This window comes from Anomaloglossus baeobatrachus, chromosome 4, assembly GCF_048569485.1.
Source record: "Anomaloglossus baeobatrachus isolate aAnoBae1 chromosome 4, aAnoBae1.hap1, whole genome shotgun sequence".
Classification (NCBI taxonomy): domain Eukaryota; kingdom Metazoa; phylum Chordata; class Amphibia; order Anura; family Aromobatidae; genus Anomaloglossus; species Anomaloglossus baeobatrachus.
In genome coordinates, this window is record NC_134356.1 from 652105482 (window position 1) to 652177570 (window position 72089).

The 72089-nt window shown below is 46.8% G+C and overlaps 9 non-coding genes across 9 annotated transcripts; 6 read left to right on the plus strand and 3 right to left on the minus strand.

Moving 5' to 3' along the window:
• The first annotated feature begins 2943 nt into the window (after positions 1-2943).
• TRNAE-CUC (transfer RNA glutamic acid (anticodon CUC)) lies at positions 2944-3015 on the plus strand. The gene has a single exon. It is a non-coding gene; the product is annotated as a tRNA-Glu (tRNA).
• A 5573-nt stretch (positions 3016-8588) lies between these two features.
• TRNAK-UUU (transfer RNA lysine (anticodon UUU)) lies at positions 8589-8661 on the minus strand. The gene has a single exon. It is a non-coding gene; the product is annotated as a tRNA-Lys (tRNA).
• A 579-nt stretch (positions 8662-9240) lies between these two features.
• TRNAK-CUU (transfer RNA lysine (anticodon CUU)) lies at positions 9241-9313 on the plus strand. Its single transcript has one exon. It is a non-coding gene; the product is annotated as a tRNA-Lys (tRNA).
• Positions 9314-15369: 6056 nt separating this feature from the next.
• On the plus strand, positions 15370-15442 carry TRNAK-CUU (transfer RNA lysine (anticodon CUU)). Its single transcript has one exon. It is a non-coding gene; the product is annotated as a tRNA-Lys (tRNA).
• A 14744-nt stretch (positions 15443-30186) lies between these two features.
• On the minus strand, positions 30187-30259 carry TRNAK-UUU (transfer RNA lysine (anticodon UUU)). The gene has a single exon. It is a non-coding gene; the product is annotated as a tRNA-Lys (tRNA).
• Positions 30260-30839: 580 nt separating this feature from the next.
• TRNAK-CUU (transfer RNA lysine (anticodon CUU)) lies at positions 30840-30912 on the plus strand. The gene has a single exon. It is a non-coding gene; the product is annotated as a tRNA-Lys (tRNA).
• Positions 30913-36845: 5933 nt separating this feature from the next.
• Positions 36846-36918, plus strand: TRNAK-CUU (transfer RNA lysine (anticodon CUU)). The gene has a single exon. It is a non-coding gene; the product is annotated as a tRNA-Lys (tRNA).
• Positions 36919-41199: 4281 nt separating this feature from the next.
• TRNAE-CUC (transfer RNA glutamic acid (anticodon CUC)) lies at positions 41200-41271 on the minus strand. Its single transcript has one exon. It is a non-coding gene; the product is annotated as a tRNA-Glu (tRNA).
• Positions 41272-44468: 3197 nt separating this feature from the next.
• TRNAK-CUU (transfer RNA lysine (anticodon CUU)) lies at positions 44469-44541 on the plus strand. The gene has a single exon. It is a non-coding gene; the product is annotated as a tRNA-Lys (tRNA).
• Positions 44542-72089: the final 27548 nt, after the last annotated feature.

Below are 72089 nucleotides of genomic sequence, written 5' to 3' on the forward strand. Positions count from 1 at the left end.
TTGTAAGCTCTCATGAGCAGGGTTGTGTTTTTTCTTTTTTTTTTTTTCCTGTAAATATTGTATTTCTATAACTGTTACTTGTTTGTATATGATCCTCCTGAATTGTAAAGCACTGCGGAATATGTTGGCGCTATAGAAATAAAGATTATTATTATTATAATAAGAGGAACCGCATGCAGCTTTTTTTGTTTAATTATTTACATAAATAATTTAAAAAAACAGAGTGTGGTCCCCCTCAATTTGGATACCCAACCATGATAAAGCTGACAGCTGTGGGCTGGTATTCTCAGGCTGGGGAGGCCCATGGTTATTAAAATGCAAAATATGGATGTACTTACACTGCCTCACACCCTCTTGCCGTGATCCTGTTTCTGTTATATCTAATGAAAGCTGTAAAAAGTTATCATAACACTTATCCGCCATACTTGTACAGTGTTTCCCCGAAAATAAGACACCTTCGTACTTTTTTTTGCCTCCAAAAATGTGCTAGGGCTTAATTTCAGGGAAAAAAATGGTTGGGGGTACGTTTACCATGCAAAAAAGTACAGATCCCCGTTTCCAGGAGAATCATATTTACTGGACCTCAGGCGTCTGCGTCGCTCCTAGGTCTTCCTGCGATCTTCGGTGGGCGCTCCCAGCAGGTGTTCTCCATGTGGTCCTCCTACTCTCCACTATAATGAACAAATACAAAATAAAAAGTTATAAAAGATAGAAAATAGAAAAAATATTAGAAAGAAAAAAGGAAAATACAATACATAATGACCATTGAAAAGTAACCAGGGAATATTGTTTATCAGCAAAATAATAATAATAATAACAATAATAATAATCTTTATTTCTATAGCGCCAACGTATTCTGCAGCGCTTTACAATTCAGGAGGCTCATATACAAACAAGTAACAGTTATAGAAATACAATATTTAGAGGGGAAAAAAAAGACAGCCCTGCTCGTGAGCGCTTACAATCTACAATGATATATGGGGGGGGGGCGGCAAGGTACAAGTGCTTATTTACAATGACAATCCAGCCATCTCACAGAAATGGGGGATAGATAATGGCTTCCAGGGCCAGTTGGCCAGAGCCTTGAGATGCATTCGGGTGCCATGGAGTTTGCAGTGGAGTTAGTTGTGAGAAGTTGTAGAGGGACTATGTGAATCGAATCTGATTAGGGAGTGTGATAGGCCGCCCTAAAAAGATGCGTCTTTAGGGTGCGTCAGAAGCTGAGTAAGTTGTGATTTGTCCTACCTTCTTGGGGTAGAGCGTTCCAGAGGGTTGGTGCAGCTCGGAAGAAGTCTTGGATCTGGGAGTGGGAGGTTTGAATTAGTGTGGATATTAGTCGATAGTCATTTGTAGAGCGTAGAGAACGGGTGGGGTGATAGATAGAGAGGAGAGTGGAGATGTAGGGGGGTGCCGCACTGTGGAGAGCTTTGTGGTGATAGACAGAGAGGAGGGAGAGATGTAGGGGGGTGCTGCACTGTGGAGAGCTTTGTGGTGATAGACAGAGAGGAGGGAGAGATGTAGGGGGGTGCCGCACTGTGGAGAGCTTTGTGGTGATAGACAGAGAGGAGGGAGAGATGTAGGGGGGTGCCGCACTGTGGAGAGCTTTGTGGTGATAGACAGAGAGGAGGGAGAGATGTAGGGGGGTGCCGCACTGTGGAGAGCTTTGTGGTGATAGACAGAGAGGAGGGAGAGATCTAGGGGGGTGTTGCACTGTGGAGAGCTTTGTGGTGATAGACAGAGAGGAGGGAGAGATGTAGGGGGGTGCCGCACTGTGGAGAGCTTTGTGGTGATAGACAGAGAGGAGGGAGAGATGTAGGGGGGTGCCGCACTGTGGAGAGCTTTGTGGTGATAGACAGAGAGGAGGGAGAGATGTAGGGGGTGCCGCACTGTGGAGAGCTTTGTGGTGATAGACAGAGAGGAGGGAGAGATGTAGGGGGGTGCCGCACTGTGGAGAGCTTTGTGGTGATAGACAGAGAGGAGGGAGAGATCTAGGGGGGTGTTGCACTGTGGAGAGCTTTGTGGTGATAGACAGAGAGGAGGGAGAGATGTAGGGGGGTGCCGCACTGTGGACAGCTTTGTGGTGATAGACAGAGAGGAGGGTGGAGATGTAGGGGGGTGCCGCACTGTGGAGAGCTTTGTGGTGATAGACAGAGAGGAGGGTGGAGATGTAGGGGGGTGCCGCACTGTGGAGAGCTTTGTGGGTGAGAACAAGCAGTTTGAATTGGATCCTGTGATATATGGGCAGCCAGTGCAAGGACTGGCACAGAGCAGAGGCATCCGAGTAGCGGTTAGCCAGATAGGTGACCCTGGCTGCTGCATTAAGGATGGACTGTAGAGGAGAGAGTCTAGTTAGGAGGAGACCAATTAATAGAGAGTTACAGTAGTCAAGGCGAGAGTGGCTCAGGGCCACGGTGAGGGTTTTTGTCATTTCCATTGTGAGAAAGGGGCGGATTCTAGAGATGTTCTTGAGGTGCAATGAGTGATTTTGAACAATTATGTGCACAAGAATGTCAAATAGCAAAACAAATACATAAGTCTGGGGTGGGGGGGGTCTCTCCTGACAAGGTGCAGTTTTTGTGCAGAAAAAACTGCAGTGTGCGCACATAGCCTTACACTGTAGAAGTGTTGATAGAGCATCAGACTTGCAATCTGACTTCCAGTCCCTATTTGTGCGTATGTCGACTTTATGAAAATGTTTGCATTGCTTACAAAGTAACAAAATTAACAACATTGATGCCTACGGCTCCATCCGTTATATTTAGACAAACCTTAGCAGATGTGTAGACCAGTCTACTGTCAGAAATATAGCTCCGCATGAGTTGCTCCGTGTGGATCCATGTCAGATCACATTGCACGTCTACAGCTGAAATACGTTATTTTAGCGACTTCAGTACACATGCAGCATATCACACACAAGCAAATATAAGAAACAGCTCTGCAGCTTCCCTGGTGGTCTAGTGGTTAGGATTCGGCGCTCTCACCGCCGCGGCCCGGGTTCAATTCCCGGTCAGGGAAGAAGATTTTTATTTTTCATTATTCTACAAAGTTTATATATGAATAATATATTAGTAATAGAGATAGGCGAATCCACAGATGTTTAAGTTCGACGGGTCCAGCCGGATTTAAAAAAAAAAAAATCCAGTTCGGGAACAGATTTCTACCTGAACATCTTCCTGTATGCCGAAACCCATAGTCTATGGGGACCCGAACATTGTGCTGTAAAATGGTGGTAGAAAGGGATGGGTGGGTTAGAGCAGGAGTGTTATACTTACTGAGTTTACAACATGGCTGCAACACTATTTCCAAGGCCGCTCATTGCCCTTATATATATTCACTGCTTCCCCCGCCCACTGTCATTTGATTGGTTGCAGTCAGACCGCGCCCCTACTCTGTGTGACAGAATCTGTGATTGGTTGGAATCATACATGCTGTCTGTGTCTCTACAGTGTTATCAAAAGAAATGAAAAAATTGGCGTAGGATCCCCCCAATATCATGATACTCAGCACAGACAAAGCATACACATCTTGGCTGTGAATCAGGATACGAGGGACCACATGTAGTTTTGTTTTATTACTGAAATAAATAATTTTTAAAAATATCATGTGATCCCCCCCAATTTCCGAACCATGATAAAGCAGACAGCTGGGGGCTGGTATGCTCAGGCTGGGGAGGCCCATGCTTAATAAAATACAAAATATGGATGCACTTACACTGCCCCACACCCTCTTGCCATGATCCCGTTTCTGTCATATCTAATGAAAGCTGAACAACATCCCCTGTAAAAATAAAAGTAAAATGATCATGATAGTATTATTTAATTTTACATTATTCATATAGAAAGTTTGTTGTGGATTAATACATATATAATACAGATTAATACAATATGTATAAAAACAGTAATTTCCCTGACCTGGAATCGAACCCGGGCCGCGGCGCCGAGAACGCCGAATCGCGCTGAAATTAATTAACTTTTTGATGATATTGTAATTTCTTACCATGCACTTGTATATGGAAAGATCATAGAGGTGCAAGGAGCTCAGGGTGGAGGAATGGTATTTTGCCAAGAGATTGACAAAAGTAACCACCCAATGTGGGGCTCGAACCCACGACCCTGAGATTAAGAGTCTCATGCGCTACCGACTGAGCTAGCCGGGCTGGTGACAGTTGTGTGATGTCCTTCTCCTGGTCTCCAGCTTTCATGTTTTGTGATGGGATTGTGAGTGCAAGAGTGGGCAAAATGCAGCTTAGTCATAATCTGATGACTTTTGCATATAATTGTGCACACTTCTTCCTACTGTTGAGTTATGGACTCCACAACAGAGGGATAATATGGACCAAGGTGGTGACTCGTAAGAAGAGGGAAAGCAGAGTTTGGTCGGCGTCCCATCACCATGTCCTCCTGCAATCACTTTTCATTCTCAGAAGATTCTTAATCACGTAACGTAAAAGTAAAGGAAGTTTATCCCCCCCCAAACTCAACTTACACCCCTTACATCCAAATATGGGAGACTTTTCCCCAATAAAAATCATATCTGTATTACCTTTATTTTACCTAAAAAACATCTTATTACATTGGTAAATGAGGATCCTCGGTGCACGTGACGCCAAGTGTCCTGTGTGATATACGGACAAGACAGGCGCTTCATAGGAAAATCCTACATTCTGATCAATGTAGCTTATCAGCCATATTGGAGGAACTGGCAATGATGTCACCGAATACCGCACATTCCATGAGCCCGGATAGCTCAGTCGGTAGAGCATCAGACTTTTAATCTGAGGGTCCCTGTTCGGGCGGTTGCATTTTTTACAATACTTTAAGTCGAAATTTGTTCCTTCATTGCTTCCTTATGGGATTGAGTTAGAAAACAATCACATTGATATTGTAAAGCAACTGTTTTTATAAGCTACGTTACATAGTATCACAGTGTCAGATCTTCAGTATTGTCCTGTCAAAAGATATAATAAAATATTTACAAAAATGTCATATACTGTGTGTGTGTATATATATATATATATATATATACATATATATATATATATATATATATATATATATATATATATATATATATATATATATATATATATATATATATATATGTATTTTTATATGACATTTGAGAGTGATGTATTAGATGCAGACTCCAATTCTTCACATGCCAGTCTTGATGAGTAAGATGCGCCTCTTTGGGAACTGGGTCATCCACCAGCTGCCGTAATAATAGTACCTCAGTAAGGAGCTGTGATAATTGACACCACCATGTAGAGAATAAATAATAATACATTTGTTGACCACGCCCGTTCCTGAATAAGCTCCACGTGTTTTTTTTTTCTTTATTTTTTTTTATTTTAAAAAAAAAAAAAAAAAGCTTGCTCAGTTGGTCAGGATTGGTGCAAATGGAAAATGGAAAACAGAAAAGTGTCTTCTCCAAAATGTTCCCACAAAGTCGCTAACCTACAACTGCCACAATATAGGCCGACCACTTAAAAACAACCGCATAATATTATCCCTCCTCCACCAAACTGTACAGAGGGCACAATGTAGTCAGGCGGGAAATGTTCTCCTTCACCAAACCCAGACTCCTCCATCAGACGCAGATACAGAACTGTGATCCGTTACTGCACAGAATTCATAGTGTTTGGGTGGCCCTTTACTTGACCTTCTAGTTTATGTGGGCCACGAAAGGGGTATCTTTATGTCGCAATGCATGTGAACAAAAAGGAGCTAAAATAGGAGGGAAATTACTTTGTACAGGCTTCAAAGTTTGAGATCTGCTTTTTTATGTGAAGGAATGGGGGCCCAATTAGGACTTCTGCTATGTGGCTCTATGAATTCTAAGCATACTCTGCATCAAACTCGCATGGTCAGTTGGCCAAGAGCCATTCATAGAAGAGTTACCATCCTGACCCTTAGAGGATCACACATTAAAGGGGTGGTTCACTACTCAGCATTAAATGGCCACAGCATTGTAAAACTCATAGGGAAGGCTTTTGTGAAATATCTTGTTCAGCCAATTCTGCCTCTCAGCAGTGCTATTGTGGTCCACTCATCCCCATCAAGTGACCCCGGGCTTCGTGACCTCTGAGATCCGGTGATGTCATGTCAACTTCCAGTTGACCCAACATCACCGAGATGGGCCCCAGTCACCCTGAGTGACTGGGCTGTGGGCAAAGTTTCACTGCTCATCATAGCCCAGCATGTCGCGCGTGCTCTCCTTCACTGCAGAGCACCACAAGCACAAGAAATGCTGGGCTGTGACGTGCGGTGAAACTCTGCCGACAGCCCAGTCACTCAGGGAGACTGGGGCCTGCCTTGGTGATGTTGGGTCAACTGAAAGTTGACGTGACATCACCGGATCTCAAAGGTCAAATGGTAAAATGTCCCCCATACTGGTATATGTCCCCAAACCTGGTAAAATATCCCCCGTCCTGGTATATGTCTGCATCCTTATAAATGCCCCCCATGCTGGTAAAATGTTCCCAATCCTGGAAAATGCCACCCATGTTGGTAAAATGTCCCCCATTCTGATATATGGTTGCATCCTGGTAAAATGTCCCCCATTCTGATATATGGTTGTGTCGCGGGCGGCGGGGCGCTGCGCTCGCTAACGCTCGGGTCCGGCGCTGCAGCTGCTGCTCGGTGGCTCGAGCGGTGGGCCGGATCCAGGGACTCGAGCGGCGCTCCTCGCCCGTGAGTGAAAAAGGGGGTGCTTTGTTGGGGATTTAGTCCGTGACGCCACCCACGGGTTGTGGTGAAGATGGGCATCACCGCTGCTGGTGACGGGGATCCCAGGAACGATGGTAGGGAGCAGCTGGGATGTTGTTTTCCCCCTCCGTGGGTAGGAGTTGGTGGTCCCGGGGCCCGTTGGTGTGACGGGGAGGCAGGGTCGGTGAGGTGCAAGGTTGCAGGGACAGCGCGGCGCGGTGCCGGATGGCACGGGTGTACTCACTCAGCAATGGATGCACAAAGTCTCCGGTAAACCAAACGCCTGGATAGACGGGTCCTGCAGCCGGCTGCAGTGTCTCTCCCTGGACAGGTGATGGTGGCTGTCTCTCCCTGCACCTTTGTGTACTGTGTTGACTCCAATGGCTTCCCAACGGTAGTCCGCTCCCCGGTGTGTAGATACCGGAGGAGCCCGTTTTGCCCGCAGGCGCTGGCCCTCGGATTTTTAGCCGGTGGCGGTGGCTGTATATCCTCACGGTGTGAGCGGTTGTCTTCAATTGGGACTTGGTTGTTAGGGAACCCCGGGGGTTCCTGTCACATTCGGATTTTACCATTGACGGCGGCTCCAAGCCTGGTCGGGGTCCGATGGCCCTGCCTGTGTGTGCTTAGCTTCACTCCGTTCCCTGGTCCGGTACCGCCCAGCCCCGGTCCTTATGGCTCTGCGGAGTTCCACCAACTCCTGCAGATGGCCACCACTGTCTGCCAACCTTGCTCTCAGTGCCTGGGCTCCAACCCAGACACTTGCAGTTTTGTGACCTCTCACTTTCACCTCCTGAACTGATCTGTCTGCTTTTCCCGCCTCCAGGCCTGTGAACTCCTCGGTGGGTGGGGCAAACCACCTGACTCCGCCCCACCTGGTGTGGACATCAGACCCTGGAGGGAGGCAACAAGGGTTTTGTGTCTGACTAATGTTACTGTCCGGGGGTGGAGGGTGTGTGTGTGTTTTGTCTGTGGCTACCTGGCTAGTCCAGGGCGCCACAGTTGCATACTGGTAAATGCCTCCCATGCTGGTAAAATGTCATCCATTCTGGTAAAATGTTCCCCCATCCTGGTAAAATGACCCCTATCCTCGTAAAATCTCCTCCTTCCTGGCAAAATGTCCCCCATTCTGGTGAAATGTTCCTCATCCTGATATATAACTGCATTCTGATAAATGTCCCCTAACCTGGTAAATGTCCCTTATCCTGGTAAATGTCCCCCATCCTGGTAAATGTCCCCCATCCTGGTAAATGTCCCCCATCCTGGCCGCATCCTGGTACATGAAAGCCCCCATCGCTGCACAGAACAAAAAAAACCATACTCACCTTCCTTCTCCCGCTCCACCGCTGCGCACTGCTTTCTGCTCAATCTGGGCCACGGCCTGATAATATGTGATGGTTGCTGGGCTTAAAACCCCTTAACGACTGCGGGCAGTAATATTACGTCCTAGCGGTCATAGTGTTACTGCCCGCGGTCTGCCGCTGGCAGCATGCAGCAATCGGGGCACATCTCAGCTGATTTTCACATTTGTAAAAAATAGAAAAAAAAACATGTGGCGTTTTTTCAGGAACGGGCGTGGTCAACAAATGTATTATTATTTATTCTACTGAATTCTTATTCTTGAGTCTGTATCTAATACACCACTCTCAAATGTCATATAAAAATACATATATATATATATATATATATACAGTACACATTTTTGTAAATATTTTATTATATCTTTTGATAGGACAATACTGAAGATCTGACACTGTGATACTATGTAACGTAGCTTATAAAAACAGTTGCTTTACAATATCAATGTGATTGTTTTCTAACTCAATCCCATAAGGAAGCAATAAAGGAACAAATTTCGACTTAAAGTATTGTAAAAAATGCAACCGCCCGAACAGGGACTTGAACCCTGGACCCTCAGATTAAAAGTCTGATGCTCTACCGACTGAGCTATCCGGGCTCATGGAAAGTGCGGTATTCGGTGACATCATTGCCAGTTCTATCAATATGGCCGATGAGCTACATTGATCAGAATATAGGATTTCCCGATGAAGCTCCTGTCTTGTCCGTATATCACACAGGACACTTGGCGTCACGTGCACCGAGGAGCCTCATTTACCAATGTAATAAGATGTTTTTTAGGTAAAATAAAGGTAATACAGATATGATTTTTATTGGGGAAAAGTCTCCCATATTTGGATGTAAGGGGTGTAAGTTGAGTTTTGGGGGGGATAAACTTCCTTTACTTTTACGTTACGTGAAAAAGATTCTCCTGAGAATGAAAAGTGATTGCAGGAGGACATGGTGATGGGACGCCGACCAAACTCTGCTCTGCCTTTTCTTACGAGTCACCACCTTGGTCCATATTATCCCTCTGTTGTGGAGTCCATAACTCAGTAGTAGGAAGAAGTGTGCACAATTATATGCAAAAGTCATCAGATCATGACTAAGCTGCATTTTGCCCACTCTTGCAATCACAATCCCATCACAAAACTTGAAAGCTGAAGACCAGGAGAAGGACATCCCACAACAGTCACCAGCCCGGCTAGCTCAGTCGGTAGAGCATGAGACTCTTAATCTCAGGGTCGTGGGTTCGAGCCCCACGTTGGGCGGTTTCTTTTGTCAATCTCTTGACAAAATAGCATTCCTCCACCCTGAGCTCCTTGCTCCCCTACGATCTTTCCATATACAAGTGCATTGTAAGAAATTAGAATATCATCAAAAAGTTAATTTATTTCACTAATTCAATACAAAAAGTAAAAGGCATATATTATATAGAGTCATTACACACAGAGGGATCTATTCCTATATATTATATAGAGTCATTACACACAGAGGAATCTATTCCTATATATTATATAGAGTCATTATGTAACGGGGGCAGGGGGCGCCTCAGGGGGTGTAGTCGGGTCCCCTCGCCTTGTGGGCCGCAGCTGGAACCCCGGCCCTGCCGTTACTTGCAAAACAGGTGTGTTGTTGGGGCAGACTGTGGATGCATGGGGCCCATTCATGACAGCGTTCTTTCTCAGCTCTCCAGCTCCTTTTTCACTTTCAGGAAAGAGACAATTGCAGGCAGCGGATAAACCAAACACCGATTTATTAAACAAAGCTTCCATCTTTTTGTTTGCAGCAGGTTTACTTTAGTACGTTACAAGTTACAGGTCCTTTTCTACAAAAACGGTTTCCTTTTTCTCTACGGGCACTTTCCTTTGCCTGCAGGGAACATACGTTAACCCCCTAGTAGCTGCGCTCTAACCCGGATTTACTGTAGGGCAGATCAGCACACACTACCGGCTCTGGATAAGTTCTCACCTCTCCACTTCTTTGTCAGGGCACTAACCTTCGCCTGCAGGGGCCACTTGTTATCCCCCTGATAGCTGCACTCCACTCTAGTACACACCACCGGCTCCGGACTAGTCCCAACTCTTCCACCGTTTCTCATGGGTTTCCTCTGCTTTCTAGCCAAGAGTACTCACTCAGGCTGACTGCCTCGTCTCACTCCCACACTCTGCCCCGTCACCTCAGACCGAGCTTGCTCGCCTCTCACATCTCACTGCACACTGGACTCTGCATTCAGAACCCTTCCTTCCCCACCTAGGCTGCCCTGCCCCTTCCTTCCCTGCCACTGTTACCAGGGGAACCACTGCTCTACACTGGCACCTAGTGGGGAAACAGTTTATGACAGGTAACATTTTACCATCAACATTTACAATTTGCCACCATACTACTGTGGCGTTTTCAGGGGGGAAAAACCGCTCCTTCACTACCAGGGGTCCGACTACCCCTTACAATTACACACAGAGGTATCTATTTCTATATATTATATACAGTCATTACACACAGAGGGATCTACTGTATTTCTATATATTATATAGAGTCATTACACACAGAGGGATCTATTTCTATATATTATATATAGTCATTACACACAGAGGGATCTATTTCTATATATTATATAGAGTCATTACACACGGAGGGATCTATTTCTATATATTATATAGTCATTACACACATAGGTATCTATTTCTATATATTATATAGAGTTATTACACACAGAGGATCTATTTCTATTATATACAGTCATTACACACAGAGGGATCTACTGTATTTCTATATATTATATAGAGTCATTACACACAGAGGGATCTATTCCTATATATTAAATAGAGTCATTACACACAGAGGGATCTATTTCTATATATTATATAGAGTCATTACACACAGAGGGATCTATTTCTATATATTATATAGAGTCATTACACACAGAGGGATCAATTTTATATATTATATAGAGTCATTACACACAGAGGGATCTATTTCTATATATTATATAGAGTTATTACACACAGAGGATCTATTTCTATTATATACAGTCATTACACACAGAGGGATCTACTGTATTTCTATATATTATATAGAGTCATTACACACAGAGGGATCTATTTCTATATATTATATAGAGTCATTACACACAGAGGGATCAATTTTATATATTATATAGAGTCATTACACACAGAGGGATCTATTTCTATATATTATATAGAGTTATTACACACAGAGGATCTATTTCTATTATATACAGTCATTACACACAGAGGGATCTACTGTATTTCTATATATTATATAGAGTCATTACACACAGAGGGATCTATTTCTATATATTATATAGAGTCATTACACACAGAGGGATCTATTTCTATATATAATATAGAGTCATTACACACAGAGGGATCTATTTCTATATATTATATAGAGTCATTACACACAGAGGGATCTATTTCTATATATTATATAGGTCATTACAGTAAAGTATTTAGCCCCTTGAATTTTTCAACCTTTTCCTAGATTTCAGGCTTCAAGCATAAAGATAAAATGGTAATATTATTGTGAAGAATCAACAACAAGTGGACACAATTGTGAAGTGGAAAGAAATGTATTGCTTATTTTAAAATTTTGTAAAAAATAAATAACTGAAAATTGAGTTGTGCAATATTATTCGGCCCCTGTAAGTTAATACTTTGTAGCGCCACCTTTTGCTGCGAATACAGCTGCAGTCGCTTGGGGTATGCCTCTATCAGTTTTGCACATCGAGAGACTGAAATTCTCGCCCATTCTTCCTTTGCAAACAGCTGGAGCTGAGTGAGGTTGGATGGAGGCGTTTGTGAACAGCAGTTTTCAGCTCTTTCCACAGATTCTCGATTGGGTTCAGGTCTGGACTGTGACTTGGCTATTCTAACACCTGAATACGTTTATTTGTAAACCATTCCATTGTAGATTTTGCTTTATGTTTGGGATCATTGTCTTGTTGGAAGACAAATCTCCGTCCCAGTCTCAGGTCTTTTGCAGACTCCAACAGGTTTTCTTCAAGAATGGTCCTGTATTTGTTTCCATCCATCTTCCCATCAATTTTAATCATCTTACCTGTCCCTGCTGAAGAAAAGCAGGTTCAAACCATGATGCTGCCACCACCATGTTTGATAGTGGGGATGGTGTGTTCAGGGTGATGAGCTGTGTTGCTTTTACGACAAACATATTGTACGGTACTATGCCCAAATAGTGTGATTTTGGTTTGATCTGACCAAAGCACCTTCTTCCACATGTTTGGTGTCTCCCAGGTGGCTTGTGGCAAACTTTAAATTACACATTTTATGGATATCTTTGAGAAATGGCTTTCTTCTTGCCACACTTCCATAAAGGCCAGATTTGTGCAGTGTACATCTGATTGTTGTCCTATGGACAGACTCTCCCATCTCAGCTGTAGATCTCTGCAGTTCATCCAGAGTGATCATGGGCCTCTTGGCTGCATCTCTGATCAGTCTTCTCCTTGTATAAGATGAAAGTTTGGGATGGACGGCCAGGTCTTGGTAGATTTGCAGTGGTATGAGACTCCTTCCATTTCAATATGATCGCTTGCACAGTGCTTCTTGAAATGTTTAAAGTTTTGGAAATCTTTCTGTAATCAAATCCGGCTTTAAATTTCTCCACAACAGTATCACGGACCTGCCTGTTGTGTTCTTTGGTCTTCATGATGCTCTCTGTGCTTTAAACAGAACACTGAGACTATCACAGAGCAGGTGCATTTATACGGAGACTTGATTACACACAGGGGATTATATTTATCATCATCAGTCATTTAGGACAACATTGGATCCTTAATGAACTTCTGAAGTGAGTTTGCAGAACTGAAAGTAAAGGGGATGAATAATATTGCACACCCCAATTTTCAGTTTTTATTTTTTTACAAAAGTTTAAAATAAGCAATAAACTTCATTCAACTTCACAATTGTGTCCCACTTGTTGTTGATTCTTCTTCTTGATGTCAAGAAAAGTGCCGCCCAAATACTATGAATTCTGTGCAGTGACGGATCACACTGCTCTATCTGCATCTGATGGAGGAGTCTGGGATTGGTGAAGGAGGACGTTACCCCCTGATGGCACTGTGCTCTCTGTACAGTTTGGTGGAGGAGGGATAATATTATGGGGGTGTTTTTAAGCGGTCGGCCTATACTGGGGCAGTTGTAGGTTAGCGACTTTGTGGGAAGATTTTGGAGAAGACACTTTTCTTTTCTCCATTTTTCCATTTGCACCAATCCTGACCAACAGAGTAAGCTTTTTTTAAAGAAAATGTAATAAAAAATGGGTGGAGTTTATTCAGGAGAGGGCGTGGTCAACAAATTTATTATAATTTATTCTACATGGTGGCGTAAATTATCACAGCCCCTGACTGATGTACAATTAATACGGCAGCTGGTGGAAGCCCCAGTTCCCAAACAGGCACATTGTACTCATCAAGAATGGCATGTGAAGAATTGTGGTCTGCATCTAAAGCATCACTCTCAAATGTCCTAAAAAAATACATATAAATGCATATATGCAGTATAGACCAAAAGTTTGGACACACCTTCTCATTCAAAGAGTTTTCTTTATTTTCAGGACTCTGAAAATTGTAGATTCACATTGAAGGCATCAACTATGAATTATCACATGTGAAATGAAATACTTAACAAAAAAGTATGAAACAACTGAAAATATGTCTTATATTCCAGGTTCTTCACAGTAGCCACCTTTTGCTTTCATTACTACTTTGCACACTCTTGGCATTCTCTTGATGAGCTTCAAGAGGTAGTCACCGCAAATGGTCTTCCAACAGCCTTGAAGGAGTTCCCAGAGATGCTTAGTACTTGTTGGCCCTTTTGCCTTCACTCTGCGGTCCAGTTCACCCCAAACCATCTCAATTGGGTTCAGGTCTGGTGACTGTGGAGGCCAGGTCATCTGGCGTACCACCCCATCACTCTCCTTCTTAGTCAAATAACCCATACACAGCCTGGAGGTGTGTTTGGGGTCATTGTCATGTTGATAATAACTGATGGTCCAACAAAACGCAAACCGGATGGAATAGCATGTCGCTGCAAGATGCTGTGGTAGCCATGCTGGTTCAGTATGCCTTGAATTTTGAATAAATCCCCAACAGTGTTACCAGCAAAGCACCCCCACACCATCACACCTCCTCCTCCATGCTTCACGGTGGGAACCAGGCATGTAGAGTCCATCCCTTCACCTTTTCTACAAAGACACGGTGGTTGGATCCAAAGATCTCAAATTTGGACTCATCAGACCAAAGCACAGATTTCCACTGGTCTAATGTCCACTCCTTGTGTTCTTTAGCCCAAACAAGTCTTTTCTGCTTGTTGCCTGTCTTTAGCAGTGGTTACCTAGCAGCTATTTTACCATGAAGGCCTGCTGCACAAAGTCTACTCTTAACAGTTGTTCTAGAGATAAGAAGGTGTGTCCAAACTTTTGGTCTGTACTGTATATACAGTATATATATATATATATATATATACATACATACAGTATATCACATTTTTGTAAATATTTTATATCTTTTGATAGGACAATACTGAAGATATGACATTTTGATATAATATAGCATAACTTGTAAAAAAAGTTGCTTGACAAGATCACTGTGCTTGCTTTATAACTCACTCTCATAAGGAAGCAATGAAGGAACAATTTCCGACATAAAATATGATGGTACTTTGCAAAAAAGCAAAAAAGTCTGATGCTCTACCGACTGAGCTATCCGGGCTCATGGAAAGTGCGGTATTCGGTGACATCATTGCCAGTTCCTCCAATATGGCCGATGAGCTACATTGATCAGAATATAGGATATTCCTATGAAGGTCCTGTCTTGTCCGTATATCACACAGGACACTTGGCGTCACGTGCACCGAGGAGCCTCGTTTACCAATGCAATAAAATGTTTTTTAGGTAAAATAAAGGTAATACAGATATGATTTTTATTGGGGCAAAGTCTCCCATATTTGGATGTAAGGGGTGTAAGTTGAGTTTTGGGGGGGATAAACTTCCTTTACTTTTACGTTACGTGATTAAGATTCTCCTGAGAATGAAAAGTGATTGCAGGAGGACATGGTGATGGGACGCCGACCAAACTCTTCTCTCCCTCTTCTTACGAGTCACCACCTTGGTCCATATTATCCCTCTGTTGTGGAGTCCATAACTCAGTAGTAGGAAGAAGTGTGCACAATTATATGCAAAAGTCATCAGATTATGACTAAACTGCATTTTTCCCACTCTTGCACTCACAATCCCATCACAAAACTTGAAAGCTGGAGACCAGGAGAAGGACATCCCACAACAGTCACCAGCCCGGCTAGCTCAGTCGGTAGAGCATGAGACTCTTAATCTCAGGGTCGTGGGTTCGAGCCCCACGTTGGGCGGTTACTTTTGTCAATCTCTTGAGAAAATACCATTCCTCCACCCTGAGCTCCTTGCACCTCTATGATCTTTCCATATACAAGTGCATTGTAAGAAATTACAATATCATCAAAAAGTTAATTTATTTCAGTAATTCACTATAAAAAGTGAAGGGCATATATTATATAGAGTCATTACACACAGAGGGATCTATTCCTATATATTATATAGAGTCATTACACACAGAGGGATCTATTCCTATATATTACATAGAGTCATTACACACAGAGGGATCTATTCCTATATATTATATAGAGTCATTACACACAGAGGGATCTATTTCTATATATTATATAGTCATTACAAACATAGGTATCTATTTCTATATATTATATAGAGTTATTACACACAGAGTATCTATTTCTATTATATACAGTCATTACACACAGAGGGATCTACTGTATTTCTATATATTATATAGAGTCATTACACACAGAGGGATCTATTCCTATATATTATATAGAGTCATTACACACAGAGGGATCTATATCTATATATTATATAGAGTCATTACACACAGAGGAATCTATTTCTATATATTATATAGAGTCATTACACACAGAGGGATCTATTTCTATATATTATATAGAGTCATTACACACAGAGGGATCTATTTCTATATATTATATAGGGTCATTACACACAGAGGGATCTATTTCTATATATTATATAGAGTCATTACACACAGAGGGATCTATTTCTATATATTATATACAGTCATTACACACAGAGGGATCTATTTCTATATATTATATAGAGTCATTACACACAGAAGGATCTATTTCCATATATTATATAAAGTCATTACACACAGAGGGATCTATTTCTATATATTATATAGAGTCATTATACACAGAGTGATCTATTTCTATATATTATATAGAGTCATTACACACAGAGGGATCTATTTCCATATATTATATAAAGTCATTACACACAGAGGGATCTATTTCTATATATTATATAGAGTCATTACACACAGAGGGATCTATTCCTATGTATTATATAGAGTAAATACACACAGAGGGATCTATTTCTATATATTATATAGAGTCATTACACACAGAGTGATGTATTTCCATATATTATATATAGTCATTACACACAGAGGGATCTATTTCTATATATTATATAGAGTCATTACACACAGAGGGATCTATTTCTATATATTATATAGAGTCATTACACACAGAGGGATCTATTTCCATATATTATATAAAGTCATTACACACAGAGGGATCTATTTCTATATATTATATACAGTCATTACACACAGAGGGATCTATTTCTATATATTATATAGAGTCATTACACACAGAGGGATCTATTTCCATATATTATATAAAGTCATTACACACAGAGGGATCTATTTCTATATATTATATAGAGTCATTACACACAGAGGGATCTATTTCTATATATTATATAGAGTCATTACACACAGAGGGATCTATTTCTATACATTATATAGAGTCATTACACACAGAGGGATCTATTTCTATACATTATATAGAGTCATTACACACAGAGGGATCTATTCCTATATATTATATAAAGTCATTACACACAGAGGGATCTATTTCTATACATTATATAGAGTCTTTACACACAGAGGTATCTATTTCTATACATTATCCCTCTAGAGGAGGGACCTATAGAAGTGTTACCTGTTTGAACACATAACAGCTGCAGTGCTTATGCTCCCTGTATCTCCCTTCATGTTTGCTGTTTTAAGGATTGTGAATAAAGAAGAAAAAGTTTTTTAAAGGAAGGTGATGTGCCACCTTTTATTCTTCCATTGAATATTGTGCTTTTTTGCTTGAAAGCAGAGCACCAAGTGTGTATGGAAAGTCCTCAGATACCACGCTGAGTCTTGCATGTGAGTAGTGATGAGCGAGTACTAAAAAGCTCGGGTGCTCGAAGCTCGGGCCGAGCCTCCCAAGATACTCGTGTACTCGGGCCGAGCAACGAGCCCAATGTTATCCTATGGGAGACCCGAGTATTTTTGTGAAATGACCCCCCGGCAGCATGGAGAAACCCTAAAAATGTCACAAAAGTCTCAGAAGAGTGCTCAAATGACATGGCAACAGCATGGGGAAGACCCCTTGAAGCATTTATCACTGAAAAGTCACAGCTGTGAACAATTTTGTCCGCGTTTTACGCCATTTTTACGGACTCACCAGAAAACCTTCCAAAATGACCCCAAAATGATTTTTCATGGCGGAAATGTTAAGGGCACATACCCAATAGTGAGATAGAGCTGGTGTATGTTACTTTTTGAGATTAATACATGAAAGATTTTACGTGAAAACATTGTGTGGCACTCCGATGTCCCTGAGAAGAGACGTACATGAAGGCCTCTTGAGTCTAATGTGCCCATTTTGAGGAAGTGAGTCTTTGTAGTATTTTCCTTTGCCAGGGCAGTCCAAAATTGTGAGGTTCACCAATGCCCCTGCATACAGACGTGCATGAGGGCCTCAAAACATTAAGTGTCCATTGTCAGGAAGTGGGTGTATTATAGTATAGCCCTTAGGCAGGGCAGCCAAAAATTGGGAGGCTCCACATTGTCCCTGGATAGAGACGTGCATGAGGGCCTGTAAACCTGAAGTGCCCATTGTAAGGAAGTGGGTCTATTGTAGTATAGCCCTTAGGCAGGGCAGCCTAAAATTGGGAGGCTCCACGTTGTCCCTGGATAGAGACGTGCATGATGGCCTGTAAACCTGAAGTGCCCATTGTAAGGAAGTGGGTGTATTATAGTATAGCCCTTAGGCAGGGCAGCCAAAAATTGGGAGGCTCCACGTTGTCCCTGGATAGAGACGTGCATGAGGGCCAGTAAACCTGAAGTGCCCATTGTAAGGAAGTGGGTCTATTGTAGTATAGCCCTTAGGCAGGGCAGCCTAAAATTGGGAGGCTCCACGTTGTCCCTGGATAGAGACGTGCATGATGGCCTGTAAACCTGAAGTGCCCATTGTAAGGAAGTGGGTGTATTATAGTATAGCCCTTAGGCAGGGCAGCCAAAAATTGGGAGGCTCCACGTTGTCCCTGGATAGAGACGTGCATGAGGGCCTGTAAACCTGAAGTGCCCATTGTAAGGAAGTGGGTGTATTATAGTATAGCCCTTAGGCAGGGCAGCCAAAAATTGGGAGGCTCCACGTTGTCCCTGGATAGAGACGTGCATGAGGGCCTGTAAACCTGAAGTGCCCATTGTAAGGAAGTGGGTGTATTATAGTATAGCCCTTAGGCAGGGCAGCCAAAAATTGGGAGGCTCCACGTTGTCCCTGGATAGAGACGTGCATGAGGGCCTGTAAACCTGAAGTGCCCATTGTAAGGAAGTGGGTGTATTATAGTATAGCCCTTAGGCAGGGCAGCCAAAAATTGGGAGGCTCCACATTGTCCCTGGATAGAGACGTGCATGATGGCCTGTAAACCTGAAGTGCCCATTGTAAGGAAGTGGGTCTATTGTAGTATAGCCCTTAGGCAGGGCAGCCAAAAATTGGGAGGCTCCACGTTGTCCCTGGATAGAGACGTGCATGAGGGCCTGTAAACCTGAAGTGCCCATTGTAAGGAAGTGGGTGTATTATAGTATAGCCCTTAGGCAGGGCAGCCAAAAATTGGGAGGCTCCACGTTGTCCCTGGATAGAGACGTGCATGAGGGCCTGTAAACCTGAAGTGCCCATTGTAAGGAAGTGGGTGTATTATAGTATAGCCCTTAGGCAGGGCAGCCAAAAATTGGGAGGTTCCACATTGTCCCTGGATAGAGACGTGCATGATGGCCTGTAAACCTGAAGTGCCCATTGTAAGGAAGTGGGTCTATTGTAGTATAGCCCTTAGGCAGGGCAGCCAAAAATTGGGAGGCTCCACGTTGTCCCTGGATAGAGACGTGCATGAGGGCCTGTAAACCTGAAGTGCCCATTGTAAGGAAGTGGGTGTATTATAGTATAGCCCTTAGGCAGGGCAGCCAAAAATTGGGAGGCTCCACATTGTCCCTGGATAGAGACGTGCATGATGGCCTGTAAACCTGAAGTGCCCATTGTAAGGAAGTGGGTCTATTGTAGTATAGCCCTTAGGCAGGGCAGCCAAAAATTGGGAGGCTCCACGTTGTCCCTGGATAGAGACGTGCATGAGGGCCTGTAAACCTGAAGTGCCCATTGTAAGGAAGTGGGTGTATTATAGTATAGCCCTTAGGCAGGGCAGCCAAAAATTGGGAGGCTCCACATTGTCCCTGGATAGAGACGTGCATGATGGCCTGTAAACCTGAAGTGCCCATTGTAAGGAAGTGGGTGTATTATAGTATAGCCCTTAGGCAGGGCAGCCAAAAATTGGGAGGCTCCACGTTGTCCCTGGATAGAGACGTGCATGAGGGCCTGTAAACCTGAAGTGCCCATTGTAAGGAAGTGGGTGTATTATAGTATAGCCCTTAGGCAGGGCAGCCAAAAATTGGGAGGCTCCACGTTGTCCCTGGATAGAGACCTGTTAGGTTCTTAGTGCCTCCGTGCTTGCATTAAAAAACCGCACGTGTGTGCCTGTTGGTGGCAGCTTTCCGCTGCATTTGTGTGAGTTTTGCAAAAACTTGGATATAACGCACAAGTCTAGTGAATACACATCAGCACAGCATTGCAAAATGCGCAAGGGCGTTGTCAACGAACAAGGAAGTGGACGTGATGGTGGTGCAGGCAGAGACCGAGGTTGTGTGCAAGCTCTAATTTCGCCACAACAAAGGGCAACATCTAGTCGCTCGCACGTCCTGTCCCAAATTCTTGGGGACCGCAGCAGTACACCGCTCTTGAACCAAGACCAGTGTCAACAGGTTGTTAGTTGGATAGCGGATAATGCTTCCAGTCAGATTGGCACCACCACAAACACTCTGTCTTCCACACGGTCAAGTGTCAGTAGCCGTGATACTGCACCGCACATTTCAGAACCTGATCCTCCTTCCTACCACCAGGCCGAGTACACGTCCACGGACATTACTTATCCCACACTTGGACACTCGGAAGAGCTGTTCGTTCACGTTTCCATTCACAAATTCTGGCCTCTCGCCAGCTCCTGTTGAAGTGGGCCATGACGAGATTGTATGTACAGATGCCCAAATATTTGAGCAGCCACGTTCTCACGAAGTTGGCAACGTGTCTCAACAAGGGGTGGACGATGATGAGACACAATTGTCAGGAAGTCAGGAGGAGGAGCAGGGTGCGGAAGAGGAAGACGACGTGGTGGATGATCCAGTAACTGACCCAACCTGGCAGGAGGATATGCAGAGCGAGGACAGCAGTGCACAGGGGGAGGGAGGCGTAGCATCACAACAGGCAGTAAGAAGCAGAGTGGTGGCCCCAGGCAGACGTCAGGCAACTGTTCCCCGGAACAACACGACACAAGGTGCCTGTACAAATGTTAGGTCTTCCCGAGTCTGGCTGTAATACTATTGTATGTATTGAGGATTTCGATTGCGTTAGGGCAATGACAACCAGAGACGAGTTCTTGGTGCAAGATGTTTATAATATGCAACCAGCAAATATGTACATAAACGGAACAAAAACACAGTAGAACATAAATACAGGAAATACCTTCCAGGGACGGAGCGAATGGGAATTCCCGTAACCGCGCACAGGACTCCCCCAGGGAGACCACCAAGAGCGAACCCCTATACAGGGACTGTCTGGCAATCACCCCAGAAGCCCTAAATGCGCAGCAGCCGGGACACAAAAGGGCAATAGGTAAGTCCAAAAATGTCCGTACGTGATGTGAGTCCAGAGTGGTATTAAACGGAAGGAACCGGGCAGAAGTGCCGACCAAAGACGGCAAACGGAGTCCGGGCACAGCTAGATGATACCAGATGAAGTCCAGAGTCGGTGTCGGTTGTTTTCCAAGAGGATCCGAATAACAATCAGGAACCAAAAGCAGCAGGGCAGGAGCACACAGGAAGCAGTATACTCAGGCACTGGACTAAGCTTTAGGGGCGGCTTTTAAACAGATGGACAGGAAGTAGGGCAACAGAACAGAAAACTCCATGTTAACAAAGGGCAAGCTCTTTCAAAAGAAAACTGGAAAACCCGGAACTCTGATACTGGCAGTTTTTTAAGTTGGCTCCAGATGATTCTAAAAAGGCCATTTGCAACACCTGCCATGCCAGCATCAGCAGGGGTACCAAAACTAGCAGCCTGACCACCACCAGCATGATCAGGCACATGTCAGCCAAGCACCCGACTTTGTGGGAAGTACAACAGAGTCGAGGAGCAGTGCTTGCTGATGTCACTGCTACGTCTTCGCTGGTTGTGCATGCGAGCCAATCCCCTGTCCATGCTGCCTGCGAACAAGCCTCCTCCACTCCTGCACCTGCAGTTGCCTACGCAGAAAGAACACCATCATCAAGCACGTCCTTGTCCCAGCGCAACGTTCAGTTATCCATTCAGCAAACCTTTGAACGCAGGCGCAAATACACTGCCAACACCCCACATGCCACAGTTCTAAATGCTAACATTTCGCGACTGCTTGCGCTGGAAATGTTGCCTTTTAGGCTGGTTGAGACAGAAGCATTCCGCGACCTGATGGTGGCAGCTGTCCCACGTTACTCGGTCCACAGCCGCCACTATTTCTCCCGGTGCGCCGTCCCCGCATTGCATAACCACGTGTCACAAAACATCACACGTGCCCTGAACAACGCTGTTTCAGCCAAAGTCCACCTAACCACAGACACGTGGACAAGTGCATGTGGGCAAGGCCGCTACATCCCGTTGACGTCACACTGGGTTAATATTGTGCAAGCTGGGACCCAGTCTGAGCGAGGGACGGAACACGTCCTTCACACACCAAGTTTTGCAGGCCCTACCTCAGTCAGGGTTCACACACACTCTACAGCTCCGGAATGTCATGCTCCTCAGCCTCCTCCTCCTCCTGCGCATCCTGATCCACTTTACCCTCCACACCAGTCCCAAGCTGGAAGTGTCGCGGGCGGAGGAGGGGACGGTGCGCTCTCCCACTGCTCGGGTCCGGCTGACGCTGCTCTACGGCTGCTGCTGCTCGTTGGCTCGAGCGATGGCCGGATCCCGGGGACTCGAGCGGCGCTACTCGCCCGTGAGTGAAAAGGGGTGGTTTGGGTTTTGGGGATATTGTCCGTGACGCCACCCACGGTTGTGGTGATTGTGTGGACACCACCGCTGCTCTGGACGGGGATCCCGGGAGCCTGTGACAGGGAGCAGCTTTGTTGTTATTTCTCCCCTCCGTGGGTAGGGGGGTTGGTTGTCCCGGGGCCTGGTGATGGGATAGACATGGATGACAGGCGGGTTGCGGGGCCTGATGAGGTGCAGGGTCGCAGGGGCAGCGCTGTGCCGCACGGCACGGAGGTACTCACTCAGCCCAATGATGATGACACAGTTCACGGTTAAACAAGTGGCTGGATGGACGGGTCACTCGGACGGCTGCGGTTGTTCCTCCCTGCAGGTTAGTGATGACTGTCTCTCCCTGCACCTAAGTTAAGTGTTGGTAGTGATGGTTTCCCAACGGTAACCCGCTCCCCGACCTGGATATGGGCCGGAGGAGCCCCTTTTGCCCACAGGCGCTGGCCCTGGGAGACGGTTGCCCTTGGCGGTGGCTGTGTCTCCCCTTCACGGTTGTACGGTTGCCTTCTATCTGGACTTGGCTGTTTGGAAACCCTGAGGTTCCCTTCACTAACGGATTTGGCAAATTCACGGCGACACCAAGCCTTGCCGGGATCCGAAAGTCCTCTGCCAATGGTGCTGGCTTCTCTTTGTATACCGGTCCGGTACGGCCGGGTCACCACCCGTCCACGGTCCTTACGGCAGACTCCAATCGGCCTCCACTGCAGACGGTCACCACATCCTGCCAACCTTGCTGTCCTGTCCGGGCCACACACCCGGACCAACTTCAGGCTCTTTGCTGTCACTTTTCTCCTCTCTACTACTTTCCTCCTTCCACTTCCTTAGCTTAACTCTCACTGCCTGTGTTTTCCCTCCTCCTCGGTGGGTGGAGACCAACCGCCTGGCTCCACACCCTGGTGTGGACAACAGCCCCTGGGGAAGGCAACAAGGATTTTGTGTTTTGACTATGATATGCCTGCAGGGAGTGTGGGGTGTTTAAGTGTTGTGCTCTGTGGCCCCTGGCTTGTCCAGGGCGACACAGAAGCACTGCAGCACTGCCTCGGCGAAGCGGCAACAGGCAGTGCTGAAGCTAATCTGCATAGGTGACAAACCCCACAATGCAGAAGAGGTGTGGACAGCTCTGAAACAGCAGGCAGATCACTGGCTCACAACTCTGAACCTAAAGCCAGGAAAGGTCGTGTGTGACAATGGCCGGAACCTGGTGGTGGCTTTGAGGCGAGGCCAGCTGACACATGTTCCATGCGTGGCCCATGTGCTCAACCTCGTGGTTCAGCGGTTTCTAAAGTCATACTCAGAGCTGTCTGATCTGCTGGTAAAAGTTCGCCGCCTGTCTGCACATTTTCGAAAGTCACCTACTGCTTCAGCCGGCCTTGCCGGCTTAAGACGCCGTTTGCATCTTCCGGCACACAGACTGGTGTGTGATGTCCCCACGCGTTGGAATTCAACTCTGCACAAGTTGGTCAGGATATGTGAGCAGAAGAGGGCAGTTGTTGAGTACCTGCATCACCTAAGCCGTCGGGAAATGGGTCAAACTCCACACATAACACCTGAGGAGTGGAGATGGATGTCCGACCTATGCACCATCCGCCAAAGCTTTGAGGACTCCACCAAGATGGTGAGCGGCGATGACGACATTATTAGCGTCACCATACCGCTTCTCTGCCTTCTAAAATGGTCTCTGCTCAAAAAACAACCATGATGCATTGCAGGCGGAGCGCGATGAGTTTGAGCAAGAAACAGTAGTGGGTGTGGGTGATGATAACACACAGCCCAGCCTCGTCTCATCACAACGTGCAGTGGAGGACTATGACGAGGATGAAGACATGGAGCAACTCTCTGGCCAAATTGAGGATATGACATGCAGTCATATCCTCGGTTCAGCGTGGCTGGCCAGAGGACAGGGTAGATGATGAGGAGGAGGAGGAGGAGGACAGCATGTTCAGTCATCGTGTTGGTCAGGATACTGAAGTGATGGCTGTTAAGAGTCTGGCACACATGGCTGACTTTATGGTAAGCTGCCTGTCTCGTGACCCTCGCGTTAAGAACATCTTGGCCGACAATCATTACTGGTTGGTAACACTGTTAGACCCACGCTACAAGGAGAACTTTTTGTCTCTTATTCCCGTGGAGGAGAGGTCAACCAAAATGCAGCAGTTCCGGAAGGCCATAGTCACGGAAGTAGGCAAAGCATTCCCCTCACAAAACGCTAGCGGCATAGGTCAGGAATCAGTGGACAACCGAGGCGTACAGCCGAGAGAGGCACAAGTCCAATCCGCCAGAGGTAGGGGAACAGTCTTTAAGATGTGGGACAGTTTTCTCAGCCCCTCACGTACCACAGCCCCTGAGGTGCGGGGTAGTGCCACAAGAAATCCTAAGTTTGCCCAGATGCTGAAGGAGTACCTTGCAGATCGAACAACTGTACTCCGACATTCCTCTGTGCCTTACAATTATTGGGTATCCAAGCTGGACACGTGACATGAATTGGCTCTCTACGCCTTGGAAGTCCTGGCCTGCCCTGCTGCTAGCGTTTTGTCAGAGCGTGTTTTTAGTGCCGCAGGTGGAATCATTACAGATAAACGCACCCGCCTGTCAACTGAAAATGCTGACAGGCTGACTCTGATCAAGATGAACAAGGGTTGGATTGTGCCAGACTTCACCACACCACCAGCAAATGAGAGCGGAATTTAAAGTTTGCCATGTACGTCCACTCACCCATGGGTACACACTTCTGGACTTTGGATAATCGCTGGACTGCTCCTCCTTCTCCTCAGGCGCCACCATGATGATGACCGTTACAAATTGCAATACTTAGGCCTTTGTTTCAGGTATACCCCCAGTGGTAAATTTTTTCGCCCATTCTTTGCAGAATGGACATTACAACGACAGGAGACCCGCTCCTTTGCAATGGGAACAATGTTTTGAGGCCCTCATGCACGTCTCTACCCAGGGACAACGTGGAGCCTCCCAATTTTTGGCTGCCCTGCCTAAGGGCTATACTACAATAGACCCACTTCCTTCCAATGGGCACTTCAGGTTTACAGGCCCTCATGCACGTCTCTACCCAGGGACAACGTGGAGCCTCCCAATTTTTGGCTGCCCTGCCTAAGGGCTATACTACAATAGACCCACTTCCTTCCAATGGGCACTTCAGGTTTACAGGCCCTCATGCACGTCTCTACCCAGGGACAACGTGGAGCCTCCCAATTTTTGGCTGCCCTGCCTAAGGGCTATACTACAATAGACCCACTTCCTTCCAATGGGCACTTCAGGTTTACAGGCCCTCATGCACGTCTCTACCCAGGGACAACGTGGAGCCTCCCAATTTTTGGCTGCCCTGCCTAAGGGCTATACTACAATAGACCCACTTCCTTACAATGGGCACTTCATGTTTACAGGCCCTCATGCACGTCTCTATCCAGGGACAATATGGAGCCTGACGCTGCCACCGACTGCCACACACATGCTGTTTTTAAATGCAACCACGGACGCAATAAGAACCTAACTGGTTTTTAGGAGCGACAATTACTGAGAAGTCTGACACTATCAGACACTGCTGACTGACGTGTATTATTATACACTAGACTTGTGCGTTATATAATAGTTTGTGCAAAACGCGCACCTGTCCCCTGCCACCGACTGCCACACACGTGCTGTTTTTAAATGCAAGCACGGACGCAATAAGAACCTAACTGGTTTTTAGGAGCGACAATTACTGAGAAGTCTGACACTATCAGACACTGCTGACTGACGTGTATTATACACTAGACTTGTGCGTTATATAATAGTTTGTGCAAAACGCGCACCTGTCCCCTGCCACCGACTGCCACACACGTGCTGTTTTTAAATGCAAGCACGGACGCAATAAGAACCTAACTGGTTTTTAGGAGCGACAATTACTGAGAAGTCTGACACTATCAGACACTGCTGACTGACGTGTATTATACACTAGACTTGTGCGTTATATAATAGTTTGTGCAAAACGCGCACCTGTACACTGCCACTGACTGCCACACACGTGCTGTTTTTAAATGCAAGCACGGACGCAATAAGAACCTAACTGGTTTTTAGGAGCGACAATTACTGAGAAGTCTGACACTATCTGGACTGTTTTAGACTGTGTACACCAGCCCCAGATATGATGAAGGCTGGTATACGGTCACCACTAGGAATGGCTATATACCCTGCCTGCCTGCCTGTATACTGCTACAATAGTCCGACTCCTGACAAGGACTCTTCTGGTCACTAGCCTGTATTCCTACCTGGCTATACCCTGCCTGTATATAGCAACAATAGTCCTGAGAAGGACTCTGCTACTGTACTCCGACCTGGCTATACCCTGCCTGCCTGTATACAACTAGAATAGTCCTGAGAAGGACTTTTGGTCACACTGTTTGCAGCCCTGCAACTGAAAAAGCTATAAAGGGCCGCAAAGCTTTCCCTGAATCAGCGACACTCTCCCTGCACTGACTGTCTGGATAGTTGTGAGCAGAGCACAGCGCGCCGGCCGATATAAAGGCTCGGTCACGCTGTGCAGGCCGGCCAATCACTGCAATTCCACAACTAACAGGGCTGTGGCATTGCAGTGGTCTGCCAGCCAATCCCTGCATGAGGGCTGGCTCTCAAAAGAGCACCAACATGCAGAAATGAAGACCACGAGTACAGCACGAGTATCGCGAGATTACTCGGTCCCCGCCGAGCAGCCCGAGTACAGCGATACTCGTGCGAGTACCGAGTAGTGACAAGCATGCTCGCTCATCACTACATGTGAGTAGTGCCGGTTTACCTTTTGTCTAAGTGCAGTTCTTTTTCTCCTTGGCCCAGGTAAGATGCTTCTGGTGTTGTCTATTGGTCATGAGTGGCCTGACACAAGGCATGCGACACTTGTAGCCCATGTCCTGGACACGTCTATGTGTGGTGCCTCTTGAAGCGCTGACTCCAGCAGCGTCCACTCCTTGTGAATCTCCACCAAATTTTTGAATGGCCTTTTCTTAACAACCCTATCAAGGCTGCGGTTATCCCGGTTGCTTGTACACTTTTTTCTACCTCACTTTTACCTTCCACTCAATTTTCCATTAATATGCTTGGATACAGCACTCTGTGAACAGCCAGCTTCTTTAGCAATGACCTTTTGTGGCTTACCCTCCTTGTGGAGTGTGTCAATGACTGCCTCCTGGACATCTGTCAAGTCAGCAATCTTACCCATGATTGCGTAGCCTACTGAACCAGACTAAGGGACCATTTTAAATGCTTAGGGAGCCTTTGCAGGTGTTTTGTTGTAATTATTCTAATTTTATATTCATCAAGATTAACAGAAATAAACACTTGAAATAGATCCTTCTTTGTGTAATTGCACTATATACCCAAAAATCTTATCAATTACGGTAATACCAGTAGACAGTGCTCTGAAAATTCAAAAATGTACAAAAAAAAATCCCATTAACTAATACCAATATTCAGTGCATAAAAATAGCAAAAACAGTCTAATATAAAGGGGATAAAAATATCTGCATGTACAGTGGCTTGCGAAAGTATTCGGCCCCCTTGAATTTTTCAAAGTTTTCCCACATTTCAGGCTTCAAACATAAAGATAAAAGTGTTAATGTTCTGGTGAAGAATCAGCTCTTTCCACAGATTCTCGATTGGGTTCAGATCTGGACTGTGACTTGGCCATTCTAACACCTGGATACGTTTATTTTTGAACCATTCCATTGTAGATTTTGCTTTATGTTTGAGATCATTGTCTTGTTGGAAGACAAATCTCCATCCCAGTCTCAGGTCTTTTGCAGACTCCAACAGGTTTTCTTCAAGAATGGTCCTGTATTTGGCTCCATCCATCTCCCTATCAATTTTAATCATCTTCCCTGTCCCTGCTGAAGAAAAGCAGGCCCAAACCATGATGCTGCCACCACCATGTTTGACAGTGGGGATGGTGTGTTCAGGGTGATGAGCTGTGTTGCTTTTATGCCAAACATATCGTTCGGCACTATGCCCAAATAGTGTAATTTTGGTTTCATCTGACCAGACCAACCTTCTTCCACATGTTTGGTGTTTCCCCGGTGCCTTGTGGCAAACATTAAATTACACTTTTTATGGATATCTTTGAGAACTGGCTTTCTCCTTGTCCCTCTTCCATAAAGGCCAGATTTGTGCAGTGTACGGATGATTGTTGCCCTATGGACAGACTCTCCCACCTCAGCTGTAGATCTCTGCAGTTCATCCAGAGTCATCATGGGCCTCTTGGCTGCATCTCTGATCAGTCTTCTCCTTGTTTGAGATGAAAGTTTGGATGGACGGCCGGGTCTTGGTAGATTTGCAGTGGTATGATACTCCTTCCATTTCAATATGATCGCTTGCACAGTGCTCCTTCTGATGTTTAAAGTTTTGGAAATATTTTTGCAACCAAATCCGGCTTTAAACGTCTCCACAACAGTATCACGGACCTGCCTGTTGTGTTCCTTGGTCTTCATGATGCTCTCTGCGCTTTAAACAGAACACTGAGACTATCACAGAGCAGGTGCATTTATACGGAGACTTGATTACACACAGGGGATTATATTTATCATCATCAGTCATTTAGGACAACATTGGATCATTCAGAGATCCTCAATGAACATCTGGAGTGAGTTTGCAGCACTGAAAGTAAAGGGGATGAATAATATTGCACACCCCAATTTTCAGTTTTTTATATTTTACAAAAGTCTAAAATAAGCAATAAACTTCATTCAACTTCACAATTGTGTCCCACTTGTTGTTGATTCTTCTTCTTGATGTCAAGAAAAGTGATGCCTAAATACTATGAATTCTGTGCAGTGACGGCTCACACTGCTCTATCTGCATCTGATGGAGGAGTCTGGGATTGGTGAAGGAAGAAGTTACCCCCTGATGGCACTATGCTCTCTGTACAGTTTGGTGGAGGAGGGATAATATTATGCGGTTGTTTTTAAGTGGTCGGCCTATATTGGGGCAGTTGTAGGTTAGCGACTTTGTGGGAACATTTTGGAGAAGACACTTTTCTGTTTTCCATTTTTCATTTGCACCAATCCTGACCAACTGAGCAAGCTTTTATTTTTTAAAAAAAAAACAAAACAAAAGAAACAAAAAGGGTGGTGTTTATTCAGGAGGGGGTGTGGTCAACACATATATCATAATTTATTCTACATGGTGGCGTAAATTATCACAGCCCCTGACTGATGTACAATTAATACTGCAGCTGGTGGATGCCCCAGTTCCCAAACAGGCACATTGTACTCATCAAGACTGGGGTGTGAAGAATTGTGGTCTGCATCTAAAGCATCACTCTCAAATGTCCTAAAAAAATACATATAAATGCATATATATATATATATATATATACTATGTATATATATATATATATATATATATACACTCAGTATATCACATTTTTGTAAATATTTTATATTTTTTGATAGGACAATACTGAAGATATCACATTTTGATATAATGTAACGTAGCTTGTAAAAAAAGTTGCTTGACAAGATCACTGTGCTTGCTTTATAACTCACTCCAATAAGGAAGCAATGAAGGAACAATTTTCGACATAAAATATGATGGTATTTTGCAAAAAAGTTTATCGCCCGAACAGGGACTTGAACCCTGGACCCTCAGATTAAAAGTCTGATGCTCTACCAACTGAGCTATCCGGGCTCATGGAATGAGCGGTATTCGGTGACATTATTGCCAGTTCCTCCAATATGGATGATAAGCTACATTGATCAGAATATAGGATTTTCCTATGACGCTCCTGTCTTGTCCGTATATCACACAGGACACTTGGCGTCACGTGCACAGAGGAGCCTCGTTTACCAATATAATAAAATGTTTTTTTAGGTAAAATAAAGGTAATACAGATATGATTTTTATTGGGGCAAAGTCTCCCATATTTGGATGTAAGGGGTGTAAGTTGAGTTTTGGGGGGGATAAACTTCCTTTACTTTTACGTTAAGTGATAAAGATTCTCCTGAGAATGAAAAGTGGTTGCAGGAGGACATGGTGATGGGACGCCGACCAAACTCTGCTCTGCCTTTTCTTACGAGTCACCACCTTGGTCCATATTATCCTTCTGTTGTGGAGTCCATAACTCAGTAGTAGGAAGAAGTGTGCACAATTATATGCAAAAGTCATCAGATTATGACTAAACTGCATTTTGCCCACTCTTGCACTCACAATCCCATCACAAAACATGAAAGCTGGAGACCAGGAGAAGGACATCCCACAACAGTCACCAGCCCGGCTAGCTCAGTCGGTAGAGCATGAGACTCTTAATCTCAGGGTCGTGGGTTCGAGCCCCACGTTGGGCGGTTTCTTTTGTCAATCTCTTGACAAAATACCATTCCTCCACCCTGAGCTCCTTGCACCCCTACGATCTTTCCATATACAAATGCATTGTAAGAACTTAGAATATCATCAAAAAGTTAATTTATTTCAGTAGTTCAATACAAAAAGTGAAGCGCATATATTATATAGAGTCATAACAAATCTGTAGTAGGGAAAGAAAAGGCGCAATAGGGTCTTACCTGATATTTGGGTTTGAAGGGTAGAGAGAATGGATGCACTCACCTGGTCAGGTTGTGCCAGTCACAACCCCTGTGCAGACGTATATGAGTGCTGGGATGGTTCAGCAGCGGCCCCGTCAAAGAAAATGGTTACTGTATACTGTCCGCCTTCTTCTTCAGGGAAAAATAAACATCTTCTTTTTCCCTGAAGAAGAAGGTGGACATGCCTTTGAAACGCGTTGGAATGGCTCAATAAAAGAACACCTTTTTAGTACTCCAGATTTGTGGTTTATAGCGCGGCATGAAACCCGTCTTCTATTTTCCGATTTTATACAATAGAGTCATAACACACAGAGGGATCTATTTCTATATATTATATACAGTCATTACACACAGAGGGTCTATTTCTATATATTATATAAAGTCATTACACACAGAGGGATCTATTTCTATATATTATATAAACTCATTACACATAGAGGGATCTATTTCTATATATTATATTGAGTCTTTACACACAAAAATTAAAACTCTGTCACATAGCACGCACACATAGTGATAAAGACAATAAGAGGTTCAGGAGGAAAAACAAAAGCAGGAAGGAAACTACAAAACAACAGGGGTAAACTCCACAACCACATCAAGCAATGAGAACAACTTTCACCAGTAAGTCTGGGACACCATACCTCTCAAACCAACATAGAATAAACTGTAGCTGGCATGGGTAGAAGGATTCCACCAGCATAAATAGGAGGAGAACAGATGTGATAGGTCTCCTCACAATATGTGATTAAAGGAGCAAGGAGACTAGCAGAGATTAACTCTTGCTAGCCTGCCTATGAATCAGCACACAGCCTGAGTCTGCCTGTGTTAATCCCAGACACTAGAGAAACCATCGGTAGAATGTCAGAAGCTGCAATCTGAACACAGCCTAATGCCGCCTTGACAGTCAGTGAAGTTTGTGCAAAACTTTGTGTGTCAATTCTGGTCCCTGATTTCAACAGTAGCTGTCCAAATTCACTAAGAGGCACATCTTAATCCAGCACACCTTTCAATGAAATGGCAGTATTGATGAAGTGGTGTGGGCATCTAATGCATCATACTGAAATGTCCTAAAAATACAAAATATGGATGCACTTATACTGCCCCACTGTCAGAAACCAAGCTGCGGCGTCTGCTCAGATGCCTCCTGGGATGATTTCCCCCTATGCTCGGCCTTGTTCGGTTCACTTCCTTGAGTCTCAGGTACTAACCCAAAGATCTAGGTGTTTTCAGCCTAAGTCCTGGTTTGTGCCTTCTGAGCATGCTCAGCCTGATAGTGTCAATTCTGAGACTAAGTCAGTGGTTCAGGTTTCTGAGCATGCTCAGGCACTTAGTGCATCAGGTGTCCAGATGATGTGGCACAATCCTATTGGCTATGGTGACATCACAGATGACGTGGCGCGATCCCATTGGCCTAGTGACATCACAGATGACATGGTGCAATCCCATTGGCCGTAATAACATCACAGATGATGTGGATGTGGAACGATCCCATTGGCCTCAGTGACGTCATCAGTGACATGTGGTCACATGGAAGACCACTCTTTGGTTATGGTTTGGGCGGGCCATAGGGATCTCCATCTTGTGGGCTGTCCTTAGGTTATATAAGCCTTGGGCACCCACATGGCTGTGCTCAGTCGTGTTCATATGTGGTGTAGTAAGTGTGACGCCCTGGGCAAGCCAGGGGTCACAGGTAATGACATCACCACACCCTACACCCCGGTTAGGTACATCAAAGCTAGACTAGTAATCCTTGTTGCCTTCCCCAGGGGCTGATGTCCACACCAGGGGGTGGAGCCACAAAGGAGTTCACAGTTATGGAGGCAGGAAAACACAGGCAGTTAGAGTTTGGAGGAGGAAGTGAGAGTTTGGAGTTTGAAGTAGAAGGAGGGAAAGTAGTGAAAGAGAAAAGTGACAGTTTGAAAGCCTGAAGTTGGTCCGGGTGTGTGCCCCGGACTGAGACAGCAAGGTTAGCAGACGGCGGTGACCGTCTGCAGTGGAGGCTGATCGGAGGTGCCGTGAGGACCGTGGACGGGTGGTGGCCCGGCGGTACCAGACCGGTACACAAGGAGAAGCCAGCACCGTTGGCAGGGGCCTTTCGGATCCCGGCAAGGCTAGGAGTCGCCGTGAATTTGCCAAATCCGTCAGTGAAGGGGACCTCCGGGTCTCCAAAGAACTAAGTCCCGATTGAAGGCAACAGTCCAACCGTATAAGAGAGACACCGCCACCGCCAAGGCACCAGTTTCTCAGGGCCAGCGCCTGCGGGCAAAGAGGGGCTCCTCTGGCCCATATCCAAGTCGGGGAGCGGGTAACCGGTGGGAACCCATCGCTACCAACATTACACAAGGTGCAGGGAAAGAGACAGTCACCGTTAACTACCGGGGAAAAGCAACAGCAGCCGTCCGTGGGAACCGTCCTTCCAGCCGAGTGTTTTACCGAGAACTGTGTCACCGTCTCAGGCTGAGTGAGTACCACCGTGCCGTATGGCACAGCGCTGCCCCCGCGACCCTGCACCTCACCAGGCCCCGCACCCGGCCTGCCATCCACCCCTACCCCATCACCGGGCCCCGGGACAACCAACCCCCTACCCATGGAGGGGAGAAATAACAATAAAGCTGCTCCCTGTCACCGCTCCCGGGATCCCCATACAGAGCAGCGGTGGTGTCCACACAATCACCACAACCGTGGGTGGCGTCACGGACAATAAATCCCCAAAACCAAACCCCCCTTTTCACTCACGGGCGAGGAGCGCCGCTTGAGTCTCCGGGATCCGGCCCATCGCTCGAGCCACCAAGCGGCAGCGGCCGCAGCAGCAGCGGCAGCCGGACCCGAGCAGAGAGAGAGCGCAGCGTCCCTTCCTCCGCCCGCGACACAAGCACTTTCCACGTTAGTACAGGGCCAGGTGTCGAAGTCCTCTGGGACTGATAAAGGGTTAGGAGGCAGGTGTAGGGCGAGGCATCGCGGTCACATCAGACCAGTTTAGGCGGAGCGTCTGGGCTATGCTAGTACTGGGTTCACTGGTGATTAGCCGGTAGAACGCCATAGTAATCCTTGATAGGAGCTATTGACCTCATTGACTGCTCTACACACCCTTTGAGTCTCCTCCATTGAGGGATACGGTTAGTCTCCACTAAATACACCCTATTTGTACTGTGTACGCCACATATATATATTTGCTTCTGTGAAGTAACAGAAGTGATAAGTCATAACCTGACGCTGTGAAATAACAGTGCTCGGTAGAGTTTATATTCGAGCATCCGTGCGATCTGTAACACGAGATTTCAGGCCTTGGCGCCCTGTGCAGTTTCAGAGTAGCCATTACTATACCCCATACCTCTCTGTGTTGTAATAGAGTTCATGGTCTTACCTTTCTTTTCCTCCCTGTGGGTTCTTTAACTCCGGGAACGTATTTATCCATCTATTAGTCCATCAGCTAGCCATACCGTAACACCCACACCCTCTTGCCGTGATCTTGTTTCTGTAGTCAGTCACAATATTTAATGAAAGCTGAACAATTATCAGTTGAAAATTAAAACTAAAATGATTACGATAGTCATAATAACATGAAATTATTTTTATATAAAATTTGTTGTAGATTTAATGAAACGAAGAAAAAAAAAAATACTTCCCTGACCAGGAATCGAACCCGGGCCGCGGCGGTGAGAGCGCCAAATCCTAACCACTAGACCACCAGGGAAGATGTTGGAGATATTTGAGCACTGCAGACACTGAGAGGAAGTGATTTACATCAACATCAAATACACAATACAGACAACAAAATACAATACAGACATCAAATACAAACCGCAAATACACAATACAGACAACAAAATACAGTACAGACATCAAATACACAATACAGACATCAAATAGACAATACAGACAACAAAGTACAATACAGACATCAAATACATAATACAGACAACACAATACACAATACAGATATCAAATATCCAATACAGACAACAAAATACAATACAAACATCAAATACACAATACAGACAACAAAATACAATACAGACAACAAAATACACAATACAGACAACAAAATACAATACAGACATCAAATACACAATACAAACATCAAATACACAATACAGACATCAAATACACAATACAGACATCAAATACACAATACAGACAAAATACAATACAAACATCAAATACACAATACAGACAACAAAATATAATACAGACATCAAATACACAATACAGACAACAAAATACAATACAGACATCAAACACAAACCGCAAATACATAATTCAGACACACAGTACAGAGGTCATATACACAATGCAGACATTAAACTCAATACATAGAAGTACAGAATTCACACAACAAATACAGTGAAACAATTTTGAACGCCATACAACGCCCGAATACGTATCCAAAAATCCCATCAATTAATACCAGTATACAGTCCTCAAAAAATACCAAAATGTACAAAATAAAAAAACATTAACTAATACCAATATACAGTGCATAAAAATAGCAAAAACAGTCTAATATAAAGGGGATAAAAAATATCTGCATGTATACACATAAATATAATCATTGTATAAAAAAAGGAGAACAAGAAGAACGAAAACCAAGGATATAGTGAAATATAAATTGATTTTTATTAAATATTTTAATAGCAAAAAGTAATTGGTACAAAAAAGATATAATAAATAAAAAATGAGAAATAAGAAGATCAGGCACAGAGACAATAGTGGCTATGGTTCATGATAACCTGCATTGGATGGACAGGAAAGCAAGAGTAGAGCCCCCCCCCCTCCCAGGCAGCGTGACCTCTAGAAAAAATGTGTAAACAACTATATGTGAATATATTTCAGAAGATAATATTAGATGTGAAGGTGTCCTCTTGTTATAAAGAGGGGGAATATATCTCTCCAATTATGGGTTGGTGTCCAAAAATTGGTGGAAAAATTGTCATAATTGTGATATCTCGAAAGCGGCTGTCTAAGTCAGCATATATAACTATAAAATGCATACAGTTGCACACTGAAAAAGCCAAAAATGTATAAGGGAAAATATGGCACTGCATTACTGCAAAAGGAAGATATTTAGTTTATGTATTGGCCAATGCATGTAAGCCCGGAAACCAACGGCAAGGTATATCTCTGTAATCCGGGAACCTCTTTTGCAGTAATGCAGTGCCATATTTTCCCTTGTACATTTTTGGCTTTTCAGTGTGCAGCTGTATGCATTTTATAGTTACTATGTTTTTTCAGTTAGCACCTGTTCACATTTGTTGGATGTGCGGGTCAGTTATTTAGATATTTCTAGCATATATAACTATGGCCCAACAAATATTATAAATGTTTAATTTTCAAAAGGTCAATATCTATGTGCAGTGGTTAGGAAGACTCTCAACATGCCTTATATATGGCTATGCACCATAATAACACACTGCCCCTGGAAAAAGCGCCTCTGCGAAACGATCGTTGGGGATCCTCCCTCCCATCCACTGTGACCACTCTTCACTATAGGTATAATCATTGTTTTACTATAAACAAGTCCTTTTATTGCTTATTGAAGAACATACCCACTCGGGGGTCACTACGTAGTGGTACCCCGGTGCTCATTCCATAGTATTATGGCCTACCTTCCATTATGTTTAATAAATATAATCATAAAGAAATGTTTCCTTTACCCGAACAAGCACTGGTATTTTATCTTCCACTGATAAGCAGCCCGGCTAGCTCAGTCGGTAGAGCATGAGACTCTTAATCTCAGGGTCGTGGGTTCGAGCCCCACGTTGGGCGGTTTCTTTTGTCAATCTCTTGACAAAATACCATTCCTCCACCCTGAGCTCCTTGCACCCCTACGATCTTTCCATATACAAATGCATTGTAAGAACTTAGAATATCATCAAAAAGTTAATTTATTTCAGTAGTTCAATACAAAAAGTGAAGCGCATATATTATATAGAGTCATAACAAATCTGTAGTAGGGAAAGAAAAGGCGCAATAGGGTCTTACCTGATATTTGGGTTTGAAGGGTAGAGAGAATGGATGCACTCACCTGGTCAGGTTGTGCCAGTCACAACCCCTGTGCAGACGTATATGAGTGCTGGGATGGTTCAGCAGCGGCCCCGTCAAAGAAAATGGTTACTGTATAAAATCAGAAAATAGAAGACAGGTTTCATGCCGCGCTATAAACCACAAAGCTTGAGTATTAAAAAGGTGTTCTTTTATTGAGCCATTCCAACGCGTTTCAAAGGCATGTCCGCCTTCTTCTTCAGGGAAAAAGAAACATCTTCTATTCTATATATTATATACAGTCATTACACACAGAGGGATCTATTTCTATATATTATATAGAGTCATTACACACAGAGGGATCTATTTCTAGATATTATATAGAGTCATTACACACAGAGGGATCTATTTCTATATATTATATAGAGTCATTACACACAGAGGGATCTATTTCTATATATTATATAGAGTCATTACACACAGAGAGATCTATTCCTATATATTATATAGAGTCATTATATAGAGTCATTACAATTTACAATTTATGCACTTAACTATTTGTTTGAACACTGCATTTTACATAGCACTCAGTCACTTTAGGTCATGATATATTATTATTAGCAAATAAAAGTTATATTTTAACGCTCATTGCTATATTCTAATAACTACGGAGTATGTTATAAGTTTGCAACTACTAGGCAAGGCTATATTTGCCTCAAGCTAGGGCATCCTAGTCTATCCCTAATTTCAGGGATACTCCTAATGGTGGGGATGCCTGAGTCTCCTTCCTGGCCCTTGTCCTGACTACTCCTGATCTGTTTACCCCTTTCCCCAGAGAGGGACAAGACAGGAGTGTGTGTAAATCCACAGATAAAGACAGACAAGGGAAAATTAAAACTCTGTCACATAGCACGCACACATAGTGATAAAGACAATAAGAGGTTCAGGAGGAAAAACAAAAGCCGGAAGGAAGCTACAAAACAACAGGAGTAAACTCCACAACCATATCAAGCAATGAGTACAACTTTCACCAGTAAGTCTGGGACACCATACCTCTCAAACCAACATAGCATAAACTATAGCTGGCATGGGTAGAAGGATTCCACCAGCATAAATAGGAGGAGAACAGATGTGATAGGTCTCCCCACAATATGTGATTAAAGGAGCAAGGAGACTAGCAGAGATTAACTCTTGCTAGCCTACCTATGAATCAGCACACAGCCTGAGTCTTGCTGTGTTAATCCCAGACACTAGAGAAACCATCGATAGAATGTCAGAAGCTGCAATCTGAACACAGCCTAATGCCGCCTTGACAGTCAGTGAAGTTTGTGCAAAACTTTGTGTGTCAATTCTGGTCCCTGATTTCAACAGCAGCTGTCCAAATTCACTAAGAGGCACATCTTACTCCAGCGCACCTTTCAATGAAATGGCAGTATTGATGAAGTGGTGTGGGCATCTAATGCATCATACTGAAATGTCCTAAAAATACAAAATATGGATGCACTTATACTGCCCCACTGTCAGAAACCAAGCTGCGGCGTCTTCTCAGATGCCTCCTGGGATGATTTCCCCCTATGCTCGGCCTCGTTCGGTTCGCTTCCTTGAGTCTCAGGTACTAACCCAAACATCTAGGTGTTTTCAGCCTAAGTCCTGGGTTGTGCCTTCTGAGCATGCTCAGCCTGATAGTCTCAATTCTGAGACTAAGTCAGTGGTTCAGGTTTCTGAGCATGCTCAGGCACTTAGTGCATCAGGTGTCCAGATGACGTGGCGCAATCCTATTGGCTATGGTGACATCACAGATGATGTGGCGCGATCCCATTGGCCTAGTGACATCACAGATGACGTGGAACGATCCCATTGGCCTCAGTGACGTCATCAGTGACGTGTGGTCACATGGAAGACCACTCTTTGGTTATGGTTTGGGCGGGCCATAAGGATCTCCAACTTGTGGGCTGTCCTTAGGTTATATAAGCCTTGGGCACCCACATGGCTGTGCTCAGTCGTGTTCATATGTGGTGTAGTAAGTGTGACGCCCTGGGCAAGCCAGGGGTCACAGGTAATGACATCACCACACCCTACACCCCGGTTAGGTACATCAAAGCTAGACCAGTAATCCTTGTTGCCTTCCCCAGGGGCTGATGTCCACACCAGGGGGTGGAGCCACAAAGGAGTTCACAGTTATGGAGGCAGGAAAACACAGGCAGTTAGAGTTTGGAGTTTGAAGTAGAAGGAGGGAAAGTAGTGAAAGAGAAAAGTGACAGTTTGAAAGCCTGAAGTTGGTCCGGGTGTGTGCCCCGGACTGAGACAGCAAGGTTAGCAGACGGCGGTGACCGTCTGCAGTGGAGGCTGATCGGAGGTGCCGTGAGGACCGTGGACGGGTGGTGGCCCGGCGGTACCAGACCGGTACACAAGGAAAAGCCAGCACCGTTGGCAGGGGCCTTTCGGATCCCGGCAAGGCTAGGAGTCGCCGTGAATTTGCCAAATCCGTCAGTGAAGGGGACCTCCGGGTCTCCAAAGAACTAAGTCCCGATTGAAGGCAACAGTCCAACCGTATAAGAGAGACACCGCCACCGCCAAGGCACCAGTTTCTCAGGGCCAGCGCCTGCGGGCAAAGAGGGGCTCCTCTGGCCCATATCCAAGTCGGGGAGCGGGTAACCGGTGGGAACCCATCGCTACCAACATTACACAAGGTGCAGGGAAAGAGACAGTCACCGTTAACTACCGGGGAAAAGCAACAGCAGCCGTCCGTGGGAACCGTCCTTCCAGCCGAGTGTTTTACCGAGAACTGTGTCACCGTCTCAGGCTGAGTGAGTACCACCGTGCCGTATGGCACAGCGCTGCCCCCGCGACCCTGCACCTCACCAGGCCCCGCACCCGGCCTGCCATCCACCCCTACCCCATCACCGGGCCCCGGGACAACCAACCCCCTACCCATGGAGGGGAGAAATAACAATAAAGCTGCTCCCTGTCACCGCTCCCGGGATCCCCATACAGAGCAGCGGTGGTGTCCACACAATCACCACAACCGTGGGTGGCGTCACGGACAATAAATCCCCAAAACCAAACCCCCCTTTTCACTCACGGGCGAGGAGCGCCGCTTGAGTCTCCGGGATCCGGCCCATCGTTCGAGCCACCAAGCGGCAGCGGCCGCAGCAGCAGCGGCAGCCGGACCCGAGCAGAGAGAGAGCGCAGCGTCCCTTCCTCCGCCCGCGACACAAGCACTTTCCACGTTAGTACAGGGCCAGGTGTCGAAGTCCTCTGGGACTGATAAAGGGTTAGGAGGCAGGTGTAGGGCGAGGCATCGCGGTCACATCAGACCAGTTTAGGCGGAGCGTCTGGGCTATGCTAGTACTGGGTTCACTGGTGATTAGCCGGTAGAACGCCATAGTAATCCTTGATAGGAGCTATTGACCTCATTGACTGCTCTACACACCCTTTGAGTCTCCTCCATTGAGGGATACGGTTAGTCTCCACTAAATACACCCTATTTGTACTGTGTACGCCACATATATATATTTGCTTCTGTGAAGTAACAGAAGTGATAAGTCATAACCTGACGCTGTGAAATAACAGTGCTCGGTAGAGTTTATATTCGAGCATCCGTGCGATCTGTAACACGAGATTTCAGGCCTTGGCGCCCTGTGCAGTAACAGAGTAGCCATTACTATACCCCATACCTCTCTGTGTTGTAATAGAGTTCATGGTCTTACCTTTCTTTTCCTCCCTGTGGGTTCTTTAACTCCGGGGACGCTGATATTTAGTACCATTTGCCAAGTTGCAGTTCAGGCACCTATCTACCAGCAGCAGCCATAACATCACTGCACGGTGGACCCTGACTTCTGATAGGCGTATTTCTCCACCTATTAGTCCATCAGCTACCCATACCGTAACACCCACACCCTCTTGCCGTGATCCTGTTTCTGTAGTTAGTCACAATATTTAATGAAAGCTGAACAATTATCAGTTGAAAAATAAAACTAAAATGATTACGATAGTCATAATAACATGAAATTATGCTTATATAAAGTTTGTTGTAGATTAATGAAACAAAGAAAAAAAAAATACTTCCCTGACCGGGAATCGAACCCGGGCCGCGGCGGTGAGAGCGCCGAATCCTAACCACTAGACCACCAGGGAAGATGTGGGAGCCATGTGAGCACTGCAGACTCTGAGAGTAAGTTATTTACATCAACATCAAATACACAATATAGACAACCAAATACAATATAGACATCAAATACAAACCGCAAATACACAATACAGACTACAAAATACAATATAGACAACCAAATACAATATAGACATCAAATACAAACCGCAAATACACAATACAGACTACAAAATACAATACAGACATCAAATACACAATACAGACAACAAAATACAATACAGACAACAAATATACAATACAAACAACAAAATACACAATACAGACAACAAAATACACAATACAGACAACAAAATACACAATACAGACAACAAATATACAATACAGACAACAAAATACACAATACAGACAACAAAATACACAATACAGACATCAAATACACAATACAGACTTCAAATAGACAATACAGACAACACAATACAGCACAAACATCAAATACACAATATAGACAACAAAATACACAATATAGACAACAAAATACAATACAGACATCAAATACACAATACAGACAGCAAAATACAATACAGACATCAAATACAATACAGACAACACAATACAATACAGACATCAAATACACAATACAGACATCAAATACACAATACAGACATCAAATACACAATACAGACAACAAAATACAATACAGACATCAAATACACAATACAGACATCAAATACACAATACAGACAGCAAAATACAGTACAGACATCAAATACACAATACAGACAACACAATACAATACAGACATCAAATACACAATACAGACAGCAAAATACAATACAGACATCAAATACACAATACAGACATCAAATAGACAATACAGACATAAAATACACAATACAGACATCAAATAGACAATAAAGACATCAAATAGACAATACAGACATCAAATACACAATACAGACAACACAATACAGTACAGACATCAAATACACAATACAGACAACAAAATACACAATACAGACATCAAATATACAATACAGACAACAAAATACAATAAAGACAACAAATATACAATACAGACATCAAATACACAATACAGACATCAAATAGACAATACAGACATCAAATACACAATACAGACAACACAATACAGTACAGACATCAAATACACAATACAGACAACAAAATACAATACAGACATACAACATACAATACAGACATCAAATACACAATACAGACATCAAATAGACAATACAGACATAAAATACACAATACAGACATCAAATAGACAATACAGACATCAAATGCACAATACAGACAACAAAATACAATACAGACATTAAATACACAATATAGACAATAAACTACAATACAGACAACAAATACACAATACAGACATCAAACACAAACCGCAAATACATAATTCAGACACACAGTACAGAGGTCATATACACAATGCAGACATTAAACACAATACAGAGAAGTACAGAATTCACACAACAAATACAGAGTAACACACCACTATAGGGTGCTAAAATAATTCCAATATACAGAGCCTAAAAAATGCCAAAATACAATGCTAAAATAATTAAAAATTAATGATAGCAATATACAGTGAAACAATTTTCAACACCATACAACGCCCGAATATGTATCCAAAAATCCCATCAATTAATACCAGTATACAGTCCTCTGAAAATACCAAAATGCACAAAATAAAAAAAATTAACTAATACCAATATACAGTGCATAAAAATAGAAGAAAAAACAAAAAGCCAGCACCAAATGTGCACTTCAGCACTAAACATTCCAAACTGTACTTATTATAAAAATTTTTGAGATTTTTGGCAAAAAATTGCAATTTCTTGAGCTGCCTCGCCACGTCACGGCAAATCTCATTAGAGGCAGTCCTACACTAAAATATTTTTATAAAATGTGCCATACGGCCTCACATATGAATAGTAGAACTGCTCTTAGCAGCACTCACCTGGTCTATTTCAATCCCGTACCCATGACTGAGTCATAAAAATAGCAAAAACAGTCTAATATAAAGGGGATAAAAAAATATCTGCATGTATACACATAAATATAATCATTGTATAAAAAAAGGAGAACAAGAAGAACGAAAACCAAGGATATAGTGAAATATAAATTGATTTTTATTAAATATTTTAATATGCAAAAAGTGATTGGTACAAAAAAGATATAATAAATAAAAAATGAGAAATAAGAAGATCAGGCACAGAGACAATAGTGGCTATGGTTCATGATAACCTGCATTGGATGGACAGGAAAGCAAGAGTAGAGCCCACCCCCCCCAGGTAGCGTGACCTCTAGAAAAAATGTGTAAACAACTATATGTGAATATATTTCAGAAGATAATATTAGATGTGAAGGTGTCCTCTTGTTATAAAGAGGGGGAATATATCTCTCCAATTATGGGTTGGTGTCCAAAAATTGGTGGAAAAATTGTCATAATTGTGATATCTGGAAAGTGGCTGTCTAAGTCAGCATATATAACTATAAAATGCATACAGCTGCACACTGAAAAAGCCAAAAATGTATAAGGGAAAATATGGCACTGCATTACTGCAAAAGAGAGATATTTGGTTTATGTATTGGCCAATGCATGTAAGCCCGGAAACCAACGGCAAGGTATATCTCTGTAATCCGGGAACCTCTTTTGCAGTAATGCAGTGCCATATTTTCCCTTGTACATTTTTGGCTTTTCAGTGTGCAGTTTTATGCATTTTATAGTTACTATGGTTTTTCAGTTAGCACCTGTTCACATTTGTTGGTCAGTTTTTTAGATATTTCTAGCATATATAACTATGGCCCAACAAATATTATAAATGTTTAATTTTCAAAAGGTCAATATCTATGTGCAGTGGTTCGGAAGACTCTCAACATGCCTTATATATGGCTATGCACCATAATAACACACTGCCCCTGGAAAAAGCTCCTCTGCGAAACGATCATTGGGGATCCTCCCTCCCATCCACTGTGACCACTCTTCACTATAGGTATAATCATTGTTTTACTATAAACAAGTCCTTTTATTGCTTATTGAAGAACATACCCACTCGGGGGTCACTACGTAGTGGTACCCCGGTGCTCATTCCATAGTATTATGGCCTACCTTCCATTATGTTTAATAAATATAATCATAAAGAAATGTTTCCTTTACCCGAACAAGCACTGGTATTTTATCTTCCACTGATAAGCAGCCCGGCTAGCTCAGTCGGTAGAGCATGAGACTCTTAATCTCAGGGTCGTGGGTTCGAGCCCCACGTTGGGCGACACATTTTCAGCATTTTTCGGGCTCCTCTCTTGTGTTTTCCTGGTGATCTTGTGACCTTTCTTTCCATTCAAAACACATGCACAGCGATTTATCTAGAAGCAGGAGAGATTGTTAGATCATACTGTACATGTAGAAGAGAAGAACATTTTTTTATTAAATAACAATACAACAGTGGCAGAAAATGACAAACAATTAGAAATATATGGAAACAACAGACATGGAGATTGACATAATAATCCCAAAATAACCCCAACATCAGGCATACATTAATAGGATTATTTGGTTAGAGCATCTACAGTGTAAATGCAAATACAGTTAAATAGGTCAAATATACATGGAAATGATAAGGGACTTGAAAAATGGAAAAAGGAGAAAATATAATGAAAATAAATAACAAATGTCAAATGGGGGCACTAAGTTAAAACAAAGTCTTGTTATAAGCAAAATATAAGATAAGGCCCTGTGCGCACACTGCGTTTTTACCCGCGGTTTTTTTTTTGCGTTTTTGCTGCAGAAAATGGTTGTAATCTTTCTGCATTCTCCAGCAAAACCTATGCAAAAAGAAAAATAGCTGTGCGCACACTGCGTTTTTTTTCTCAAGAACATTCTTTCTGCAGAATTTTTTGAGTTAAAGAATGAGCATGTGTTAGGGCCAGATGGACGGGTAGACCCTGGAGGTGGATCCACTGGGCTGAACTCCCGGATGAGGGAAAGGAGTCCGGCAGCCGGAGCACTGTAGGTAGCAGGACAGTCCGTGCACTGGGAGAATACGGAGAAGTCCCTGGGACCACGAGGTCACTGATGGTGGTCCGGGTGACGGATCTCAGGTTCGGAAGCCGTGATGGTGTCAGGCGGGGTCCGGAACCGTTGGAGCGAGATGACGGGTCACCGCAGGGATCCGAGATGGTACGGACTGTCAGGATGGCAGATGGGCAGCGTTCGGGGTTCGAGGTACCGCAGGACCGGATGGCGATGCAGGATCGGCTCTAGAAGATAGAGAGGTAAGTATCTCACAAAACACAAGGAGACCTGACTCCTAGCTTGGGAAAACACGAAGATCAGGCCCCGCCCCCTTGGACAATAACCCCTTTATACCCTGTACCTGTTCTGCATCATTTCCTGTTAATGGACGCTGGCCCTTTAAGAAAGGGTCAGTGACCGCGCGCGCGCCCTAATGCGCATGCGCGCGGCCCGGGTGCCAGAAGCCAGGGAAGGAAGCTGAGAGGAGGACGCAGGGGAGCCGGCCAGGACCTGGGAAGCCGTCGGACGCCGGGATCGGAGACCAGGGGGCCTGGGAAGGACGGGCACCGGAGGCTGGAGAGCGGGGAGCGTGGCAGGTGAGCCGGGGAGCGGAGCTGAGGACCCGGGGAGCGGAGCAGAGGACCCGGGGAGGGGAGCCGAGGACCCGGGGAGCGTGACAGTACCCCCCCCCCCACGCCCCCCTCCCCGCAACCGGGACATGAAGGCACGGATCAGAGGAGTGCCCACGTTCTCCCTGGGCTCCCAGGACCTATCCTCAGGACCATACCCCTCCCAGTCCACCAGGAAGAACTGTCGACCTCGTACGGTCTTCATGGCCACGATATCCCTTACCGCATAGATGTCGTCATCGGCAATAGGTGGAGGAGCCGGACTGGCAGCAGCGGAGAAGGGACCAAGGACAACCGGCTTGAGCAGGGAGACGTGGAATGAGTTGGGTATCCTCATCGTGGCCGGGAGCTGTAGCTTGTAGGAGACCTCATTGATCTTGTTGAGGACTTTAAACGGCCCGATGTAGCGAGGACCCAGCTTGTATGATGGGATCTTCAAGCGGACGTACTTGGAAGCAAGCCAGACGAGATCTCCAGGAGAGAAACACGGAGGATCCAGACGTCTCTTGTCTGCGTGTCGTTTCATCCGTAGGGAAGCACGCCCAAGGGACGCCTTGACAGAGTCCCAAATGGTTGCAAAGTCACGGGCTACAGTATCAGCAGCAGGGACATCCGAAGAAGGGGATACCGGCAATGGGACGGAGGGCTGGAGTCCGTAAACGACATGGAAGGGAGAGCTGGAGGACGACTCACTGATGTGGTGATTATGGGAGAATTCTGCCCAAGGAAGAAGCGTGGACCAATCGTCATGATGGGCGTTCACGTAGTGACGTAAGAAAGATGTCAATATTTGATTGATCCTCTCCACTTGGCCATTAGACTGAGGATGGTAGGCAGATGAAAAGTCTAGAGTCACTCCCAGATGTTTGCAGAGAGCCCTCCAGAAGCGGGAGGTAAACTGAGTTCCTCTGTTGGACACGATGTGTGATGGGAAGCCATGCAAGCGGAAGATGTGATGTATATAGGCGTCCGCGAGTTCCTGAGCAGAGGGCAATCCAGCCATAGGAACGAAATGGGCCATTTTAGAGAATCGATCCACCACGACCCATATGACTGTGTGTCCGGAGGACAATGGCAAGTCCGTAATAAAGTCCATCGCTATGTGTTGCCAGGGAACTGAGGGTATGGGCAGAGGCAGAAGACGGCCGTATGGCAGGTGTTTGGGTGTCTTGTTCCTGGCACAGGAGGAGCAGGCAGAGACAAAAGAGGCGACGTCCGTGCGCAGGGATGGCCACCAGTAATGACGTACAATAGCGCTCCATGTTTTCTTCTGACCTGCATGACCGGCTGTTTTCGAGGCATGACCCCAGTGTAACACTTTTTGCCTGTCTGTCTCAGAGACATAGGTCTTCCCGGGCGGTATCTGGGCCAGGGTGACAGGAGTCACCGGAATAATCTTACTTGGACAGATGATGGGTTGAGATGTCTCTTCCTCCTGTTCCATGGGCACGAAAGACCTAGACAAGGCATCAGCGCGTACATTCTTGTTTGCGGGTCGGAAATGAAGCTGGAAGTCGAACCGGGCAAAGAACAAGGACCACCTGGCTTGCCGTGGGTTCAGTCGCTGAGCAGTCCGCAGGTATTCCAGGTTTTTGTGGTCCGTGTAAACAATGACAGGGTACACTGCTCCTTCCAGAAGATAGCGCCATTCCTCCAGAGCCAGTTTGACCGCCAATAGCTCTCGGTCACCGATGGTGTAATTGCGTTCAGGCGTGGAGAAGCTCTTGGAGAAGAAACCGCACGTCACCATCTTCCCGGAGGAGGACTTCTGCATGAGCACTGCTCCGGCTCCCGAGGAGGAGGCATCCACCTCCAAGGTGAACTGGCGGTTTAACTCTGGACGGTGGAGTACAGGAGAGGAGGCAAAGGCTCGCTTTAGAGCGCCAAACGCGGCGTCGGCCGCAGGTGACCAGTCCTTTGGATTAGCCCCCTTCTTGGTCAAGGCGGAGAGAGGAGCAGTCAGAGCCGAGAAGTGAGGAATGAACTGGCGGTAATAGTTAGCGAATCCCAGAAAGCGTTGGATTGCCTTCAGTCCAGAAGGAGGAGGCCAGTTGAGAATGGAGGAGACCTTCTTGGGATCCATCTGCAGTCCGGTATCGGTGATGAGGTACCCCAGGAAGGGGAGAGAAGACTGTTCGAAGACGCACTTCTCGTACTTGGCGTACAGACGATTCTCTCTCAGTCGTTGTAGAACCAGTTGCACGTTCTCTCGGTGGGTCTGGAGGTCCGGAGAGAAGACAAGGATGTCGTCCAGATATACCACCACACAGACGTAGAGAAGGTCCCGAAACACATCGTTCACTAATTCTTGGAAGACAGCTGGTGCATTACACAGGCCGAAGGGCATCACGCAGTATTCGTAGTGCCCATCGCGAGTGTTGAACGCGGTCTTCCATTCATCCCCTGAGCGGATACGGACCAGGTTGTAGGCACCCCGAAGATCCAACTTGGTGAACACACGAGCTCCTCTGAGCCGATCAAACAATTCGGGGATGAGCGGCAGGGGATACTTGTTTTTCACGGTGATCAGGTTCAATCCCCGGTAGTCTATACATGGGCGTAGGTCACCCTCTTTCTTCTTTACGAAGAAGAAGCCTGCTCCAGCAGGAGAGGAGGATCTCCGGATGAATCCCTTAGCCAGGCTCTCTGTGATGTACGTAGACATGGCCCTTGTTTCGGCTGGAGAGAGTGGATATATCCGTCCTCGAGGTGGTGTAGTTCCCGGGAGCAGGTCAATGGCACAATCGTAAGGACGATGTGGTGGAAGTACTTCGGACTCCTTCTTGTCAAAGACGTCCACGAAGGACCAATAGGCTGAGGGCAGTCCCGGTAGGGACTCGGGAACCGGAGGTCGCCGGATGGGTTGTATGGTCTTCAGACACCTCTCATGGCAAGAAGACCCCCATCGAGTAATATCGCCAGTGCCCCAGCTGACTGAAGGCTCGTGTGTCCGCAACCAGGGAAGGCCCAGCAGAATTTGATGTGACATATGTGGGAGGACGTAGAGAGCGATGTTCTCGGTGTGCAGAGCACCGATACGCAGTTCAAGCGGCTTGGTGATCCAGGAGATGGTGTCAGAGAGAGGTCTCCCATCCACAGAGGCAATCACGAGGGGCTTGTCGAGTGGAGTAACAGGCACCCGGTACTTGTCCACCGTGGCCTGCTGGATGAAGTTGCCTGCTGCCCCAGAATCGAGGTACGCCTCAGCCGTAAACCGCGTCTCTCCCGTTGTTACTTGCACAGTCCATGTAACTGGGTCTGAGAGAGTCCCAGCACCTAGGGTGGCCTCTCCTACCAACCCTAGGCTTTGGAGTTTCCCGGCCTCTCTGGACAGGCGTGTAGCAGGTGTGTGCCCTCTCCGCAGTAAAAGCAGAGACCCTTGGCGAGCCGCTCTGCTCGACGTTGTTCAGACTGTCGCACACGGTCGATCTGCATGGGCTCATGGACGGAGACACCAGAGGCCGTTGACTGGAGTACGGCGGGCTTCCGTGGAGGAGAGGAATGCCGTACCGGACGTCTCTCACGGGATACCTCTTTGGACCGCTCCTGAAAGCGTATGTCCACTCGAGTCGCTAGGGTAATCAGGGCGTCCAGGGTGGACGGTACATCACGTCCAGCCAGCTCATCTTTGATTCGACCCGATAGTCCTTCCCAGAAGGCGGCGGTTAGGGCCTCGTTATTCCACCCGAGTTCTGACGCCAAGGTGCGGAAACGGATGGCGTATTGACCCACCGTCAGTGTTCCCTGACGTAACCGGAGAAGTGATGACGCAGACGCGGAGGCGCGTCCGGGTTCGTCAAAGGTGCTGCGAAAGGCCTGCAGGAACTCCTGGAGGTTCTTGGTCATAGGTTCCTCCTTCTCCCACAAGGGGTTCATCCACGCCAGTGCCTCGCCCTCTAGGTGAGACATGATGAAGGCGACCTTGGCTTGGTCGGAGGCAAACAGATGTGGCAGCTGCGTGAAATGGAGGGAGCATTGGTTTATAAACCCCCTGCAGGTCTTGGGATCTCCGGCGTACCGGGGTGGTGAGGCCAAACGCAGTCTGGAAGCATCCGAAGAGGCAGCCACGGGAGCGGGGGTCGTGGCTTGACTAGTGGAGGCTCGGGATGTTGAAGACGTGACTGCCGCTTGTAGCGTGGTCAGGCGGGTGTCCACAGAAGTCATAAAGTTCAGCATGCGGGTCTGAACTTCACGCTGGCGTTGGAGTTCCTCATGCAAGGCCGCTAGTGCTTCGGCGGGATCCATGGCCTGATCTTACTGTTAGGGCCAGATGGACGGGTAGACCCTGGAGGTGGATCCACTGGGCTGAACTCCCGGATGAGGGAAAGGAGTCCGGCAGCCGGAGCACTGTAGGTAGCAGGACAGTCCGTGCACTGGGAGAATACGGAGAAGTCCCTGGGACCACGAGGTCACTGATGGTGGTCCGGGTGACGGATCTCAGGTTCGGAAGCCGTGATGGTGTCAGGCGGGGTCCGGAACCGTTGGAGCGAGAAGACGGGTCACCGCAGGGATCCGAGATGGTACGGACTGTCAGGATGGCAGATGGGCAGCGTTCGGGGTTCGAGGTACCGCAGGACCGGATGGCGATGCAGGATCGGCTCTAGAAGATAGAGAGGTAAGTATCTCACAAAACACAAGGAGACCTGACTCCTAGCTTGGGAAAACACGAAGATCAGGCCCCGCCCCCTTGGACAATAACCCCTTTATACCCTGTACCTGTTCTGCATCATTTCCTGTTAATGGACGCTGGCCCTTTAAGAAAGGGTCAGTGACCGCGCGCGCGCCCTAATGCGCATGCGCGCGGCCCGGGTGCCAGAAGCCAGGGAAGAAAGCTGAGAGGAGGACGCAGGGGAGCCGGCCAGGACCTGGGAAGCCGTCAGACGCCGGGATCGGAGACCAGGGGGCCTGGGAAGGACGGGCACCGGAGGCTGGAGAGCGGGGAGCGTGGCAGGTGAGCCGGGGAGCGGAGCTGAGGACCCGGGGAGCGGAGCAGAGGACCCGGGGAGGGGAGCCGAGGACCCGGGGAGCGTGACAGCATGTCACTTTTTTTTCTGCAGGTCCCTGCGTTATTTGCCATAGATAATGGTAAGAAAACACAGGGCCCAACCTGCGGAAAAAACATATAAAAAATGCGGTAAAAACGCATGCATTTTTGGTGCGTTATTGGTGCGTTTTTTGAACGCAAGTGCGCTAATCTTTCAGACTCGAAATCTCTTGAGAAAAATCCTTTTTCTAGTGCGCACAGGGCCTAAAACCTACAAGCAAGGTGCAAAGTACAGCCAGGTGAGCTCAGCATGGATAAGAGAATATGCCTGATGATACATACCAACGCGTTTCGCTACCGCATCATAGCTTCATCAGAGGTAATCTGAAAATATAATGCATAAACTTACATCACAATTGAAAACAGCGCCACTCATGTGAAACAGACTGTTGCCTCTGAAAATGAGAGTCCACAGGACATGCTCATGGAAATGGAAGTGGTTAATTTTTTTCCACTTGGAACTGGAAATAGCCTGTGCGTTTCACAAGGGAAATGTGTTAACAGGTCAAGTGCCACATGGGGAGTATGCCTGCAGTACCGAGGTAAAACAACACATAATGCGGGAACATATCAAGATCTAAATTAATCCCTTCCTAACCTTGGATGTACCTATACTTCCTAGATTGGAAGTACTTACTGACCTAGGACATACATGTAAGGCCTGGTGAATGCTGGGGCGCAGGCATGATTGCCACCAAGGACTCGACTTTCCCGACAGCCAACGGCCGAGCCCTGTTTATCACAGCTAGGGAGGGTCCAAGCACCATCACGAGCTGTTTAATCTCCTAAATGCCGCAATCAATGTCAATCACGGCACTTAGGCGATTGGGAGAGGGATCATGATTTCTCTCCCCTCCAACTGGTGCCTCCGCGATGTAATCGCAAAGGCCCAACTGTCAATATGGTCAACTGAGGTCATCATAACAACCTCTGGGCCACCTGACTACGGGAAGCCTCAGTGATCAAGTTTCTGAGTGCAGATCTGACAGATACTGCAAGGATTGATCATTGCAGTACAATGCAGCTGCGATCAGAGCTGCCAAACCTAAAATAATAGTATAAATCTGGTATCGCTCTATTGATACTGACCGGTGGAATAAACGTGCCTAATCATTTATACTGCACAATGAATGGCATAAAAAATAAATAAAGCCAATCCTTCAACTGCTGTTGATTTGTTTATTCTACCTCCAAAAGATCACAGTATAGTGTGGCTCATATTTACTCTGCGCTCTACTCTATGTGCTTATACCAGGAATTACTGTATATGTAAAAAACATGATTCCGCCCAAATTCCCAATGGTTTCACTGTGATTCAGCAGTGTACATCTTTTTACGTGTAATTTTAGGGGTGCAGAAAAGTGCAGTCATCAACAGTTTTGTCCACCTTTGAAAAGACAGACACTGCTGAACAGAGGTCAGAGTCCAGAGTAACTCTGCTGCCTTATTATAGTGAATGGATCCATTAGCGGTTTAATCTTAATCACGTATTTTGGAAATGTAGATGAAAACCCCAATGTAAGCACTCAGCATTGAGCACAGGATAAATGTGGATGGATCCAAAATGTTCTGTATCCAAATTGGCACCAAAGAGCATTCAACTCTTAACCCACAAAAACACAAAGCCCCACTCAGATCCATCATCTTTTAATAGAAATATACGGGGTTCCATGTTACTTGTAACAGAAGGGCTCGAAAAAAAAGATATGGCTTCCTCACTTAAACCCCCCCAGCAAAATTTTCACTCCAAAATCCAAATGCCCCCACCCCTTCAGAGCCCTATAATGTGCCTAAGCCACAATTATCGTCCTCATGTTTGACATTATTGTAGTGAGGAGAGCCTGCTTAATCTATGGGTTTCAAGAAGCACAATGTATGGACACTACAATCTACAGAGCACTACAAGGGATTATCTGCAATTTTTAATTCTGCAACATTAATGGCATTTGACACCATGGGTGTTTTTCAGAGAATAGATTTTCACCACACCCACTAATGAATTCCCAAAGGGGTGTAATTTCAAAACTTTGGTTACTTGAGGGGGTTTCTTCTCTTCTGGAACTTAGGGGCTCTGCAATTGGAGTTTTCAAACTATTCTAGGAAAATCCATGCTCCAAAATTCAAATGGCGCTCCTTTCCTCCTGAGCTCTGTGGTGCAGTGAAACAGTGCTTACAGTTACATGTAAGGTATTGCCATGTTCAGGAGCAATTGTGCAAAACATTAAGGGGCCCTTTTTACCTATTCTCCTTGGCAAACGGGTTAAAACAACATTTTAGTGGAAAAATGTAATTTTTTTTTTTTCACCATCCATTAGTATAAAGTTTTGTGACATACCTGTAGTGTCAGAATGCTCACAACAATCCTGGTTAAATTCATTGAGGGGGTGCAGTTTATAAAATAGGGTCACTTGTGGGGGGGGGGTTTCTGTTGTTTTGGCACCTCAGAGGCTCTGTCAATGTGACATGGCACCCGCAAACCATTCCAACTAAATCTGAAATCAAATATGGTGCTCCTTCCCGTGTTCACTTTGCACTGTGCCTCAAGAGTAGTTTTTGACCACATATGGGGTATTGGTGTACTCAGGAGAAATTGCCCAACAAATTGTATAGTGGATTATCTTCTGTTACCCTGGTGAATTTGCAGATATTATGGTCAGAAACTCCAATACAAGTAAGTTATAGATGCAAGCAGACGTATATATGAGTCAGTTACCCATTGCTTGTGACTAGGCCTGGTGCTGGCTCGGCACAGGGGAAGCGCTGTGAAATCAATGGTTTCCTTTGTACTCCCCACACATTTACTGGACATGATCTCTCAGTAAAGAACCACCTCCAATATGTCCACTTTGGTTTTTAATAACCCAGGTACCTCCCACATATTGCCCACCATTGCCTACCTGGTGACCTATGACAGGACTGGACATGGAATGTGGTTTCAGAGAACTTTCCTCATATCTCCACCTCTGAGCATCCCACATGGAAGCTATTACCATCATGTTTCCGATTATGATTTTTATTTATCTATAGCTAGGAAACATGATGTGTCTATTGTCTTTCATCGGCTAGTTATATATTAAAAGTTGAAGAATAGACCTGGCTCAACCACTTAAGTTAAGTAGGTGCTCTGGAGAAAAATAGATATAATAACAAATATATACTCCGGCACACTAGGGAAAGTATGAAAAGAGTCCAATATGGTGCTCAAAAATTTTTTTTATTTATATATGTTCTTTTATTGTCCAACGTTTCAACCCGAAGGTTATCTTCAAGGACTGATTTTTTATATAAAAAAGAAAAGATATACAATGTCATAAATAATGCAAGATACATAAATATTTTACAGGAAAGGAAATGCACACGTTACATAATTCAGAAGCAAAAAACAAAAAGAGCTTTCCATAGGGATATATGTAAAGAATTCCCATGGTCACAGTGGTAGCCCCCTTAGGGGTAGAACAATATGCTATACCATATTTGAGAAAAGGAGCGGCAGCGGGTGACATACCTATGTCAATTGTGAATAAATTTTCAGAAAAAGCACCCAGGCATCTCAGGTAAATGCGGAATTTCTTATATCAGAATAACGCTATAAAGACGAAAAAAATAAAATTAAAATAAATAGATGCTGTCAGTACATGTCACCAAGTTTACTTAGAGAGAGGATAGAGGGCATCAAGGGCATACCTGTAGAGGTGAGTACCAAATGTCAAGGCCTCTAGTAAGTGTTTATAAGACGAAATGGAAAAAAGGACCTAGTCCGTCTAGAAGACCAAATTATACATAAATGAGTACATGGGATTATAATGTGAAAACAGCGTGATGTGAACTCCATATGTGGGCATACCTTCTGAGTAGAGGAGGTGGGACCGTATGTCTGGACTGTTATTTATATGCCAGGGGAGAACCTCTGTGGCTCCGTATTAGTGTAGTAGGTGTTTATTTAAAGAAATCTGTTATATCCTGTCTGAGGTGAAAGATATAGGCGGGCTTTGCACGTTGCGACATCGGTAACAATGTGTTACCGATGCTGCGATAGTCCCGCCCCCGTCGCACGTGCAATATCTAGTGAAAGCTGCCGTAGCGATTATTATCGCTACGGCAGTTTCACACGCACATACCTGCCGTGCGACGTCCCTCTGGCCGGCGACCCGCCTCCTTCCTAAGGGGGCGGGTCGTGCGGCGTCACAGCGACGTCACACGGCAGGTGGCCAATTGAAGTGGAGGGGCGGAGATGAGTAGGATGTAAACATCCCGCCCACCTCCGTCCTTCTCATTGCAGCCGGCGGCAGGTAAGGTGAAGTTCCTCGCTCCTGCGGCTTCACACACAGCGATGTGTGCTGCCACAGGAGCGAGGAACAACATCGCACCTGGAAATGTCGGAGGCTGCAGCGATGATACGATAACGATGCTTTTGCGCTCGTTCATCGTATCATCTAGGATTTACACACTACGACATCGCAAGTGACACCGGATGTGCGTCACTTTCGATTTGACCCCACCGACATCGCACCTGCGATGTCGTAGTGTGCAAAGCCGCCCATAGTCTTTTATCAAGCATATTATAGACACTATGGGACAGAGGTCCCAAATGAGACAAAATGGTGTACTGTCATAGTTACCATAGGTATTCAAGGAGTCTTAAAGTCGATCCCCAAAGAGCATATGAAATGGCTGATAACGGAGACAAAAGTAATACAATCATATATGAGAGGGTGAATTAGAGTCAGAACAGTATGGGAAGTGGAGGGTGAATAGAGATATTACATACCTCACTAATGAGTATTAATAATGTAGGTATCATGAATTGGTGGTTAGAATCGCTTCTGGATAAGACACCAGGAGTCATATACTATGGGTATGTGACCGCTGCAGCTGTGGTGAAAGCAAGGAGGACAATATAAGGAGCACAGGTAGAAATGTCAGCAAGGAGAAAAGAGGAAGAGATAAAGTGTGACATACCTCCCTAGCCGGTAATGTGTGCAAGGTGCACTATTGTGAGATGGCCAAAGGCTCTGGTGGAAAAGGGAGAGGAAAGGGTTAACAATATCCAAGTGGGAAAATCGGGCTGTGGGATCTAGTACATACCTGTGTGATAGGGATTCCCAGGTGGTGCGTCAGGTGACATGACTGTAACGGTGAGGGAGCTATTTATATGGTGTAGTGGGGGCGTCCACTTCCTAATGAAGTGGAACGCACCTGTGGCCCGCATGTGACCACCGACGTGATGACGCAATGCCCCACGCCTGCGCGGTGAAGCAGGACGCCGAGAGCTCGGCGCTCCGATCCCGCGCATGCGCGGAAGGCAGAGCATCCACGCCGGCGTGTGGTGAGGCCTGGGTGTGCGCGCGTAGGGGCACATGACCAGCGCGCGCCCGGCGGGGCGGGGCGCCACTATGTGACGCCGCGCCTCGCGAGCGTGCGGGGGGCAGGGGACCCCGTGCACGCGCAGAGTGAGGACACTATTGGAGCAGTGAAGACCGGTGTCACTATACATACCTACAGGGTGAAAGCTGTAAGGGGGTGACGTGCTGGAGAGAAGTGCAATCAAGTGGCATGAGGAACCTAGGGATAAGAAAAAGAGAATTAGGAGAATAAAAACAATGTATTTTAGCTAATGAAAAAATTGCAGCCTTATATATCTCTCATACACCGCTGGGAACAGTCATAAGAATTATAACAGTAAGATTAAATACCAATCATGTACATAAGAGACCTAGTGGATCACATCATATTCCCTATTTAACCCACTGGGTTCCAAAGTCCTCAATGTATGAATCCAGAAAGCTTCGTATTGTTTAAGAATCCTAATTCTTTTACCACCCCTCCTTATAGGTGGTATATATTCAATGATCTGATACTTAAGTTGGGCCACAGTATGTCCATGTGTCACAAAGTGATGTGGTATGGGTAATAGGACCTGTTGGCAACGAATGGTAGATTTGTGTTTATTGATACGGTCCCGGATATGTTGGGTCGTTTCCCCAACATACCCGAGACCGCATGGACATTTTATAAGGTATACCACAAATGAGGAGTCACACGTCAGGTAGTCACGAGTGTGGAATATTTTGCCCGTATGTGGATGGGTGAATGTGTCTCCACGAGTTAAATTATTGCATTGTAGGCAATGCAGGCAAGGGTAATTGCCAACCTTAGGGGTACCCAAGAAAGTTTGACGTGATGTTCTGGTGGAGGATCCAATATCGGCCCTAACTAAATTATCTCTTAAATTCTTGGGTCTCTTGTAGCAGAACAAGGGAGGTTGAGAGAACTCGGACACAGTAGGATATGAAGTATGTAGTAACGGCCAATGTTTAGCAATGATGCCTTTAATCAATGGCAAGAATGGGTGATAAGTGTTCACACACGCCAGACGGGATGTATTGGTCTGTGCTGGGTTGGACCAGGATGTACGATTGTTGGCTATGTGGGCTGGATAGCCCCTCGACATGAATTTAGAGCCCATTTCCTGGAGTCTCAATTCACGCTTTTCGGGGTCAGACACAATCCTCTCCACTCGTTTATGTTGTGATATGGGGAGAGCTTTTTTTAGTATGGGCCGGATGACAGCTAGTAAAGTGGAGGAGACTGTTTCTGTCTGTTGATTTCACATAGAGATCAGTACTGATCAGGCCACTGGGGGAGAGTTGTACCAGAGTGTCCAGGAAGCTGATTGAATGTGGGTCATGGTGTATAGTGAAGGTTAAACCTGTCCTGTATGTATTGATCTGCTGAAAGAATATATTCAGGGAGGAAGAATCACCATGCCAGATCATAAAAACATCATCTATAAACCTCTTCCATAACACCGAGTGTTGTTTCCATAGGGGATTTGTGTATATGTAAAGGGCCTCAAAGTGTGCCATGTAGATGTTAGCGTACGGGGGTGCCATGTTGGACCTCATGGCAGTGTCCCTACGCTGCAGAAAAAACGAATCTTCAAACATGAAGTTATTGTCCAATACTAGATGGAGGAGGTCCATGCAAAATGAATGCTGGGTAATGGCGAAAGAACCCTGTAGATCAAGAAACCAGTCAACTGCTTGGATCCCGTCAGTATGTTCGATGCTAGTATACAGGCTATTTACATCGAGTGTGACAAGTAGGCTGTTGGTTGGAATGACAGGAAGTTGGCGCAAATATCCAAGGAAGTCTGATGTATCCCTAAGATACGACGGTATGGTGGAAATCAGTGGTGTAAGAATCCTATCTATAGTAATAGCCAGGGGTGACAATACAGAGTCCGTGGATGCGACAATTGGACGGCCAGGGGGTGCCCAGAGCTTCTTGTGAATTTTAGGTAAGGTGTAGAACACCGGTGTGACTGGATCTGATTTGATCAAGAACTCTGCTAATTTGTTGTCTATGGAACCCTGTTGTAAGTGGTAATCCACTATGTCTTTAATTTTGACCTGAATCTCTCTGGTGGGGTCTCTAGAGATGGGTAAATATGTGGTCTTGTCCTCTAGTTGTGTGAGGATTTCAGAGACATAATATGTCTTGTCCATAACCACTATTGCTCCCCCCTTGTCGGCTGGTTTTATGACGATATTGGTGTTATTTTTTATTGTGCGTATGGCCTTATGTTCCTCCGGTGTGATATTGCTTTTCACTCTATAGTCTCCTTTCTCAATTGACCTCAATGTTATGTCTATATCCTTAGAGACTAGTGAAATATATGTCTCAATGGGATGATAGTGTTTAGGGGGATTGAATCTGCTCGGGTGTCTGAGATTGAGACTATGTAAGGAAAAGGTGCCGGGGTTACTGTTAGCACTAGGCGTTACCCTGTCAGTATCGTCTTTCGAGAAATGTGCTTTAAGTCGTAAAGACCTATAGAAGCGTCTGAGCTCCTGATCTAACTGAAAAGTATCGAAAGATGGAGTAGGGCAAAACGTTAAGCCTTTTTGTAGTACCTGTGTCTCAATGAAAGAAAGGTTATAAGAGGAGATATTAAACACCAGATTTGTCATACCTGTGAGCAGGTTTGTATTCGATGTGGTGTGTACGTTTTTCCTCTTCCCCCGCCTGGTCGCCCTCTTGATGCCTGTCTTTGTTCTAAAAAATTAGACGGTCGGGAGAAATATGGTTCACTGTCTGAACCCGAGGAGGCTGAATATCGAGAGGGACCAAGTGGTCGTCTTGGATAGGTGTCTGATGACCGCCACCTGTAAACACGGTCTTTGGAGTAGTCCTCCTGGTCGCGTATAAATTTTTGGCGTTTCCTGTCTTGTAGTGTTTTCTGAAAGTCGGCAATAATTTCCTTGGTCTGCAACTGGATCCTGTCCCATTCAGCGGTGGGTAGACTATTGGCAAACTGGTCCTCGATGGATCGAATCTTGGGTCTGAGTTCTTCAATCTCCTTGTGTAGGAATTCTGTGGTCAAAATAATTATATCCATCGAGCATTTGTTTAATATGCTCTCGAATTTAGAGGAATAATCCACATTTTCAGAAAAGAGTGTAGGTCTAAGGGACACTCTTAATCCCCTCGGTATCCGTTGCACTTTGTGATATTGTGCCAAAGTAGCACAATGTAATTCAAAGGCAGTCTGTTTACGGAGTTCTTTTTCGTAATCGCGGGTGCGTATTTCCTCAGAGGGTGTAGATAGGAATGAATCTGGAATCGTGACTTTAGACAGTATGTCAGTCACTTCAGTTGCTCCATACGAAAAGGTTGTAAATGACATGGATGAAAAAAATTTTTTTTGGATTAGACCGGGAAAAAAATATGGGAGCCTGGGTCAAAAAAAAGTCAATAGTTGAAGAATAGACCTGGCTCAACCACTTAAGTTAAGTAGGTGCTCTGGAGAAAAATAGATATAATAACAAATATATACTCCGGCACACTAGGGAAAGTATGAAAAGAGTCCAATATGGTGCTCAAAAATTTTTTTTTATTTATATATGTTCTTTTATTGTCCAACGTTTCAACCCGAAGGTTATCTTCAAGGACTGATTTTTTATATAAAAAAGAAAAGATATACAATGTCACAAATAATGCAAGATACATAAATATTTTACAGGAAAGGAAATGTACACGTTACATAATTCAGAAGCAAAAAACAAAAAACAAAAAGAACTTTCCATAGGGATATATGTAAAGAATTCCCATGGTCACAGTGGTAGCCGCCTTAGGGGTAGAACAATATGCTATACCATATTTGAGAAAAGGAGCGGCAGCGGGTGACATACCTATGTCAATTGTGAATACATTTTCAGAAAAAGCACCCAGGCATCTCAGGTAAATGCGGAATTTCTTATATCAGAATAATGCTATAAAGACGAAAAAAATAAAATTAAAATAAATGGATGCTGTCAGTACATGTCACAAAGTTTACTTAGAGAGAGGATAGAGGGCATCAAGGGCATACCTGTAGAGGTGAGTACCAAATGTCAAGGCCTCTAGTAAGTGTTTATAAGACGAAATGGAAAAAAGGACCTAGTCCGTCTAGAACAGACCTGGGCAAGGGGCGGCCCGCGGGCCACATCCGGCCTGCCTGCTCTCTGTGACCGGCCCGCCCATCTTCAGCCGGTGCAGTGGAGCCGGGCTGCAGCGTGCCAAGCAGGGAGAGATCCTGTGCAGGTCCGCACAGTCAGTGCAGGCAGCGGAACGCAGGAGTCTTTCCTCTGTTCCCTGCCGGCACTAATTGTCAGTGACACACGCGCGCGCTCTGACGTTGTCAGTACTGCGCTGCGTGTGTCATTTCAAAAGTTCCCGCCGGGCAGGAGAAAAAGCAGCACCGCAGACAGAATAATTCATCTTGCAGGACCTGCGATGATGTCACGCCCATGTGACTGTGTGGGAGGAGACACAGGATGCCGGGCAGAAAGCAAAGATACTGAATCCTGAAGGAGATGTGGACACATGATAACTGGTAATAAGAAAAGAGGGGACATGAGGGGGAGGGGGGCTGCAGGGTGAGTGCATATGAGGGAAGATGGAGTTGCAGGTGAGTGGCATATGAGGGAAGATGGAGTTGCAGGGTCAGTGGCATATGTGGGAAGATGGAGTTGCAGGGTGAGTGGCATATGTGGAAAGATGGAGTTGCAGGGTGTCAGGGCCGGGAGTACTGGTGGGCCCAGGAGGTGGATCCACTGGACCTTGCACCCCACCGGAGGGCAGGGCACACGGCAGCCGGAGCACTGACGTGGCAGGGACAAGTATAAGCAGGACACCAGAGTCACAGAGTTCTTTAGGACAATAATGTAAACAGGCACAGGTACCAGAGTTCAAGGACAAGAAGTCAGTAGGACACGGTACCAGGGGACCTGAGCACCTAGCTCATAAGACTAGCTACAAGACACGCCAATCAGGCCCCGCCCACATGGAAAGGCAAGTCCCATATACCCAGCACAGCCTCATGTCATTTCCTGCTGCAGGTGTGCTGGGCCTACAAGACCAGGAGAGTGGGCGCGGCCCGGTCCCATACAGAACCATGTGGCCAAGACTCAGAGTCAGACTCATAAGACCAGGAGCAGGACACAGGAGAGCACGAGCGGGAGCGGCAGCCATGACTGGTGAACACATGGACTGGATCAGTGGGTAAGGAGCGGTGCTGGGACACGGGGAGCGTGACAGTACCCCCCCCTCTATGCCCCCCCCTCCGTGCACAGAACCCCAGGGGCACCCCGGATCGAGTCACCGGACCAGGATCCAACACAAAGGCGGGGAAGAACCGCTGATCCCGTACCGCCTTCCTGGCCGCACGACGCCTAGCCGATCTACCAGCAGTGGCAACGGGGGCAACGGGAAGCGAGGTGAGACAGTCAGAAGCAGTCTGGTCCTGGACGACCGGATCGGGCGCCTCGGACCGGATACAGGACAATGTCTCTTCCTCGGTAGCCGGTGGCATCACAGTCTCAGTTGTCAGGGACGGTGGAACGTCGCTGGAGTGCGTCGCCTCCTCTGGTTCCGGTGGCACCACAGTCTCAATTGTCAGGGATGGTGGAACGTCGCTGGAGTGCGTCGTCTCCTCTGGTTCCGGTGGCACCACAGGTACAAGTGACAGGAGTTGTGGTACGGCACTGAACTGCGTCGTCACCTCTTCCTCTTCCTGCGGCATAACAGGTTCAGGTGACAGGGGCCGAGGAACGGGCTGTAGGCAGTGGTCATGACACAAGGGTCCCCAGCGAGTAATAGCGCCAGAGCGCCAACTAATGGCAGGGTCATGGAGTTGAAGCCAGGGCAGACCCAGCAGGAGCTCAGGAGCCATTCTTGGGATGACATAGAAGGCAATGGTCTCAGTATGCAAAGTGCCAACCTGGAGTCTCACGGGTTCAGTGGTATACCGGACAGGTTCGTATAGTGGTTTACCATCCACGGAGGCGAACCAGAGGGGCTTGGCAAGCGGGATCACAGGTACCTGGTATCGGTTCACTGCAGACTGGTGTATGAAATTACCCGCTGCCCCAGAATCAATGTGGGCCTCTGCTGTGAACCTGATCTTCTCCGTCGTCACTTGGACAGTCTGCGTAACTGGAACGGAGGGGATTCCGGTGCCAAGGGTGGCGGTTCCCACCTCCCCTTGGACCTGGGGTCTACCAGGTTTCTCCGGGCAAGAACGTAGCATATGTGACCCGTCTCCGCAATAGAAGCACAGGCCCCGGGCGAGCCGTTCTGCACGGCGTTGCTTGGCCTGGGTCAGACGGTCCACCTGCATGGGTTCTGGCGATAAGTCACGGAAAGGCAGGGACGAGGGAACGGTAGGTCTCTGCGGGGGCAAGGCATGGCAAGGTGGTCGCTTCTCCCAAACTCTCTCTTTGGTACGCTCCTGAAAGCGAAGATCAATCCGGGTGGCCAGGGAAATCAAAGCGTCCAGGGTGTGAGGGACATCACGGCCGGCTAGTTCGTCTTTAATACGACCAGAGAGACCCTCCCAAAAGGCCGCTGTTAAGGCCTCATTGTTCCAGCCCAGCTCCGAAGCGAGCGTGCGGAACTGGATGGCGTATTGGCCGACTGTTTGGGTCCCTTGGCGTAGCCGGAGGAGCGTAGAGGTCACTGCGGTAGTTCGTCCGGGTTCGTCGAAGGTGCCTTTGAAGGCTCGCAGGAACTCCTGGATGTCGGTGATCATTGGATCCTCGTTTTCCCACAGGGGGTTAATCCAGGCCAGGGCCTCGCCTTCCAGGTGTGACATCAGGAACGCCACCCCGGCCTGGTCTGAGGCAAACAAGTGCGGGAGCAACCGGAAGTGCAGAGAGCACTGGTTCAGGAAACCACGGCAGGACTTGGGATCCCCTGCATAGCGAGGCGGAGCAGCGAGGCGAAGTTGCGAGGCCGTGGAAGAAACTGGTTCGGACCTGGAGACTGGTTGCTGCGTGGACGAGACGGCAGTCTGCAGCGTATACAACCGGTGGTCCACGGACGTCATGAATTTCAGCATCCGGTTCACGGTTTCACGCTGTTGTGCCAGCTCCTGGCGCAGCTCAGCCAGCTCCGATGTTTGTGCTCCAGCGGGATCCATGGCCTGATCAATCTGTCAGGGCCGGGAGTACTGGTGGGCCCAGGAGGTGGATCCACTGGACCTTGCACCCCACCGGAGGGCAGGGCACACGGCAGCCGGAGCACTGACGTGGCAGGGACAAGTATAAGCAGGACACCAGAGTCACAGAGTTCTTTAGGACAATAATGTAAACAGGCACAGGTACCAGAGTTCAAGGACAAGAAGTCAGTAGGACACGGTACCAGGGGACCTGAGCACCTAGCTCATAAGACTAGCTACAAGACACGCTGATCAGGCCCCGCCCACATGGAAAGGCAAGTCCCATATACCCAGCACAGCCTCATGTCATTTCCTGCTGCAGGTGTGCTGGGCCTACAAGACCAGGAGAGTGGGCGCGGCCCGGTCCCATACAGAACCATGTGGCCAAGACTCAGAGTCAGACTCATAAGACCAGGAGCAGGACACAGGAGAGCACGAGCGGGAGCGGCAGCCATGACTGGTGAACACATGGACTGGATCAGTGGGTAAGGAGCGGTGCTGGGACACGGGGAGCGTGACACAGGGTGAGTGGCATATGTGGAAAGATGGAGTTGCAGGGTGAGTGGCATATGAGGGCTGCAGACTGACAGAAGGATGTGAAGGGGTGCAGAGTGTTTGAGAGGGGTAAGTTGGGGTACAGGCAGGGTGAGATATGTGGGCATGGTGTGTGACATATGGGGGTGTAGTGTGTGTGATATGGGGGTGCAGGCTGTATGGGGAGCAGGGTGTGTGACATATGGGGGTGTAGTATATTACAGGTGTACTATATGGAGGTGTATATACTGGTGTAGTATATGGGGGTATAGTGATGTAGTATATTACAGGTGTGCTATATGGAGGTGTAGTATATTACAGGTGTGCTATATGAAGGTGTAGTATATTACAGGTGTACTATTTGGAGTTGTAGTATATTACAGGTGTGCTATATGGGGGTGTACTATATTACAGGTGTAGTATATGGGGTGTAGTGATGTAGTATATTACAGGTGTACTATATGGAGGTGTAGTATATTACAGGTGTGCTATATGGAGGTGTAGTATATGGAGGTGTAGTATATTACAGGTGTACTATATGGAGGTGTAGTATATTACAGGTGTACTATATGGAGGTGTAGTATATTACAGGTGTACTATATGGAGGTGTAGTATATTACAGGTGTACTATATGGAGGTGTATATTACAGGTGTGCTCTATGGAGGTGTAGTATATTACAGGTGTGCTATATGGAGGTGTATATTACAGGTGTGCTCTATGGAGGTGTAGTATATTACAGGTGTAGTATATGGGGTGTAGTGATGTTGTATATTACAGGTGTATATAGGGGTGTAGTGATGTAGTATATTACAGGTGTACTATATGGAGGTGTAGTATATTACAGGTGTGCTATATAGTGGTGTAGTGATGTAGTATATTACAGGTGTGCTATATGGAGGTGTAGTATATTACAGGTGTACTATATGGAGGTGTAGTATATTACAGGTGTAGTATATGGGGTGTAGTGATGTAGTATATTACAGGTGTAGTATATAGGGTTGTAATGATGTAGTATATCGGAGGTGTATTATATAGTGGTGCAGTATAATACAGGTGTATATGGGGGTGTAGTATATTACAGGTATATGGAGGGAGTGTAGTATAATACAGGTGTAGTATATAGGGGTGTAGTGGTGTAGTTTATTACAGGTGTAGTATATGGAGGGGGTGTAGTAATGTAGTATATTGGGTAGAACTGAGGTAATTATATTAGTCCGGCCCTCTAAACCAATCCCAATTTCTCATGCGGCCCCATGGGAAAATTAATTGCCCACCCCTGATCTAGAAGACCAAATTATACATAAATGAGTACATGGGATTATAATGTGAAAACAGCGTGATGTGAACTCCATATGTGGGCATACCTTCTGAGTAGAGGAGGTGGGTCCGTAGGTCTGGACTGTTATTTATATGCCAGGGGAGAACCTCTGTGGCTCCGTATTAGTGTAGTAGGTGTTTATTTAAAGAAATCTGTTATATCCTGTATGAGGTGAAAATATAGTCTTTTATCAAGCATATTATAGACACTATAGGACAGAGGTCCCAAATGAGACAAAATGGTGTACTGTCATAGTTACCATAGGTATTCAAGGAGTCTTAAAGTCGATCCCCAAAGAGCATATGAAATGGCTGATAACGGAGACAAAAGTAATACAATCATATATGAGAGGGTGAATTAGAGTCAGAACAGTATGGGAAGTGGAGGGTGAATAGAGATATGACATACCTCACTAATGAGTATTAATAATGTAGGTATCATGAATTGGAGGTTAGAATCGCTTCTGGATAAGACACCAGGAGTCATATACTATGGGTATGTGACCGCTGCAGCTGTGGTGAAAGCAAGGAGGACAATATAAGGAGCACAGGTAGAAATGTCAGCAAGGAGAAAAGAGGAAGAGATAAAGTGTGACATACCTCCCTAGCTGGTAATGTGTGCAAGGGGCACTATTGTGAGCTGGCCAAAGGCTCTGGTGGAAAAGGGAGAGGAAAGGGTTAACAATATCCAAGTGGGAAAATCAGGCTGTGGGATCTAGTACATACCTGTGTGATAGGGATTCCCAGGTGGAGCGTCAGGTGACATGACTGTAACGGTGAGGAAGCTATTGTCACGCTCCCCGGGTCCCCTGCCCTGCTCCCCGGCTCACCTGCCATGCTCTCCGGCTCCCCTGCCTCGCTCCCCGGTTCCTCGGTCCGGTCTCCGCCGCTCCCCGCTCTCCAGCCTCCATTGCCTGCGCTTCCCAGGCGTCCTGGTCCCCGCTCCCGGCGCCCATCGGCTTCTCAGCCTCAGCCCGGCTCTGCTGCTTCCTCCTCACAGCTTCCTGCTCTGGCTTCTGGCACCCGGGCCGCGCGCATGCGCATTAGGGCGCGCGCGCAGTCATTGACCCTTTCTTAAAGGGCCAGCGTCCACTGACAGGAAATGAAGCACACAGGTACAGGGTATAAAGGGGTTTAGTGTCCAAGTGGGCGGGGCCTGTTCTTCGTGTTTCCCAAGCTAGGAGTCAGGTCTCCTTGTGTTCCTGTGAGATACTCACCTCTCTCTCTTCTAGAGCCGATCCTGCCTTGCCATCCGGTCCTGCCGAATCCCGAACCCCGAACGCTGTCTATCTGCCATCCTGACAGTCCGTACCATCTCTGATCCCTGCGGTGACCCGTCATCTCGCTCCAACGGTTCCGGACTCCGCCTGACATCTTCTCGGCTTCCGAACCTGAGCTCCGTCACCCGGACTACCATCAGTGACTCCGTGGTCCCAGGGACTTCTCCAGTATACTCTTCTGCACGGTCTGTCCTGCTACCTGTAGTGCTCCAGCTACCGGACCCCTTACCATCATCAAGGAGTTCGGCCCAGTGGATCCACCTCCTGGGTCTGCCCGTCCACCTGGCCCTAACAGTAAGAACAGGCCATGGATCCCGCTGCAGCACTAGCAGCCTTACAGGAGGAACTCGCACGCCAGCGTGAGGCCCAGACCCGCATGCTGCAATTCATGTCTTCTGTGGACGCCCGCCTGAACACGCTACAAGCGTCAGTTACGTCTTCAGCATCTCAGGCTTCCACTAGCCAATCCACGGCTCCAGCACCCGTGGCAGCCTCTTCGGATGCCTCCAGACTTCGTTTGGCCTCACCACCCCGGTACGCCGGAGATCCCAAGACCTGCAGGGGATTTATAAACCAATGCTCCCTCCATTTCACGCAGCTGCCGCATTTGTTTGCCTCCGACCAAGCCAAGGTTGCCTTCATCATGTCCCATCTAGAGGGTGAGGCCCTGGCGTGGATGAACCCCTTGTGGGAAAGGGAGGATCCTGTGACCAAGAACATCCAGGAGTTCCTGCAGGCATTTCGTGGCACCTTTGACGAGCCCGGACGCGCCTCCGCGTCTGCCTCATCTCTACTCCGGTTACGTCAGGGGACTCTGACGGTGGGTCAATACGCCATCCGGTTTCGCACCTTGGCTTCGGAACTCGGGTGGAACAACGAGGCCCTAACCGCCGCCTTCTGGGAAGGACTCTCGGGTCGAATTAAAGATGAGCTGGCTGGTCGTGACGTACCTTCCACCCTGGATGCCCTGATTACCCTAGCGACTCGAGTGGACATTCGCTTTCAGGAGCGATCTAAAGAGGTGTCCCGTAAGAGACGTCCGATACGGCATTCCTCTCCTCCGCAGAAGCCCGCCGTACTTCAGTCAACGGCATCTGGTGTCTCCATCCACGAGCCCATGCAGATCGACCGTGTGCGGCAGTCTGAACAACGTCGAGCAGAGCGGCTCGCCAAGGGCCTCTGCTTCTACTGCGGAGAGGGCACACACCTGCTACGCTCCTGTCCAGAGAGGCCGGGAAACTCCAAAGCCTAGGGTTGGTAGGAGAGGCCACCCTAGGTGCTGGAACTCTCTCAGACCCGGTTACGTGGACTGTGCAAGTGACAACGGGAGAGACGCGGTTCACGGCTGAGGCGTACCTCGATTCCGGGGCAGCAGGCAATTTCATCCAGCAGGCCACAGTGGACAAGTACCAGTTTCCTGTTACTCCACTCGACAAACCCCTCGTGATTGCCTCTGTGGATGGGAGACCCCTCTCTGACACCATCTCCTGGATCACCAGGCCGGTCGAACTGCGTATCGGTGCCCTGCACACCGAGAACATCACTCTCTACGTCCTCCCACACATGTCCCATCAAATCCTGCTGGGACTTCCCTGGTTACGGACACACGAACCATCAGTCAGCTGGGGCACTGGTGAAATCACCCGATGGGGCTCTTCTTGCCATGAGAACTGCCTGAAGACCATACAACCCATCCGACGACCTCCGGTTCCAAAGTCCCTACCAGGACTGCCCTCGGCCTATTGGTCCTTCGTGGACGTCTTTGATAAAAAGGAGTCAGAGGTACTTCCGCCACATCGTCCTTACGATTGTGCCATCGACCTGCTCCCGGGAACCACACCACCTCGAGGACGGATATATCCATTGTCTCCAGCCGAAACAAGGGCCATGTCTACTTACATCACAGAGAGCCTGGCAAGGGGATTCATTCGGAGATCCTCCTCTCCTGCTGGAGCAGGCTTCTTCTTTGTTAAGAAGAAAGAAGGCGACCTACGCCCATGCATAGACTATCGGGGTTTGAACCAAATCACCGTCAAAAACAAGTATCCCCTGCCGCTCATCCCCGAATTGTTTGATCGGCTTAGAGGAGCTCGTGTGTTCACCAAGTTGGATCTTTGGGGTGCCTACAACCTGGTCCGCATCCGCTCTGGGGACGAATGGAAGACCGCGTTCAATACTCGCGATGGGCACTATGAATACTGCATGATGCCCTTCGGCCTGTGTAACGCACCAGCAGTCTTTCAAGAATTGGTGAACGACGTTTTCCGGGACCTTCTCTACGTCTGTGTGGTGGTGTATCTGGATGATATCCTTGTCTTCTCTCCGGACCTCCAGACCCACAGAGAGAACGTGCAGCTAGTTCTACAAAGACTGAGAGAGAATCGTCTGTACGCCAAGTACGAGAAGTGTGTCTTTGAGCAGTCTTCTCTCCCCTTCCTGGGTTACATCATCTCCGATACCGGACTGCAGATGGATCCAAAGAAGGTCTCCTCCATTCTCAACTGGCCTCCTCCTTCTGGACTGAAGGCAATCCAACGCTTTCTGGGATTCGCCAACTACTACCGCCAGTTCATCCCTCACTTCTCTGCTCTGACTGCTCCTCTCTCCGCCTTGACCAAGAAGGGGGCTAATCCAAAGGACTGGTCACCTGCGGCCGACGCCGCGTTTGGCTCTCTGAAGCGGGCATTTGCCTCCTCTCCTGTACTCCACCGACCGGAGTTAAACCGACAGTTCACCTTGGAGGTGGATGCCTCCTCCTCGGGAGCCGGAGCAGTGCTCATGCAGAAGTCCTCCTCCGGGAGGATGGTGACTTGCGGTTTTTTCTCCAAGAGCTTCTCAGCGCCTGAACGCAACTACACCATCGGTGACCGAGAACTATTGGCAGTCAAACTGGCTCTGAAGGAATGGCGCTACCTTCTGGAAGGAGCAGTGTACCCCGTTATTATTTACACGGACCACAAGAACTTGGAATACCTGCGGTCTGCTCAGCGACTGAACCCACGGCAAGCCAGGTGGTCCTTGTTCTTTGCCAGATTCGATTTCCAGCTCCATTTCCGACCCGCGGACAAGAATGTACGCGCTGATGCCTTGTCCAGGTCTTTCATGCCCGTGGAGCAGGAGGAGGAGACATCCCAACCCATCATCTGTCCTAGTAAAATCATTCCGGTGGCTCCTGTCACCCTGGCCCAGATACCGCCCGGGAAGACCTATGTCTCTGAGACTGACAGGCAAAAAGTGTTGCACTGGGGCCATGCCTCGAAAACAGCCGGTCATGCTGGTCAGAAGAGAACATGGAGTGCGATTGTACGTCATTACTGGTGGCCATCCCTTCGCACGGACGTCGCTTCTTTTGTCTCTGCCTGCTCCTCTTGTGCCAGGAACAAGACGCCCAAACACCTGCCATATGGCCGTCTTCTGCCTCTGCCTATACCCTCAGTTCCGTGGCAACACATTGCGATGGACTTTATTACGGACTTGCCATTGTCCTCTGGACACACAGTCATATGGGTCGTGGTGGATCGATTCTCTAAAATGGCTCATTTCGTCCCTATGGCTGGACTGCCCTCTGCCCAGGAACTTGCGGACGCCTATATACATCACATCTTCCGCTTGCATGGCTTTCCATCACACATTGTGTCCGACAGAGGAACTCAGTTCACCTCCCGCTTCTGGAGGTCTCTCTGCAAACATCTGGGAGTGACTCTGGACTTCTCTTCAGCGTACCATCCTCAGTCGAACGGCCAAGTGGAACGGGTCAATCAGATCTTGACCTCCTTCTTACGTCATTACGTCAACGCCCATCATGACGACTGGTCCACGCTTCTTCCTTGGGCTGAATTCTCCCATAACCACCACGTCAGTGAGTCCTCCTCCAGCTCTCCCTTCCATGTCGTTTACGGACTTCAGCCTTCTGTCCCATTACCTGTTTCCTCTTCCTCGGATATCCCTGCTGCCGATGCTGTAGTCCGTGACTTTTCTACAATTTGGGACTCTGTCAAGACGTCCCTTGAACGTGCTTCCCTGCGGATGAAGAGACACGCAGACAAGAGACGTCTGGACCCTCCGTGTTTCTCTCCTGGAGATCTCGTCTGGCTTGCTTCCAAGTACGTCCGCTTGAAGCTACCATCCTACAAGCTGGGTCCTCGCTACATCGGGCCGTTTAAAGTCCTCAGCAAGATCAATGAGGTCTCCTACAAGCTACAGCTCCCGGCCACGATGAGGATACCCAACTCCTTCCACGTCTCCCTGCTCAAGCCGGTTGTCCTTGGTCCCTTCTCCGCTGCTGCCAGTCCGGCTCCTCCTCCTATTGCCGATGACGACATCTATGCGGTAAGGGATATCGTGGCCATGAAGACCGTACGGGGTCGCCAGTTCTTCCTGGTGGACTGGGCAGGGTATGGTCCTGAGGATAGGTCCTGGGAGCCCCGGGAGAATGTGGGCACTCCTCTGATCCGTGCCTTCCTGTCCCGGTTGCGGGGAGGGGGCGTGGGGGGGGGGTGCTGTCACGCTCCCCGGGTCCCCTGCCCTGCTCCCCGGCTCACCTGCCACGCTCTCCGGCTCCCCTGCCTCGCTCCCCGGTTCCTCGGTCCGGTCTCCGCCGCTCCCCGCTCTCCAGCCTCCATTGCCTGCGCTTCCCAGGCGTCCTGGTCCCCGCTCCCGGCGCCCATCGGCTTCTCAGCCTCAGCCCGGCTCTGCTGCTTCCTCCTCACAGCTTCCTGCTCTGGCTTCTGGCACCCGGGTCGCGCGCATGCGCATTAGGGCGCGCGCGCAGTCATTGACCCTTTCTTAAAGGGCCAGCGTCCACTGACAGGAAATGAAGCACACAGGTACAGGGTATAAAGGGGTTTAGTGTCCAAGTGGGCGGGGCCTGTTCTTCGTGTTTCCCAAGCTAGGAGTCAGGTCTCCTTGTGTTCCTGTGAGATACTCACCTCTCTCTCTTCTAGAGCCGATCCTGCCTTGCCATCCGGTCCTGCCGAATCCCGAACCCCGAACGCTGTCTATCTGCCATCCTGACAGTCCGTACCATCTCTGATCCCTGCGGTGACCCGTCATCTCGCTCCAACGGTTCCGGACTCCGCCTGACATCTTCTTGGCTTCCGAACCTGAGCTCCGTCACCCGGAATACCATCAGTGACTCCGTGGTCCCAGGGACTTCTCCAGTATACTCTTCTGCACGGTCTGTCCTGCTACCTGTAGTGCTCCAGCTACCGGACCCCTTACCATCATCAAGGAGTTCGGCCCAGTGGATCCACCTCCTGGGTCTGCCCGTCCACCTGGCCCTAACAGCTATTTATATGGTGTAGTGTGAGCGTCCACTTCCTAACGAAGTGGAACGCACCTGTGGCCCGCATGTGACCGCTGACGTGATGACGCAATGCCCCGCGCCTGCGCTCTGAAGCAGGACGCCGAGAGCTCGGCGCTTCGATCCCGCGCATACGCTGAAGGCAGAGCATCCACGCCGGCGTGTGGTGAGGCCTGGGTGTGCGCGCGTAGGGACACATGACCGGCGTCACATAGTG